The 72,089-nt window shown below is 42.1% G+C and overlaps 1 protein-coding gene across 1 annotated transcript; it reads left to right on the top strand.

Moving 5' to 3' along the window:
- Positions 1–26,291: 26,291 nt before the first annotated feature.
- Positions 26,292–54,795, top strand: LOC117508003 (endothelin-1). The gene is made up of 4 exons (XM_034167717.1): positions 26,292–26,515; positions 29,643–29,868; positions 53,830–53,982; positions 54,067–54,795. The coding sequence occupies exons 1-4, from the start codon at positions 26,446–26,448 to the stop codon at positions 54,104–54,106; spliced, it is 489 nt and encodes a 162-aa protein (XP_034023608.1). The 5' UTR covers positions 26,292–26,445; the 3' UTR covers positions 54,107–54,795.
- Positions 54,796–72,089: the final 17,294 nt, after the last annotated feature.

Below are 72,089 nucleotides of genomic sequence, written 5' to 3'. Positions count from 1 at the left end.
CTTTCCTATCTTCAATCTTGTCCAGTTCATCCGATGTTAAATCTTTATGCCGTTGCTTTTGCTGTTCTTCTTGTTTGCTCTCCTCCTTTTTCCATTCCTCAAGCATGACCATGGTATAAACATTCTTAAACAAAACAGTAATAATACCACACTCATTTTGCACTCATCATAAGGTTAGGACACTGTGCCCTCCAAAAGTATTAGAACATTTTAATTTGTTTATGCCATTTTAAATACAAAAACATAAAGAATAAAAATGTCTAAAATTATCTTCCTCAGACTCAAACTGAAAGCAAATCTCTAAAACTTGATAAAACCTGTAAATAATAATCAGTTTTATTGCCAGTTTTCTTTAGACAAGTCAGGGGATGAAACATGAACATTTCCAAGTCACTGAATATGTCTTGGACTTTATTTACATCAATTGTGAAGAAATACAAAAGCTTCTTTGACCAAAACATCAAATCTAGGCTTTCATCTCAAATGTACTTTCTGTCAAATTGTAGCTGAACTTTCAGGTCTTCTTTTTAAGAAAATCCTCCTCTACACCACTTCATCAGGAAGCTGGAGTTTATATTTTTAATTCATTTATATCAAGTTGTAGAGATTTAATTTTATAATTTTAATTTTATAATTTTAGAAAAAAAAATGTATTTGAAATGGAATAAACAAATTAAAATGTGTGAAATACCAAGTGTTCCAATACTTTTGAGGGCAATTGAGAAACACTGAGGAGCAGCATCTTACATCTCATATATAGTGCAGCAGATAAGAGAATATTTAGAGTGGAATCCTGCAAATGGTGATACAAGCATCAAATTCAGCACAAATAATCCATAGACATGAACTCTTTTGAAAAAACATTAAATTTTCAATAAGCAGCCTGTTAGGGGTCAATTGAAGAATTAGACAGGGGTCAAAATTAAAAGATGCTCCAATGCTCTGATCATAAAGATTCCAAAAAGGTATAGTTTGGACAATCTGTGACTGAATGTTATGGAGTTATGAGGTAAAAGCAGCAAGAATGGCGACAAAGATCAGTTTCAGTTTGTACAGGGGTCAAAAGTTAAAGTTGCTCCATTATTTTTGCTCCAGCTGTATTTGTGCTGAATTTGATGCTTGTATCACCATTTGAAGGATTGCTTCAGTTATCTGCTGCACTAATAAGCCAACAGAGCATGAACCAGCTGCTGTCTGTTAGGTTAAAGATGTGTATATAAGGCAACCCGAATTAAAGGAGAAATGCTGCTTTTAACAACCTGGACCTCATTTCATAAAATATGGTCGTTTACTCACCCAGTATAAGTTTGGTGTGATTAGAAGTCCATAGTTCAAATGACGTGTTCAGTTCAAATCTGAAGCAAATATTTTTCTTCTTCTACTAAGGTGGATTAGAACTTTTTGTGGTACACAGCACCAATTACTGGACAGGAGGAACCTAGCAGTCAATGTGACTCACTGATTTGAAAATGCAGCTCTTTCAACCAGACGTGTGGTGCCGTGACATGTCAATCATCTGTGTCCAATCAGATTTCAGGGGAGTCCAGTGAAATCCCGGCCTCTGCTCTAGCTCCACCCATGCCAGGAAGTGTTCAACATTTGACATTTCCTGTTTCACTGTGACTGAAAATTTGGCACTTCTTGTTTGTGAGCTTGCCACTGAGTTCCCACGAGATTCCATGGGATCTCATCTGTCAATCCAGGAAGTGTTTGACATTTGAACATTTCCTGTTTTACTGTGGATTTGAAATTTGGCACTTCCTGTTTAGGACGCCCTGTACCATGAGCGAGCTTCGCGCCACTGCGCGACGCTTTGCTCATATTATATTCGGGAATAAGCCCAGGAATTTAAGTAGAAATTTATTATTAAATGATGCTGAAATTGAAATTGTAACCAAAACCAAATTTCTTGGAGTTTTTATTTATGATAAATTAAGATGGAAAACTCTTATAAATTATGTTAAATCTAAAATCTCAAATGCCATTGCAATTCTGTATAAAGCACAAGACTTCCTCTCAGCATTCGTTAGTTATGTTATATCATTTATTGCTTGTCCCTTATATGACCTATTGTATTGAGGTTTGGGGAAACACATATAAAGTACAAATCCAATATTTGTATTACAAAAGAAAGCTATAAGAGTTATCAGTAATAAACCATATCATGAGCCAACAAACCCACTATTTGTCTGTTCACACATTTTGAAATTCTGGGACTTGGTTGATTATATCATGATACAAATCATGTATAAAGTTAAAAATAAAATTTTGCCTCAACAGGTCCAGGATCTGCTTAAAATGAGGAAGTCAAGCTATAACTTGAGAGGAACATTAGTATTTTATAAATTAAAGACTTGTACTACTGTTAAAAGTCATTGTGTTTCTGTAAAAGGTGTGGAATAGCCATTCTGCTAGCATTAAGTTATCTGGTACTTTGGTTAGCTTAAAAAGACTTTATAAGAACAGTATAATTACTTATTATGGTATGATGAATCAGGTTAACTGAGTTTGTTACTGTTTTTTTTGATTGTGCGTTGCACTGTTGTTTGTTCTGTTGTGTTGAGATATTTTAGTTCACTGATTAATCAATATTGTCTCTGCTTGTTTTTTTTCTTTTTTAGTATTTGTTGTTATGAGTGTACATATATATATGTGTGTATATAGCAAGTGCTAAAAGGGGTGGGTGTTTATAAGCTTTTGCTTCTGCCTACAACCTTTCAGCCTCACAAAACTGAGAAATTGCCTATGAGTTTTTGTTTTGTTTTATGAGATTTTTTTTGTTAAGTATGTGTGTGTGTGCCAAATAAATTCATTTATTCATATCTAACATGTCTGTGGCATGCATCCATCATGAGAAGTGGAAGTGGACACTGCGTAATCAAAATGAAAGCACCATCTGTCACTGCGAGTCCATGCATTATTGTGCACATCAGAGGCGTGGTGCCCGCAATGCAGCTGAACAGTGGAACCGTTTCTCCAGCCCATGACACCATACATATGCATGTGAACTCACCTCTGGTACAGCCTCAGGTGCGTCTCACAACGCAGGGTGGACAACGGCCAGGGAAGCCCCTCCTGTCCTGGCTGTACCATTTGCTGACAACATCAGCTCACAAATGCCCCGTCCACCACGGCATAGAAATATCCCATATCAGGTGCTGTCCTGCGGCATGCCGGCTATCCGCCAGTCAGCGTGGAGCACAGCTCTTCCGTGCAGTCCGTTTGCTGACAACAGCGGCTCACAAATGCTCCGTCCACCTTAACATAAAAATATCCCATGTCAGGTGCTATCCTGCAGTGCACTGGTGATTTGACAGGTCAGCGTGGAGCACAGCTCTTCCATGCACTCCGTGTGCTGAACTCATCACCGTTTTGTGTCCCTGAGCACAGTGCTGACAGTCTGTCATGTGTGTGTCCTGCTCAGAGGTCAGTGCATGTGAAGGAGTGAGTGGACAAGTGAATCAGTGAGTGAGTGAGTGAGTGAGTGAGTGAGTGAGTGAGTGAATGACAGTACTTGGGCACATCTGTCCAGCAGTCTGAGCGCTTTGTTTGTGATTTTGGTGCAGTCTGTCAGTAGTCTGTGTCTATTTACTGTTGTCCAACAAGCTTTGGGCTGTTTGACTCCAACACGCCTGCTGCTGCTGAGGGGGACCCACAGGCGCCCCTGTCAGGCCGGCCCCCACAGCAAACTTCTCTGAAATTTTGTCTGCTCTCAGCTGCATCAGTTGTGAGAGCTCTTTTTCTTTTCCCTCAGTTTTTCTGCACCGCCTTTCTGTTTTTTTCTCCATATTGTGACTGTATTGTTTTTTGTGTTCTGCTGTGTTGTATCTCTTTCTCTATTTCATCATTAAAGGTGATTGGATGAGGGTTGGGGGGGCCAGAGGAGTCTAGAACATGTGTGAGTGGGACTCCTGGGCATCTGTAGCCTATCATAGGGCCATAGTGCTGTTTTTTTTAAATCAGGTATTCTTCATCAGGTATTTTTTTTTTTTAGAAACATATATTTATTGAGTTTAACAGCTTACAACAACTACAAAAACAGTATTTAATACACTGAACAAGGCATATACCAACCAAACTATAAAACTATAAAATATTCCACTCCCCCCACCCCAAAGGTAACTTAAAAATCAATAAATAAATAAAATGAAAGAGAAAATAAATAAATAAGTGGATAACGACATTACATCATCATGCACAGCTTAATGTCACATTTAAGGTATCAACAGTTAGGGAGGGACATGTCACCTTTAAGTTTCCAGAGTTTCTTCAACTTCACAGTTCTCTAAAAATGCAAGAAAGGGATTCCAGATCTCTTTAAATTTGGCTGATTTCTTTTTTAGTGTATATGTTAACTTTTCGAGGACAAGGCATGACAATAGTTCTTTCAGCCAACGACCAACAGGTATTTTTTTTTGACAGAAAAGGTACTGGGCTTATGCTGTTTCTGTAGGCTGCAGCTGAGCTCTGTGGGCTGGTGCATGTCTCACGCTCCCTGGGCTGGGAGAGTTACCATGGCAAGGCCTAGCAAAAGAAAAAAAAAAAAAAAAATAGGGCAGCCATCAGCCCAATGGGAAAAAAATCCCAGTACTCCCAATGGCCAGTCCACCCTTGGGTGCAGAGCAAAAGATGAAGCAATGGCTCACCTTTTGTCACAGCATGAAGCTTTGGCTTGACCATGTTGGCTGGAGGCTGCTACAGGATCTGTGTCTTCTTCAGGTTGATGTGAAGACCAAACTTAATGTAGGCTTCATTGAAGGTTTCAAGAATTTTATGAAGACCTTCTTCCATAAAGGATGACACACTGCTGTCACTGGCATACTGTAAGTCCAGGAGCAAACTGATTAACATCACTTTGAGCAGATGGGATAAGTTCATTAGTGAAATTACCTGGTGGAGTCAGTGGCTGCAAAGAAAACCTGCAACCCTCTTGGCCCTTTCTGGAATACTTTGGACAGCACTAGGATCTTGATGAGTTTCTGCAGACAGCCTGTTTTGCTCAGGATGTGCCACAGAAGCGGCCGTGACACACTGTCAAATGCCTTTGTCAAGTCAATGAATGCAAGGTACAATGGTTGGTGTCCTCAAAAATTTTATTGCAATTGGAGGACAGTGAAGATAATGTCTGTTGTCCCTCTTGTTGGCTGGAAGCCATTCTGGGTTTCAGGAAGGATGTTTTCTGCTAGTAGTCTCAGACAGTTGTTGGCAATCCGTGCAAGAAGCATACCTGCAGCAAGAAGATTCCACAATGGCTTCCACATTCAGACTTGTCTCCTATCCACTTACAGATGATGACATCATTGAGTCTTTCAGGTCTGCAAGTATTTCTTCTTGAGTCCAGATTTTGTTGATGAGTTGGTGCTGTTGGCATTGAAAAAGGGACCTCCTTCTTTAAAGACCTTAAAGGAAATGTTGGCTTCCGTGCATGGTTTCCATGCAGTTGTGTTGTGAAAGTGTAGGAACACGGACCCACAACAGGGAGCGCAAATGAACGGACAATGGAGAAGATAAATAACAAGTTTTACTATTGTGAAACGAGCACAACCAATACAACAATCAACAATTTGGGGATAGCCGAATTCTGCTGGTGTCGTGTGGGCAGGCTCGAAGGTAGGAGACGTCCGTCCAGGTCGAACCGGAACCATCCAGATTTCCTCTGCCACCGAACCCTGGAAGTACTGGAACCGCCAAGTCCCGAATTCCCAGGTGGCCACTGCCTCCGCTCGTCGGATCCGGTACTGCTGGCAAGAGAGAGCAACAACACACAGGTGTGGATGCGGCTGCACCCAGTAACACGGAGAGGGGAGAAGCTGCCTCCACCTCTCGTCCCAAAAAAGCAGGAAGGTGAGTACTTATCTAGTCACTCGGCCTGCGGTAGTCCGCTGTCCTGAAAGGTTTAACAAGTTTATCGATTAACACAGAATATGCTGCAGAGAATGTTACCTCTATCTCAAGGCGATATCTCGGCATCGAGGTGGAGACGCCGTCCTGATGATATACCTCCGTGCTGAGTGGAGTCAGCTGTGTCCGGTAATGGGTGACAGCTGTCACCCTGGCTGCTCTCATCAGGCGGCAGCGCCCTCTGGTGCCTGGAGCCCGCACTCCAGGCAGGGCGCCCTCTGGTGGTGGTGGGCCAGCAGTACCTCCTCTTCAGCGGCCCACACAACAAGTTGGTTTCCATGTCTTTAATGGCGATGAGAATTTCTTTGAAAATTGGGGTTCAGCCAAGTTCTTCATCAATCAATCAATGTTTTGTCTTGGTAAATGGCTGAGCAGTTCTTCCTCCTTAACGACTGGGTTGGTATTCAGGAGGTTTGTGGGGGGTTAATGATTTTTTTTTTTCAGAATCCAGTAAATAAGATTAAGGGTCCAAAATGGCAGGGGTGGTTCCCAAACAGTTAAGTGCACTAATTTCCAGTGCAGAAGGTTCAAACTCCACCCCTGTACATTCTGGAGTTGTGTCAGGAAGGGCATCCAGTATAAAGCTTGTGCCAAAACCAACATTCAGATCCACCTTGGAGCTGCTGTTGCGATGCAGAGTGAAACAATCAATAAACCAAAAGGATTTACTTTAAGAGTTCAAAATGAAAAGATGGAAAGGGCTCTTGTCAAAGCTCCAAGTTAATATTTGCGAAACTGGGGAATGCTGCCAATAAGTGTTTTTGATTGTTTGCAGTACTGGACAATGCAGCCAAAATGTTGTTTCTGTAACACTAGGGACTCCAGAGCAGAGAACCACACTGATGTAAAATGAAAACTGTGCATATTCACAGCCAAAGAGTTTGCAGAGCTCAACACACACAAGGAGAATAGTCCATTCAATCAAAGAGTACATTGCATAGCCCAAAGCCAGGTCTATGAGGTTCCTAAACACACACACACAAAAAATCTAATCTATAGTCTTTCATGATATAATTTACATTATAGACATGTTGAATCAAAAATCAAGGTTGAAGCTGTAAGTCAGTGAACCCACAGGGATATCAGTCCCATCACATCCCATCTAAGGTGATGGGCACTGTCAGCATAGAGCATAGTCAGGTTTCTAGAAAATGACAGTATGACAAATTAACACGCGCATGCACACACACACACACACACACACACACACACACACACACACACACACACACACACACACACACACACACACACACACACACACACACACACACACACACACACACAAGTAGGAGACAAAGATGGCTGATTGGAGTTAAGAATTACTGAGCATGCAAAGATGAAGTGTGGATGACCAGTAAAGCTGCGGAACATGGAAGACAGAGGAGATATCAGAAGCTGAGCATGATTATGAGCTGGGGAATGACCAGGACCATAGAGGAGATGGAAGGCGGTGAGCAGACAGCCTAGCAAAGAGACAAATGGAGAAGGAAGCAGAAGTGATAAACAGAGCTGCAGGGAACAGAGCCAAACATACTGGTGGGTAACATCCAATGAGTTGATGAATAAATGAGTGACAGGTGTGAAGGATAAATCAGTGACTGCAGGGATAGTCAACAGATGAATGACAAGTGTGTAGGTCAGGAAGCCAACACAGAGGGAAACAGATAGGGTAGAACAAGAGTTGCGAAAACATCCAAAAACACCCAGATGGCACAGCTGGAAACAGAATGTGGCATGTTGGTGTGCGGTCTACCTTTAAGGTATATGGTGGGTGACACCAATATGGCCTTGAAAGCCGGAATGCGCACACTGCGCGTTCATACACACACCACCTGGAGTGGGTTTCAGGTGGTGGCGAGCTGTGCGCTCGTGTGGGACTCTGTTTGGTCAAGTTTTATGCCAAATGCTGCGCGTTCCGGGGCAGTGGTCTGGTCTGTGTGGGGGATTTCTTCCTGGTTGTTGAGAGTGTGTGCTGCCAGACACACACTGTGGGTTCGGGGCTCTCTACTGTGGTAAGTTTGTTCATTGTCTCGCTGGCTTGGTGGGCTATGTTATGGCTGATGTTAAATTCTGCTTTAGAACCTGGGTTTTTGCGGAACTTCATCATGAATTCCTTTGCGGCTCTCTCCCTCTTGCTGTCTGTGGGTACGTGCAGGTAAGACGTCAACCACACAGGCAGGGTTAATGTAGTAATTGGTTGTTTATTTATACTTACAGTAGGGAAAATAAGTATTTGACCCCCTGTCGGTTTTGCAGGTTTTCCCACCTACAAAGAACGTAGAGGTCTGTAATTTTTATCGTAGGTACACTTCAACTGTGAGAGACAGAATCTAAAAAAAATCCAGAAAATCACATTGTATGAATTTTAAATAATTAATTTGCATTTTATTGCATAAGTATTTGACCCCTTACCAACCAGCAAGAATTCTGGCTCTCACAGACCTGTTAATTTTTCTTTAAGAAGCCCTCTTATTCTGCACTCTTTACCTGTATTAATTGCACCTGTTTGAACTTGTTACCTGTATAAAAGACACCTGTTCACAAACTCAGTCAGTCACACTCCAACCTGTTCACCATGGCCAAGACCAAAGAGCTGTCTAAGGACACCAGGGACAAAACTGGAGACCTGCACAACGCTGGGATGGATGACAGGACAACAGGCAAGCAGCTTGGTTGAAGACAACAACTGTTATGATTATTTATTAGAAAGTGGAAGAAACACAAGATGACTGTCAATCTCCCTCGGTCTGGGATTCCATGCAAGAGCTCACTTTGTGGGGTAAGAATGATTCTGAGAAAGCTCAGAACTACACAGGAGGACCTGGTCAATGACCTGAAGAGAGCTGGGACCACAGTTACAAAGATTACATTAGTAACACATGATGCTGTCATGGTTTAAAATCCTGCAGGGCAGCAAGGTCCCCCTGCTTAAGCCAGCACATGTCCAGGCCCGTTTGAAGTTCACCAGTGACCATCTGGATGATCCAGAGGAGGCATGGGAGAAGGTCATTGGGTCAGATGAGACCAAAATAGAGTTTTTTGGAATCATCTCCACTTACCATGTTTAGAGGATGAGAACAACCCCAAGAAAACCATCCCAACCGTGAAGCATGGGGGTGGAAACATCATACTCTGGGGGTGCTCTTCTGCAAAGGGGACAGGACAACTGCACCGTATTGAAGAGAGGATGGATGGGGTCATGTATTGCGAGATTTTGGCAAACAACCTCCTTCCCTCAGTAAGAGCATTGAAGTTGGGTCATGGCTGGGTCTTCCAGCATGACAATGACCCCAAACACACAGCCAGGGCAACTAAGGAGGGGCTCCGTAAGAAGCATTTCAAGGTCCTGGAGTGGTCTAGCCAGTCTCCAGACCTGAACTCAATAGAAAATCTTTGGAGGGAGCTGAAACTCCAAACCTGAAAGATTTGGAGAAGATCTGTATGGAGGAGTGGACCAAAATCCCTGTTGCAGTGTGTGAAAACTTGGTCAAGAACTACAGGAAACATCTGACCTCTGTAATGGCAGACAAATGCTTCTGTACCAATTGTTAAACTCTGTTTATCTAGGGGGTCAAATACTTATTTTATGCAATAAAATGCAAATGAATTATTTAAAAATCATATAATGTGATTTACTGGATTTTTTTTTTAGATTCTGTCTCTCACAGTTGAAGTGTACCTACAATAAAAATTACAGACCTCTCCATTCTTTGTAGGTGGGAAAACCTGCAAAACAGACAGGATATGAAATACTTATTTTCCCCACTGTATGTTTCCCATTTAGGCACGAAGAACCATGGCTGAGCCGTCACTTCCTATTAAAGGGGCCGTTGTTTTGTTTATATTGGTTTGACTGGTTTTCAGCAGCTGTGTGCGTATTGCTGCTCAGAGGTGCTGCACCCTCTTCTGGTGCGGACGTTGCACACACCTCGGAGCGGATTCGCATCACCTGACTGATATGTCTGCGTTTCCTTTGTCTTAATTTTGTGTATGTTTGCTTTGTTATTTTGTTGGTTTATGTTTTTTGCAGCATTTGTAGTTTTCTTTAGTTCTGTTCTTTGCCTTAAGTTTTGCTCAGTCCATGGTAATCAGGGATAAAGGTGAATGACTTAACCTGCTTGGAAAGTGCAATATAGGAACTTTGGGAAAGTGCAATATAAGGAAACAACAATGGAATGGGATGCAAATTTTTGGTTAAGTTAACAGGGTTTTAAAAATAAGTATTTTGCACCGTGTGTCATGCTTAGTTATCACGTTACAGGGTGACATATGTCACATGTCATAGAATCCAATGGACATCAACATTGTTTAACCAGGACATGTCGCACCGAAAGCATAACAACTTAGATTTGGTAATGACCATCTAATGATTCACTAGGATTACTTTGTGCACTTACGTGACTGGTGTCAAAGTATACGGCACTCACAACAAACAGCTACAGAGACTGCCTAAAAGAAATTACTCATTTTTCCGACTGTTTCCAACAGTGTTTATGTAGCTTTGAGGAAAATTTCCCTGAGCGCACTTAAATGTTATGTACTTGTAGCTGCTAATGTTAAGAATGGCGCCGTAGATTAATTACAATGTTTATATAAGTGTGATGCCATGTTAGGATGACTCATTTTTAATTGATAACTGTTAATTTTGATGCAGTCACTGTAAAAACAGCAGCCGCACTCCACTGTTACCTATGCCATATAGGTACAGGCACAGATTATCTTACCTATGCCATATAGGTAACATAATTATTATGCAATTCAAACAATATACTTTATGTATTTTAAATAAATACTGTCATTATTATTGATTTAAAGTAATTATATTTTATTAATACTAAATACATAAAGCTGAGGATTATGCATTTTAAATGAATAGGAGTTATTACAGTAATGAATATGCATCATGTAAGGTTTATTTGGTAGGTTTGTATTAAAATTATCTAAAAAAGTAAATGGGAATTTGTAATGTAATAAAATTACATAAATCTTAAAAGTTAGGGTTAAATATTTCTGTGAGTGTTCAAATGACAGCTCAGAACCTTTGTTATCAGACGAAGCAGCACTCATTTCATTCTGTCTGTCAGCCATTGGGATGCTTCTGGTTTTCCTAAAATGTTCATCACATGCCAAGAAATGCTGAGTATGATGTTTTCTAGAAATGCACCTGCTAACTCGCCAAGAGAGAGGAATAATTAGCAATTAAATACTTTAGCAACCACTAATTATTACCGCATGTGCATGGATAGACTTAAAATCATGAATACTTTGTGAATACTTCTGTGTTACTAACCAGGATGTTGTGTGGGCCGCCAGAAGAGGAGGTACTGCTGGCCCACCACCAGAGGGCGCCCTGCCTGAAGTGCGGGCTTCAGGCACGAGAGGGCGCTGCCGCCACGGACACAACCGGGAGTGACAGCTGTCACACATCAACTCATGACAGCTGTCACCCATCTTCATTTCATCACTCCATAAAAGCCGGATGTCATCTCCACCTCGCTGCCGAGATATCATCTACCTGTGAAGGTAATTCTCTGCTAAACTGAAAACACTGACTAATAGTCTGAACTTCTTTGCAGCCGTTTTCCTGTAAGTGTTTCCTTATCTGTGGGATTGGCGTTTGGTGTGATCAGCGACGGCTTCGCTTCACACCCCAACCAGATAAGTGGTTAGACAGGAGCTGCACATGTGTGTGATTAGAGGTGGAGGTGACTTTCCACCTTCTGACTGTTTTTGTTACTGGGTGTGCACACACCCACATCTCACTGTTTGTGCTCCTCGCCAGCAGTACCAGATCCGACAGTCGGGGACGGTGATCACCTGGGAATTCGGGACTTGGCGGCTCCAGTATTCTCCGGGTTCTGTGGCGGTGGAAATCGTGTGGTTCCGGCTCTTCTCAGGACAGACGTCTTCTATCCTCGAGCCTCCCCACACGTCACCTTGGTGTATTGACTGCTGTCAGATTCTGTGATTGTCTGTATCATCGTTGTCCACATTCACAACATTAAATTGTTACCTTTTGGCTCATCGATTGACCTTTCATTTGCGCCCCCTGTTGTGGGTCCGTGTCACTACACTTTCCTCAACAGGATGTTAAATAACATGCAACATGTCATTTTCCTTTGCAGACCAAGCATTCAACACAGTCAAAACTATTCCATTTATAAATCCTACTTTTTACCACATTTGGACCAACTTTAACTTTTGACCCCTGCACAAACTAAAATAGATCTTTGTCACCATTTTTGCTGGTTTTACCCCATAACTCCATAACATTCAGTCATACAGTTGTATGTAAACGTTTGGGCATCTCGGATAATTTTCATGATTTTCCTTTATAAATCATTGGTTGTCTGGATCAGAAATTTCAGTTTAATATATCATATAGCAGATGAACACACAGATATTTGAGAAGTGAAATGAAGTTTCTAGTATTTACAGAAAGTGTGCAATAATTCTTTAAACAAATTAGGCAGGTGAATAAATTTGGGCACCCTTTTCATTTTATTGATTTGAATACATTTAGCACTTATTATTGAAACAAAATTGGTTTGGTAAGCTCATTGACCCTTGACCTCCTTACACAGGTGAATCCAGTCATGAGGAAGGGTATTTAAGGTGGCCATTTGCAAATATTTCTCCTCTTTGCATCTCTTCTAATGAGTGGCAAAATGGGAGCCTCTAAAAAACTCTCAAATTACCTGAAAACAAAGATTGTTCAACATCATGGTTTAGGGGAAGGATACAAAAAGCTATCTCAGAGATTTCAGTTGTCAGTTTCCACTGTGAGGAACATAGTGAGGGAATGGAAGACCACAGGCACAGTACTAGTTAAGGTCCGAAATGGCAGGCCAAGAAAAATCTCAGATAAGCTGAAGTGAAGGATGGTGAGAACAGTCATAGTCAACCCACAGACCTGCCTCAAAGACCTACAGCATGATCTTGCTGCAGATAGTGTCTCTGTGCATCATTCAACTATACAGCGCACTTTGCACAAGGAAATGCTGTATGGGAGAGTAATGCATAGTAATGCAACTAAAATTGACTCATTTAGACATAACAAGGGGCGGTATGCATGGCTGAAAAAGAACACAGCATTCCAAGAAAAACACTTGCTACCTACAGAAAAATTTAGAGGTGGTCCCATCATGCTGTGGGACTGTGTGGACAGTGCAGGTACTGGGAATCTTGTTAAAGTTGAGGGTCACATGGATTCCAGTCAATATCAGCAGATTCTTGAGAACAATATGCATGAATCAGTGACAAAGTTGAAGTTGCTCCGGGGCTGGATCTTTCAACAAAACAACAACCCTAAACACTGCTCAAAATCTACTAAGGCATTCATGCAGAGTAACAAGTACAGTGTTCTGTAATGGCCATCTCAGTCCCCAGACCTGAATATTATTGAAAATCTGTGGTGTGATTTTAAGTGGGCTGTCCATGCTCGGAAACCAACAAACCTGACTGAACTGGAGAAGTTTTGTAAAGAGGAATGGTCCAAAATACCTTCAACCAGAATCCAGCCTCATTTAGAGGCTATTATTTCTGCAAAAGGAGGAGCTACTAAATATTGATGTATTTTTTTTTTTTCTGTTAGGGTGCCCAAATTTATGCACCTGCCTAATTTTGTTTAAAGAATTATTACATACTTTCTGTAAATCCTATAAATTTCATTTCACTTCTCAAATATCACTGTGTTCGTCTGCTATATGATCTATTTAACTGAAATTGCTGATCCAAACAACCAATGATTTATAAAGGAAAATCATGGAAATCATCCGGGGTGTGCAAACTTTTACATACAACTGCAGATAGTACAAAATATACCTTTTTGGAATATATGGGATCAGACAAAAATTGTGGTATCATTTTGAATATGATTGGAACATCTTTAATTTTTGACCCCTGTTTAATTCTTCAATTGACCCCTTACCTGAAAACCTATTGAAAATTTGATTGGCCGGTTGGTTTTTTCAAAAGAGTAATGTCTTTTAAGGAATATGTGTGCTGATTTTGGTGCTTCTGTCACCATTTGCAAGATTGCTTCAGTTATCTGCTGCACTAATAAACTATACTGGGGAATGCATGTAAAAAAAAAAAAAAAAGCTTTGCAATAAAATTTCTGCAGAACACATTCTGGTCTTAAGATTTATGGCTATGATGCTGACAGGAATTCACTTGATAAAGTCTGCATCAACCTTAATGTGCTGTAACAGGCTCTGTGTCTATATCAGAGGTGTAAAACTCCAGCTTCAGAAAGTAAAAACCCTCCCATGTGTTGTTTCTACCTGTGTACCTAAAACAGGTGATCTCAATAATTAGTCATCCACCTGCCTGAAGAGCTGAACTAATTACAATCAGCTGGTTTATTAGGACGATGGAACAAATATGTGGCTGGACTTTTACTTTCTGAAGCCGGAGTTTTACACCTGGGGCCTGTACTACGAAGCGGGGTTACTGACTTATCAGGGTAACTTCGGGAGTAAGATGATGATGTGTGGAGTAACTTCCCGGTTAACCCGTACTACGAAAGGTGGATAGGTTTTGATCGAGGTATGCTGCCATGGGAATTTACGCTGTGTGCCAAACCTGCTCAGAGCAGGTTATGTTCTAGGTTAGCTTGAGGTTTTCGCTTAACCACTCCCTTTATAAGTACCCCCCATCCACCTTCAATCACTCCGAAGACAATGCCATCTTTTAAGACATAAATTAATGCAAAAGTATTGGTGTGGCTGCTTTGAGTGTTGCTCGTGTGTTGTGCTCTTCAGTCACTCAGAAGCAGACAGGCCCTGTAGCCGTGGCTGCCAGCTGTTTGGAGGAACATGTTGGTCTTTTTTGAGCATTTCATTTCAAATAAGTGTAATAATATATGGAGTCCATGACTCAACTGAACTAGACACCAATCCGATGCAGGTTACTTATACAAGTGAGTTTTTTCCTAGTTTTCCTAGGTTTTTTCCTAGCAAAAAATCCTCAAGAGAGTGCCCACAAATGTTTCCCAGTGGTTCCAGTGTTTTCAGTGAGGGGAAACAAGCCTGCACATGGGATTTGTTTCAGTGACAATAATAAACACCTAACAACTACCTTATGTAAAGTAATAAAACAAGCAAGAACCAACCAACTGTCCAATCTGCTGTCACAGATGAGTTTTTGTCTATTCTGATAGATTTTGAGTAACAATACAGCAATAATAAACTTCTCCTCCTAGTTGTCTGAAAAGGTGCTACAGTGACGTGACAGCGTCTTTCTGAAAAGTGGTTGTACAAAAAGTAGACGACTCTGAAAACAAATGCTGGGTACTGCATTTTTTTCTGGCAGTGGCTGCAGATGGACGCATACGCTCCATTGTCATTTATACCAAATTTTTTTTTTGGGGGGGGGTGGGGGGGGGGGGAGTGCTGGCAACAAGACCAAATAAAAATTATAAGGGGCTATTGAGGAGTTTTGAGCTTGACCCAGAAAAAGTTCATCTTTTGCATTCTGAGAAACCAACATTTCCCGAGAACATTTGAAGTTTTGACAGAGTGCAATGTTGAGAAATGTTGGTTTCTCAGAATGCAAAACCGACAGGCGTGAAAAAACTCACGCATGCGCACGAAGGTTCAAGCTTGGCTGATGCAATCACATGTGATTCAAATCCATATAGTTTTTGAAAAAAATAAAAAGGTCCGTTACTTTTCGGACAGACCTCGTATATGAACACGGGGCCTTTGACAGTTATGCTGTTGTTTATTTTTGCAGCAAGCTTTTGTGACGCCACAGCTTTTGTTTGTCAGCATCAAACAGGTCATAAAGCATATCACGTTGAGCTTGTTAATTGAGGACAGATTTCTGCCTTTCACATCAACAGTGTTTAGGACTAAAGAATGCTTGGAGGATTGTTTTCATGTTTGTGATGAGCATTAAAGAACGACAGCTCTGCCTCTCTCTCCTAGCCTGTGATTGGTTGGCGGCTGAGACGCTGATGTCAGCCCATGCATCAGCCTCATGTTGATGTGGTGCGAGCGCTGCTCTCCTATTGGTCATTTAGGAGTGGGAAATCTCACATCAAAATGGAGGCCAGTATCCAGCCCAATTCATAGCCAGGCCGGTTGTCAGGTTAGGGGAGTGGAGAACTTCTGACCATGCCTCACAATGATGTCTGTAACCATGGACAGATCCAGCTCCCCCACATTCATGGACCTAAAATAAATATAAATCCCTGCTAGATGTTGTTTCTGAACATAAATGGAATGTAAAAATTCAAAGATTTCTGGGGAAGCATCCCCCCTTATACCCTCTTCACACATAACATGACTGTAGCCGACTGGCGCATGAAGGAAGAATTGCATGCCAGTTGTGAAAAATCGGAGCCACCTCAAATGCCTCGTACAGCTGTTGCCACAACCATTCGCGTACACCAACGGCCGAAAGACAGTGAGTGTCCTGCGAGTGCCCATTCGACCCCCCTGCTTGGCAAGTGTTGGCCAAATTCCAGGTGCCACATACGAACATTCAACATCTCTTGCTGGGCAAGAGGTTTTAGAATATATTTTAAGAATTTATTGTTTGTTTTTAAGTCACTAAATGGCCTGGCACCTCAGTATATTGCTGATCTTATATATGTCTACGCATAGGTGTAAGAGGTGGGGAGGCAGGGGTGGTAAGACTCTGAATACAGAATAGAATGACCTAAAATGTTGTCAGACTTATTTTCACAATTAATGTAAACAATCAAACCACTATTTGGTCACCAATATAAATATAAATATGGGTATATAAATATATGGTAATTTAAAAAGTCATGGGGGGTTCTGAAATTCCGTCTAATTTGGTGTCGCACCCCCAAATAGACCCCACCTCCTACGCCTATGTGTCTACGCCCCCACAAGAGCATTGAGAGCCGTTGATCAGCTCTGTCTTGTGGTGCCAAAAAGCAGACAAAAGACCAGGGGGGACCGTACTTTTTCAGTGGTGGCTCCCAAGTTATGGAATGAGCTGCCCACTCATATTAAAATTGCCCCCACACAGGATACTTTTAAGTCTCGTTTAAAAACTTATTTTTATTCCATGGCTTTTAATACTGCATGAGAGTTGTGTGGTCTTCTGTCTGTTTTTATTGTGTTTTTATCTTTTTAGTGTTTTATCTGATATCTTCATTTTGTTTTTATATGTTTCTAATGTACTGTATTTTAACTTTATTTTTTTTATATTTTATCTGTTGTCCAGCACTTTGGTAAGTGTAATACGAGTGTGGTGTAACCTAGCAACACATGGGTGTGACTGAGCCCGCCCTACACACAACACAAAATTGGTTTGTGGAGTGTGTCATCCCCACCCCCCCCCACACACACACCATGAATCCAACACTGTCAGCTGTGGGCTGAGGGTCCAGGAGGCCCATCGCTGTCCAGTGCAATGCACTGCTGAAACAGCTGACCGCTAGGTACTGCAACTCAGCTGGTGAACATGCAATGCACATTTGTGGGCAGACGCTCATGCCCTCATGACATGCTGATAATTATGTACAGACGCGATCACATCAGGACCACCCAGCATCTAAGGGCGTGACACGGACTGCAGCCAGCCAGACAGGCTGATGTCACTTCCACCACGTAAATTGTAGTTTACATGACAGACAGAAAGAGTGGAAATTAAATAAAACAAATAAGGGGAATGTTGTGAACTCATTCATGTGTGATCACTTTGCTCAGACACTTTGCTCTGGACACACGGCGCCTGTCAGCTGACCGCCGACTGGCAGCTGGACCTAACCGTGCAAGGTGTTAAAATAAAAATGGAAACACCAGACAGATGCAGGACAAAAAATTATAATGTATACATAAAATAAAAATCACAGAATAAAGGAACAGAGAGTGAGCCTTTTTCTGTGAGCTGACGTCTGTAGACAAGGGTGGGCGTGTCCCTGTGACCTGCAGCTATTCCAATATCTGTGCTCGCAAGTCACAGCTGGAGAACACCTATAGTGGCTTGTAGGATACGACCTCACATAACTTTACCATGAGGTGTGGACGTCAGCTTGCTGTCCTAATGTGGAAATTAAACATGTTCAGCGCACCACAGCACCAGACACCAGTGCTGGATGCCACCGCAGGGGGGCGTGTAACTGCGGGATTTCCACACATTGTAATAACTAAAACAGATATCACATTTGCAACGTGGCCACCAGTGGATCACTGCATGTTAACAGGGTCCTGTGTCATGAACGCATCAGCCAACATGGCTGATGCGTTCATGACACAGGACCTGGATCTTCATGACACGAGAGCCCAGCTGAAGTCTTCATGACACCGGAGCTGGCCGGTTCCAGTGGGGGCCACCCCTTTCCATTCTCCATGTAATGTGAAGTCGTGTGGGGAAGGGCAGTCGGTGTAAAACTTGTGCCAAATCAATATGCAGATCCAAGGTGGATCTGCTGTGGTGACTCTGAGTGAAACAGGGGAGAAGCTAAAGGGACTTACTTACAAAGAGAGAGCAGTTTTTCTTGTCATCGTGAGTCCTCTGTTTGCCCAACAAAAATGTCCAACACTAACAAAAAGGCTGGAGGTGACAGAAACAGAAATGATGCTATTTTCTTTGGGAGTGATGAGGATGGACAGGATTAGGAATCATATCAGAGGGACAGCACAAGGTGGATAGTTTGGAGACAAAGTCAAAGAGGCGAGATTGAGATGGTTTGTGCAGATGCAGAGAAGGGATCCAGGGTATATCAAGAGAAGGACCTCAAATGCCACGGACCCAGAGAAGTAAAAGTCTCTGAAAGCCTGGATCTTAGTCTTGAGCCATTACAATCACAAACCCAGACACTCAGATTCTCAGGTGCTGCAATCAGACATTTCTACCTATTGACACTTAAATATAAAAAAGTGATTCCATTGTTTTAAGACCTTCCCTTTAGCTCCTTTAAGTTTTCAGAAAGCTTGAAAGGAAAAATGTGTTCACTCTTTGCGTACCATATTATCAATTAATGTTTGCTTTTATTATTTATGTTATTATTATTGTTGTTATTATTATTGTTATTGTTACTATTATTTATTTTATTTATGTATTATTTAGTTATTTATGCAGGTAAACTTTCATTCTGTTTGTTGTGGGAAAGGACTTGACAAGACGAAATTAATAACCAAACAATGATCAGCAGTGATCACTTCCAAAAAATAATACCTTTATCAACCCAGTTTAACTTTATGATGGTGTGGCACCCTGCAGCATTAACAGGCAAAAATTATTTGCTGAATCTATGTTGTATTAGCACAGCCACAGTGCTTTTCAATTATTGTCTGTTAACCCCCAGAAGAAGAAAACATTTTGCAACATTGCACCCCCCCCCCCCCTTCAGTGACTATAAATAGTATCATTTGTCCATAAAATTGTTATAAGTACACCTCTGCATAATATTGTATCCTTATTAACATTAAATAAAACAAAAAAAGAAAGAACTTCAGATCAACCTACAGCAAAGAATAACTTTATTAACATTATTTTTCAGTCTTAACAGAAAAAAAAAATTTTCATCACTTTGCTTGAAATAAAAAAAATAATAATCCTGAAGCTATAAACATTTTTTGACCGACTGCCATTTGATACTGAAAAACAAAATTAAATAAAATCAATAAATAATAATAAATTCAAACTGATCAGAACACTTATTCAGAGCACAATACAGTACTATTCAGAATAATAGTAGTGCTATGTGCCTAAAAAGATTAATCCAGGTTTTGAGTATATTTCTTATTGTTACATGGGAAACAAGGTACCAGTAGATTCAGTAGATTCTCACAAATCCAACAAGACCAAGCATTCATGATATGCACACTCTTAAGGTTATGAAATTTGGCTATTAGTAAAAAAAAAAAAGTAGAAAAGGGGGTGTTCACAATAATAGTAGTGTGGCATTCAGTCAGTGAGTTTGTCAATTTTGTGGAACAAACAGGTGTGAATCAGGTGTCCCCTATGTAAGGATGAAGCCAGCACCTGTTGAACATGCTTTTCTCTTTGAAAGCCTGAGGAAAATGGGACGTTCAAGACATTGTTCAGAAGAACAGCGTAGTTTGATTAAAAAGTTGATTGGAGAGGGGAAAACTTATACGCAGGTGCAAAAAATTACAGGCTGTTCATCTACAATGATCTCCAATGCTTTTAAAATGGACAAAAAAACCAGACGCGTGGAAGAAAACGGAAAACAACCATCAAAGTGGATAGAAGAATAACCAGAATGGCAAAGGCTCACCCATTGATCAGCTCCAGGATGATCAAAGACAGTCTGGAGTTACCTGTAAGTGCTGTGACAGTTAGAAGACGCCTGTGTGAAGCTAATTTATTTGCAAGAATCCCCCGCAAAGTCCCTCTGTTAAATAAAAGACATGTGCAGAAGAGGTTACAATTTGCCAAAGAACACATCAACTGGCCTAAAGAGAAATGGAGTAATATTTTGTGGACTGATGTGAGTAAAATTGCTCTTTTTGGGTCCAAGGGCCGCAGACAATTTGTGAGATGACCCCCAAACTCTGAATTCAAGCCACAGCTCACAGTGAAGACAGTGAAGCATGGTGGTGCAAGCATCATGATATGGGCATGTTTCTCCTACTATGCTGTTGGGCCTATATATCGCATACCAGGTATCATAGATCAGTTTGGATATGTCAAAATACTTGAAGAGGTCATGTTGCCTCATGCTGAAGAGGACATGCCCTTGAAATGGGTGTTTCAACAAGACAATGACCCCAAGCACACTAGTAAATGAGCAAAATCTTGGTTCCAAACCAACAAAATTAATGCCTCGCAGATGTGAAGAAATCATGAAAAACTGTGGTTATACAACTAAATACTAGTTTAGTGATTCACAGGATTGCTAAAAAAGCAGTTTGAACATAATAGTTTTGAGTTTGTAGCGTCAACAGCAGATGCTACTATTATTAACACCCCCTTTTTCTACTTTTTTTACTAATAGCCCAATTTCATAGCCTTAAGAGTGTGCATATCATGAATGCTTGGTCTTGTTGGATTTGTGACAATCTACTGAATCTACTGGTGCCTTGTTTCCCATGTAACAATAAGAAATATACTCTAAACCTGGATTAATCTTTTTAGTCACATAGCACTACTATTATTCTGAACACTACTGTATATAAAACACTTCAATAGACAAAACAAAAATGAATAAAACAATTTGTGCTGATTTTTTTATTATTATTTTTTGTGATTTTTATTTATTTTTTATTTTTTTTTGCAGCACTTGCATCATCCAGCATGACAGAGACCATGTGTACTGCTACTCAGCTCATCAGCTAAGGTGCTCACTGGTTTACTGAAGCAGTATTCACAAAGCGGGATGATTGCTGGCAATTTTCGGCACGTTTTCGCTGAAAAAAACTCAAGCGGCTTATCTGCGTGATTAGAGTGTAATGTCTTGGGCTTCATGCTGTCCGCTGCCAACATTTTAAGACACAGTGATCTTTCCTCATCTCCCACCGTAGTGTGAAAAAAAATCCTACATAGAGCTGCGTTCCATTATGCTAACCAATGAGGAAGAAGGAGTCATTTTCTTACCACCGCTGTCGCTGCTGCAGTAGAGAAGGAAATGATCCTTTTGGCTGCGTGTGTGTACATAAAACGCACAGCAAAAAATGACAATAATATTCATGAAAACACATGGCGTAAAAAATACTTATAAGTCAAGTTATACTAGGCCTATTAACAAAATTTAAAAAGTGCTATAAAGGTTGAAGTCTCCACGTTCAAGGCACATTTAAAGGGAGTCTCAGAGTGCCGCAGATTGAGTGTTACGTCCGCTTAATTAGGTCATGCGACTTTTTACGTGAGGGCACGTCATTCGACTCCAGAGGGTTAAAAACTGAGTGACTGTACAATAAGACCAGTGAGGGAAGCCACCAAGATACCCATGACACCTCTTAGGGCCCCTTCACACATAGTACAAATAAGTACAAATCAGGGCGAATCATGGTATAACAGCTCGTATGAGCGAACCACGAAAACATTGAGCTGACGTCAGGAGGGACACGTGGTCGGGAAAGTGTGCACGAAACCCTCGCAGTAGGAACACAGTGCAAGCAGCTGGAGCATGTGTAACCACATTGTGCAGCTGCTGTGAAAAAAAATACATGCCACCCATGGGATTTGAACCTGCAATTTACAAAAGCTCTGATTGCCAGCCAGAAACTTTACCACTGCGCTAACATCACTGTCATATAAAAGGTGCAGAAAAATGCCTGAAATCAACAAGGAGATAGAAGTATTTAAAAAAAAAAAAAATCCACACGCCATAAAACAACACCGCATTTGATTAAATCCCTCTTATTGAGCGAACAATACAAGTATGAACCATCTGTTCCTCTGTAAATGACCCATGGTCACAGACATACAGTCATGTAATGTCATGAATGATGTAGGGCGCTCTTATCATGTCCACATCTGCTGGTCCAGTGTGTCCATCCGGCCCTGAGTGCATGTCGGCCCGAAATACGGTTGGGAAAATAAGTATTTGGTCCACTGTTGATTTTGCAAGTTTTCCCACCTACAAAGAATGGAGAGGTCTGTAATTTTTATCGTCGGTACACTTAAAATGTGAGAGACAGAATCTAAAAAGAAAATCCAGAAAATCACATTGTATGATTTTTAAATAATTAATTTGCATTTTATTACATGAAATAAGTATCTGATCACCTACCAATCAGCAAGAATTCTGGCTCTCACAGACCTGTTAATTTTTCTTTAAGAAGCCCTCTTATTCTGCACTCTTTACCTGTATTAATTGCACCTGTTTGAACTCGTTACCTGTATAAAAGACACCTGTTCAAACCCTCAATCAATCACACTTCAACCTATCCACCATGGCCAAGACCAAAGAGCTGTCTAAGGACACCAGGCACAAAATTTTAGACCTGCACAAGGCTGGGATGGACTGCAGGACAATAGGCAACCAAGCAGCTTGGTGAGAAGACAACAACTGTTGGTGTAATTATTAGAAAATGGAAGAAACACAAGATGACTGTCAACCTTCGTCAGTCTGGGGCTCCATGAAAGATCTCGCCTCGTGGGGTAAGGATGATTCTCAGAAAGCCCACAACTACACGGGAGGACCTGGTGAATGACCTGAAGAGAGCTGGGACCACAGTCACAGAGATTACATTAGTAACACATGATGCTGTCATGGTTTAAAATCCTGCAGGGCAGCAAGGTCCCCCTGCTCAAGCCAGCACATGTCCAGGACTGTTTGAAGTTCACTAGTGACCATCTGGATGATCCAGAGGAGGCATGGGAGAAGGTCATGTGGTCAAATGAGACCAAAATAGAGCTTTTTGGCATCAACTCCACTCACCGTGTTTGGAGGATGAGAACAACCCCAAGAACACCGTCCCAACCGTGAAGCATGGGGGTGGAAACATCATACTTTGGTGGTGTTTTTCTGCAAAGGGGACAGGACGACTGCACTGTATTGAAGGGAGGATGGATGGGGTCATGTATCATGAGATTTTGGCAAATAACCTCCTTCCCTCAGTAAGAGCATTGAAGATGGGTCATGGCTAGATCTTCCAGCATGACAATGACCCCAAACACACAGCCAGCGCAACTAAGGAGGGGCTCCGTAAGAAGCATTTCATGGTCCTGGAGTGGCCTGGCCAGTCTCCAGACCTGAACTCAATAGAAAATCTTTGGCGGGAGCTGATTTGCAGCTAAATGCAACACAACACAAATGGGATGAATAATCCATGTCACTTGACATACAAAGCACAAATGACACGGATCTACTCACCCTTAGCAAAAAGAAGTTTATTCAAGTGTACTATGAGTATACTTATTTATTTATTTATTTATTTTACTAAAACTGAGGAAGTATACTTGAAGGTGACTTTTTATAAACTATATTTTATATACTTAAGAATAATATAGTGAAGTATACTTGGCTTATACTGAAAAGTATAAACGAAAGTCTAAGTCTAAGTACATTAATACTAAGACTTACACTTATACTTAAAACTTATACTTCAGTATACTTTTTACATCTTTCTGCCACAAAGTACTAACACTTATTATTAGATATACTAAGTCAAGCCATTGACTCAAGTAACTGAAAAGAAGTCACAAAAATACAGATGTTTTTTTCTATGTAGTTATTTATTTTTGGTTCCAAAGGCTCGCACTTTTCTTTGACCTTTTTTGACAAGGAAGGACGTGAGTTCTCAGTTGAAGATGCTATGTTTACATTTTTATAAATAAGGACTTGATCTTGGAGAGACCATTATGTTTACATTCTACATGCACTTTTTCCTTTAATTTTCTCCACAAAGGAAGGACTTGATTTCATAGGTCTTTGTTTTTGAAATGTTTGAAAATAGATCAAACTTGTTTTCAACATTCTGTCTTGTGATTTTTTGTTTTTTAAATGCATCACACTCTTGTGTACATACAGTATGAGTAAACTTTAAGAATACTTTAAGGAGCATATTTTCGGTATATAAATAGTAAGCTACAAGGAATATGTCAAGCAAAATTAAAATATAAAAAGTAAAATAGTGAAATAACCAATGTGTATAACAGTATAAGTATACGATAATAAACTAAAAATAGGGACTCAAAGTATACAACTAGTACAATGCAGTATATCGATAAGTGCACTTGTGGTAAACTTTAAGCATAGGAGAGGGATATATCAAGTACATTGATAAGTATACCTGTGGTATACTTTAAGCATACAAGAAGGATATACTGTCATGGTCTGGCCCTCTTGGGGCCAGCTGTTATGATTTTGGACCTTTTTTTTTTTTTCCATGTTCTGAGCCTCTATGCCATGTCTTATTATCATTTTGTTTGTTTGTTGTTTGTTTCATTTATTCTCTGTGTATCTTTTCTTTGCCACATATTTTGTTTTGCTTTATTATTTATTATTTGCTTTCACTCTTGGTCCCTTAGTTACTTTAGTCATAGTTTCATTGTTTATCACATTTATTATATTATGCTTTAGTCACAGGATTTTGTTATTATTTATCGTCAGTGTTTTTTATCTGATTATGTTCCATTTGTTATGTATTGCAATTTCTGTTTATCAGTAATGATTTTCATCATGAGTTATTCTGTTACGTTTTTCCTATCACTTTGTTAGTTTCCATACTTTAGCCATTGTCAAGTTCTGTTCTAGTTTTGTTCAGCCAGTTTGTGTTTTCATTGTTTTTCATTTAGCTTTCATCTGTATATGTTTTCTGTTATACTTTTATATCGGGTTTTGATTTCTGTTGATTAGTCTGTTCCTGTTTGGTTCTGCTTTTGTATTGATTTTCTGATCAGTTCTAGTTGCTCTTGTATTTATGCTCATGTTTGATTTTGGTTCCTGTTGTTGTATTTCATTCTGACCCTGATTTCCATTTTACTCTGTTCTGCTTTTGCTGTTTGTTTCCACTCCCTCCCGCCCTGACATATACCAAGTACATTGATAGTATATAGATAAGTGTACTTGTTGTATACTTTAAAGTGTACTTTTGCAAACTTAAAACGAACTTTAAAATATACTTTTATAAACTTGAAATGTTCCAATTTAGTCCGAAAAAGTATCAAATTTGTGTACTTTCTAGTATACTAACAGTACACGGTCTGTAGTATACTTGCTATACTTACACTTATACTGAAGCATAATAAAATGAACTTTAACCCCTTAATGCCCATCGTCGCATATATGCTACAATCTCTGACTCAAATATGCAACTTACTAAATTGACCTGTATGCCTGTTGTGGCAAATTTGCAACATACCATCATTATTATTATAACATAACATAAAGTCATTACCAGAATACCCAATATTACTATCTAGCTTTTGTGCAAAAGTGAAATTAATAATCTCAACATTATTTACCATCTACTTAAAGGCAAAAACACACACAAAACATTTTTTATATACAGCTATATAAATTCCGGCGTTAAGGGGTTAAGTACACTACTTTTTACTAAGGGCAGCCGTTATATAGTAACCTATGTGGAATTAGTTTTGTATCAAAAGCTTGAAATAAAGTTTCTTTGATGTTAAAAAAGGGAAACAAAATCATCTGAAACTAAAATTCACACAACTTATTTTTGTTTGTCTTCAACAAAAATTAAAAGTGTGAAAGTAAAATGAATGCCAGAGAAACACAAAAACAATGAAGAACATTGCAATGATGACTTAAATGTCACTGAGGCTGGTCTTCCATTTCTCCTATATGTATTTATTTAAACGATTGGCATTAATCGAGCCTACTTTGGGCACCTTTGTTGTAACCGCAACCTTTATTTTGGAAAGACACGATCAGGAAGTGCGTGCGGAGTTGCAGTTATCTTGACACTGACAGCTCGTCATAAAGCAGCTGTCAGCCTGAGTGGAAGCAGTTCAGCAGCAAACCGTCCGCCGCGCTTTGGAAAATAAGACTCACCATGTTTGAGCTGAACGCCGTATCTCTCATAAACGACTTATCAGACTCTTTGGACTTTTGGAAGCTCTAAACATCATTTTGGCTCAGAACTTTCGGCCTAGTTTTGATTTAATCCTTCATGTGTGATGGCTCAGGTCGCGTCATTTGATGTTGGAGTTTTATTTGTCATTGTGGTGACAGCGTCTCTGACAAACGGTGAGCAAAAAGCCTGATTAAATTATCTCACAGTTTACTTTATGCACTGTCAGTTTACCTTTTGGGGTTTTTATTTTTATTTTTATTTTTTATTAATCATTTATTCTGTAAAATGGTAAACAATGTTGAAAAGTATTTATTAGAATTTGGGAGATGTTGAGACTTTTTCAAATGTTTGTCACTGACAGTGTGATAATCACATTCATCAATGTGTTAAATTTTAAGTAATGTTTAAAAAATACAGGGGAAAATAGCAAATTCTGAAACCAGAGAATGTTTGCATATTTTTACTTGTTAAACAACTTAATTTATGACTTGATAAAATACTGAATAATGACAGAGAGAGGAGGCGGTGATGAGATCTTCAATTTGACACAACAAAAGGCCCAAATACATTTATTATATTTATTATATACATTATATTCACACTGAACAAATTGCTCACAAGAAAACGTTTTCCATTCCACTTAATTAAACATTCTCAAAGCTGTTACTGATCAATTTATCAATAATCCACTGAGTTCATTACATCTGATGAACTTGTCAATTTTTTAATGACTGTTAACGGAAAATGAAATGCTGCTTTACACTTGCTTATGATAACTGAAAATAAAACATTTCATATATATATATACATAGATAGATGTTTTTTGTCATTGCATTTCTGTAATGAAATTCTGGTGGCACTTTCCAAACAGCAAGACAAAAAAAAAACAAAAAAAAAAACACAACAGCATCTTTAAAAAAAACAACAAAAACTTCACGGGATGGCAAGACCTTCTTTAAAAAAGGTGCTTAATAAATTATTAAGGTGCTTAATGCTTACATATAAAATTTTAGACATTCCAGAGGTCCAATAAAAGTAGCATTTGATGCCTCCCCCACTCCCTATTTAATTGGCATGTCAACCCAAAATCAGTTCCAACAAAAGTAAATATGTGAGGTATATGTATATTTTTATTCCATAATAATAATAATCATCATCATCACCATTTCCTTGTACTGGCCAGTAGAACACCACTCAAACACAGTGGCAAATGAATGGAATTGGATTAGAATGGGAATAACCCCCTTGTTGTGTCTGATGATTTGCAGACTTTAATGCTGAATTATGGTCGCAAATAGCCAGTGAAATTCCTTTTGAGGTTTACCGGCGACACATCGCCGGTGTGTCGCCGGTAAACCTCAATTTGCGACTGTAAAATCCGGCATTAACGTCCACAAATCATTAGACACAACAAGGGGGTTATTCCCTAATTACATGTGCAATAACTCTGACCACCATGTGTAATAACTGAAGTCCTATTCTGCCTGATCCAGAATATATATTTATTTGTTTTAAATAGCTTGTATAAATCTTCACTTATTTATAACTCACATTTTTCACTTAGTCTGCTAAGTTAGTTATTTGCAAGTCACACGCAGTAGCTTCTTTTTTATCTTTTCTTATTCTCAAACTCAGTTGCAGAGTTGCACCCCTAATCTCGGTGTATGCTTATAATTCTGTTCTATTCTATTCTATTCTATTCCATTCTATTCTATTAAAATGACTGTAAAACAGAATTACTCATACTCATGTTATTCTAAAAATAGTTTTTGAGGTACTGCGATTTATACTCTGGGGAAAATTATATACCAGCAAAAAAAAAAAATGTATATAGAACCTAATTTTCATGTAGATTATCAGTAAAGTTGAAATTTATCACATATTTCATTTATTTATGAATATTTATCAGGTTTTCATAATTTTTAATGCTTTGATGATGCATTAAATGTGCCTAAAACAGTTGCGCAGTACTGTGTGTGTGTGTGTATACACGTATATATACACACACGCCTTACATTTACATAACTATTTTTGTTTTATACTATGCCAGACTTAACAATACTGTTATTGTTTGTGTTGCTCTAGTATTTATTTTTTTTTTTTAAATATGCTTTTGTAATTTTTCCTCCCATGTTATCAAAAATGGTACTGAGTATCGGGTATTTTCCGACGTATTTGTATAAAGTTTGAAACTCTAGTAAAGTGACAGCCCTAAAGTATACACTGACCACTTATTTAGGTACATAGTTCTCGTACTGGGTTAGACTTTTGTTTGCTTTTAGAACTTTCTCAGTTAATCTTACCATACATGGCACAGATTGGATAAATTTCCTCAGTGATCCATACTTTGGTCCATACTGACCTGATAGCATCGCACAGTTGCCGTCCCACAACACCAACACCAGCCTAAAGTGTTGATGCAGCCCAGAACGGGTTTATGCTTGATTTCACCAAATTTTGACCACCTGCATGTCCAAGCAGAAATAGAAACTCATCACAACACAATGCTTTTTCGAGTCATTCATTGTCTAATTTTGGTGAACCTGTGCCGACTGCAGCCTCTGGTTTCTGTCTCAGGTAACACAACATGGCACCACGTGTGATCTGCTGCAGTCTGTTGTGCATTACCCCTCGCTCACACTGCCTCCGGTGTTACCGTTGCAGGGTACGGATGCGGGCCCCGCAGAGAATCCAAGTCATTAAAAAGATACAAACCTCTCTCAGTGGCCACGGAGCTCTGCGGCTGCAGTTACTGAGACCCTGCGGTGCTGAAAATTTTTCCGCAAGAAGTCTATCCTTGCAGACCGCCAGAGCGCTCCACATCAAAACAGCGAGTGTAGTCTATGGAGTTGTTGTCAGAGTTGGCCACAGGTCTGCACACCAGACAGGGGGCAGTGCAAGTGCATTTACCGAGCCCACAGACTTGGTAAGCCCATCGGAGGCAGTGAGAACGAAGCCTAACGCCTCGTTCTCACTGCCTCTGATGGGCTTACCAGCCAACTCCGGCCACAAGTCCAGAGACTCCGCTTGCTGTTTTGATGCGGAGCACTCCGGCAACCGGGGGGTGGGGTGGGGGAACCACGCAAACACGGGTAGAACATGTAAACTCCACATAGTTCGCTTCCCACCTGGGACCCAAACCAGTCAGTGTGGTTACAACAACCATGCAACTTAAATCATCTTCCTTCTCCATTCTGATGTTGGAACTTCAGCAGATCCTCTGGACCATGTCCAAATGTATTGACTGCTGTTTCATTCCAAAGTCATGACAGGAAGTTCTTACATTGCTGTTGTGCTCAGGTTCTTCATCCAGCAGACATGTGGTCCACAGGAGGGAGGTGGAGGCAGCGGGGCTAAATGCACTCCAGCCTGCCGCTGCTGGTTCTAACCTTGAGGTGACGTCCTGTCCCACCTGTGACCAGCTCAGGCCCAAGAGGCGTGCTAAGAGGTGCACATGTTACACTTACAAAGACAAGGAATGTGTGTATTACTGCCACCTGGACATCATCTGGATCAACACACCAGAGTAAGTCCCAGCAGGCAGCAGATAGCAAACTGCCTCAAGTCCTGAGTCTGTCATGTTGGCTGGAACTGTCATGTTCCTGTGTGTGTTTGTTTATGGTGACATTATCCTGCATTGTCATATTCTGTTTCCATCCAAAATTTCTGTGAAAATTCCATTGTTGTCCTTGTTTTGATTGTAATTTAAGGTGCGTTCAGGAATATTCCAGAATTTTCTGCCTCCTTATGGAACTCTGCATTCACTGTTCTAAAATATTTAGATTCCAACCAGTAGCGTTTGCTTTGTCCACACGTTTGTGCGCAGCTACATGCAAACTGTTTTTAGGTCAATGAAAACTGAACTTTTGCAGAACTCTTTCCAGGGTAAAGATTCTCAGGAACTCCACTGAACTCATGAGATGTAGATGAGGAAAATGAAAACAAGTGTGTGTCTTTATTTCCTTTGCTTAATGTCAAACTGTTGCTTTTGATGTTGCTATCTGGACTGTTTACACACTTTCACATACACACAGATACTGGACCTTGATGCACCGTTGTGGTGCCCGACAACCGGCCCTGAATTGGTTCAGATACTAGCCTCTCTCTCCTAGCCTGTGATTTGTTGGCGGCCAAGACGCTGACGCCAGCCCATGCATCAGCCTCACGTTGATGCAGCGCGAGCGCTGCTCTCCTATTGGTCATTTAGGAGAGGGAATTCTAGCGCTGCTCTCTTATCTCTTAGTGTGAAATCTCACTCCAAAATGGAGGCCAGTATCCGACCCAGTTCATAGCCGAGATGGTTTTCAGCAGTGGTGGGTAATCCGCTAACCGCTAATTATCAAAGATAATGTTTTCATTATTGGATTATCTTTTTAGATAACTTTGAAAAACATTATCGGACTAATTATCTTGCGATAAATTTTTGTCAGATAATTTTTAGACCGATAACTTGGTAAATAAAGCTGAACAGGTACAAACATTTATGAAATTTAAAATTAGTTGAGCACCTACTTGTTAAATGTTTCATAGCTGATGTGTAGTTCTACCCTCTGCAAACAGAGGAGAGCTACTTCAAGAAGAAACCGCTCTATCCTCTGCAAGCAAAGGAGAACTGGTCCCCCCCAAAACAACTCATTTCTTTTAACCCCATACTAATACAAGGGCAATACCTTCCAAGTCATCCAGAGGCATACATTTTTAACTTATGGTTCAACTTTTAACCAAACTAATTTCGGACAAGTTATTTAAATTAATGTCATGTCTGAAGTTTTATAAAGTGAAAATATCAGATATATGTTTTAGTTTTAAAGTAATGCGCTAATTTTTAAGGTTTTAGTGTGGATATATGCTGTGCCCAGCAGTGCATTCAGTAATCATTCAGGTAATCTCAGTACGTTCACGACATGAGAAATGCATTTGAAACACTCTGATCAGGCTCTACGGACAACAGCATTAAACTCTAGTGCCTAAAACTCTCGTAAATATATTTTCTGGGTTTATAGACATTGTTATTGTGTCTGCGTTTATTAAATTCCACGCATCTTAAATGTAGCAGACACGGATTATCTGGAAATTTGTTTTGGCAAGTTTTCAAGGTCTCTACTGCCATCTACTGGCCAGTAGTGTTCATGGCAGTATTGGCCCTGAAACTGGGCTGATATATTTTCAATCACTGTACTCGGCTACAGCTCAAAATGTACCACAGAACCACACAGTGTAAAAGTTCAGAGCGCACAATTTATGTTCTCACACACATTGTACATTCAAAAACCACACGTTGGACTCATGTTTCCAAAAGCAAAATGTAAACAGAAGCTTTTTTTTTCAAACTTAATTTACAAAACCCTTGATGAGAGTATGGAACCCGGGAGAGGTCTCCTGGTTTGTTGGCTAATAGCCAACATTTATGTGTCAAGACAATATTGAGTGCACGTTTTACAAATTGTGGCCATGTTCAAGTAGATTGTGCCCTTGTTTTACTCAAACGATGCTTAAAACATGTGCACAATATCATAAAACGTGCACACAATATAATAAAATGTGCGCACATTCTGTCCACATGCAAAAAAATTTGCGATGACACTTCCAGGGCTCCGTAAAAATGCCTGTTTTTACAAATAAAAAAACTGAATATTTTATAAAAGCACATTTATCTGTAAACACCAACACACGACACGTGTCACATTAACGTGTTGGTTTCCATAATGAATGACTCAACCAGTCAGTGTTTAGCGGAGGCACATTTTACCCAGAATCCTTTGCAATCTGTTTGTGTTTGTTACAAAATTTCAGAATTAGTGCATTATTCAACATTAAAAGATATATGTTATATTTTAACTTTGTACAAATGACAGAATTGACATTAATGGAGTTATTTTATCAGTATTAATTTTATTTATACACCAAACCATAACTCAGCATTGCTTTATTTTCCAAGACCTCCGCCTGATGGGAGCATTGTGATTGGGTAGAGAGCTTAGCTTTGTGGCTGCTCTCAGCTTGCTTCTGTGCTGGAAGCCATGTAGTAAACAAGAGCTTCCAGCAAGGGGCAAGATGTTCAAAGACAGAAGTACTGGCTCATTGTTTGGGTCTGTTGTCACTTTTGATGCTACCAGAAGTGATCGTGGTGTTAAAACTCAAATTCAGCTTGGTAGTAGTTGCAAATGTACCAGAGACTATACTGGAATTTATCAGTTATCTGTAAATTCTGATACATTTTTGGGTGGTTTATTGATTTATCTTTATCAATGAGAACTTTTCAGTTATCTGATTATCTGGTATTGAAGTTAATTTTTTGGTTATGTGTGCCCACCACTGGTTTTCAGGCTATGGTTAGCCTACTGGAACCAGTGGTGACTTTTTTCAGGTTTCTGATTGGCCAACATGGTGATACATTTAAGGTTATATCACCACCTAGTTCTTTGGCATGCTCTTGACAGCACTTGGCAACATGCTAGCATTTTTATGTGGAAGATATTTTTTTAAAACAGCGCTTGGGTTGATGATATTTTTTATTTTACTTTTTAAATACAAATGCGGAAAATTCACGTTTTTAAAGATGGTGTTCATGTGGCCTTGGTGAGCATTTATTGTCATTTAAAATGAAGATCTATTGTTCTCCATTGCAGAGACATAGATGTTTAAATTAATTACTATTAAATAAAATGTTTCTACAAAGATGTAAATGAAAAAAAAAGTGATAGAAAATAGCTGAAAAACTGGAAAGATCAGTGATGAAAGCTCTTTCTGAGGCAGAAATATGCTTATTATGGAAAATGCGGTATGTGGTCATCTGGGAACTGGAAGCTTCTGCAACATATAAGAACTGTATATATTTCTTTTTGTGATAAATCAATCAATTATTCTGGAGAACAGATCACATGTGGCAGACAGAAAATACAGAATCACTTGTGCTACACCAGAGGTCTCTTTCAGTTTGTAACCCCTTGTTCACAAAAGCTACACAAGAAACTGAGACAAAACAACCAGCTGTCATTCATTTTTCAATCAGAGTGGGTGTTTTAGTTACAAGAGACAAGTGGTTGCTGTCAAACAACCTCTCCCCTCCATGAATCTGTGTGGATCCAAAGAGAACAAATTATTTCATGAATACGATTCAGTGTTCCATTCCTCACTAACTTCTGTAACACTTTACACACTTGTGGTGTCAAACTAACTTTTCTATAATTCTATAATTCCTGGTGTTGTTTTAACTTCCTTTCTTAAATAGTGGCATCACATTAGCCCTTTTTAAATCATCAGACAACTCTCCTTCATCCACAGATCTGCTAAACAAAATATGCAAACGGATATTTGAGACTGACGGAGTCTGGATTAAATGTCTTATCCAACTTTGATTGCAACATTTTAGTAACGCCCTCAGTGAGGAACATATCAGACACCTCTTCATTTTCATTAATGCCTGCTCTTAATTCAGACATATCAATATGACCCCATTTACAGCCGGCATTAAAATGTATTTTTTGTAATCTGATACAGGGACAGATCGTGGACCAAAAACCCGCTGAATGCTGTTTTTGAATGCTCTATTCAGCAACAAGTGACTAGCTACATAAATCTGTACCAGACCATGATTAAAGGCCCCTTCACACATAGTACAAATAAGTACAGTACAAATCAGGGCGAATCACAACAGAACAGCTTGTATGAGCGAACCACGAACACATCGAGCCGACGGGCAGGCTTGAGCGATACCGCTGTGATGGTTTTGTGCACGTGGAAACACAGTGCGAGCAGCTGTGCGATGTGTAACAAATAGTTGTAGCAACAGGTGTACAAGGCGTTGGAGGCAGCTAAGATTTTACACGTATTGCATACGATTCCTGCTTCATGCGCAATTCGACCCCGTTCGTACTATGTGTGAAGGGGCCCAGAGCAAGGTATAGCAAGATTGTTTGGGCGGTTCCGCCCAGCGGCCCATTTGGCCATGGTCTTTAGTTCTTTGCGTGTTTTTGGATTTTTCTGTTCATTTGTCTGTGATATCTTATACGTTATGTTCTGTTTGATCTCGTGTCTCCTGTGTGTGTGTGTGTGTGTGTGTGTGTGTGTGTGTGTGTGTGTGTGTGTGTGTGTGTGTGTGTGTGTGTGTGTGTGTGTGTGTGTGTGTGTGTGTGTCTTGTGTGTTTCCTACCCCTGGTGTTTGTTGATCATTGGTTTTGCTTCATGTGTCTGTTGTGTGGCTTTGTGTGTGTGTATGGTTTATTTTTGTGTTTTACATCTTTGTTCCGGGTGGACGCAGGTATTTGGTATTGATGATAGTTTTGGTTTGAATTGTCATTTACGTTTAATAACCTTGATGATTTATTTCTTTGGTTTTCGGCTGTGGTTTGTCACCTCCATGGCGGTCATTTATTTCCATTTCTGTTTGTATGTTTCTTCTTCTATCTGTTTTGTTGGTTATTGTTATTTATTTACCACTCACCCTTGTGGTCCGTGTTATTATTTGATCACCGGTTAGTGTCTGTTCAGTTATTTATCTCCTTGCATATGGTTCTTTCATGTGCATCCTTTAGTTTGTGACACACTTGTTGTCTAGTGATTTTCAACGTTTTTTGAGCCGCAGCACCCTTTTTATATTTACACACAAACCAAAATAACATTATAATTCTATTACCCCTGGTTTTGTTGTGAAAGTGTAGGAACACGGACCCACAACAGGGGGCGTAAAAGAACAGGCAATGGATAAGCCAAACAGTAACAATTTAATGTTGTAAATTGTGCACAACGGAATACAGACAACAATCAGTTTGGGACTATAGTCAATTACACGTTGGGTGACGTGTGGGCAGGCTTGAGGATAGGAGACGCCCGTCCAGAACCGAGCCGGATCCCACACGGCCCTCACCGCCAATGGATCTGAAGAACACCGGAGCCGCCAAGTCCTGGGTCCCCAGGTGGTCACCGTCTCCAGCTGTCAGACCTGGTACTGCTGGCAGAGAACAGAAACAGCACAGGTGAGTGTGAGTACGCACACTCGGTAATCCCACAGTCTGTGTTCTGTAAGGAGGGAGCACCTCCACCTCCAGTCACACACTCGTGCAGCTCCTGTCTAACCACTTATCTGGTTGGGGTGTGAAGCGAAGCCGTCGCTGATCACACCAAACACCAATCCCACAGATAAGGCAACACCCACAGGAAAACGGCTGCAAAGACGTTCAGACTATTAGTCAATTTAAATTCAGCAGAGAAATTACCTCCAAGGTTGCTGATTTCTCGGCGGGGAGGTGGAGTTGCAGTCCAGCCTTTATGGTGGTGGTGATGTGGATGAGTGACAGCTGGTGCTGATGACGACTAACAGCTGTCACTCCCGGTTGCTATGACGCCCTCTCGTGCTTGAAGCCCGCACTTCAAGCAGGGCGCCATCTGGTGGTGGTGGGCCAGCAGTACCTCCTCTTCAGCGGCCCACAGAACAGGAGCCCCCCCTCAACGGGCACCTCCTGGCGCCCGACCAGGCTTGTCCGGGTGCCGCCGGTAGAAGTCGGCCAGGAGGGCCGGGTCCAGGATGAAGCTCCTCTTCACCCAGGAGCGTTCTTCGGGTCCATACCCCTCCCAGTCCACCAATACTGGAACCCCCGGCCCTTCCGACGGACGTCCAGGAGCCGGCGCACGGTCCAAGCCGGCTCCCCGTCGATGATCCGGGCAGGAGGCGGCGCCGGTCCGGGGGTACAGAGGGGTGAAACGTGGTGAGGCTTGATACATGACACATGGAAAACCGGATGTATCCGCAGTGAAGCTGGCAGCTTCAGCTTCACTGCGGCTGGACTGAGGATTTTTGAGTATGGTGAAAGGTCCAATGTATCTGTCCTTTAACTTCGGGGATTCCACTTGCAGGGGAATGTCTTTCGTGGAAAGCCAAACCTCCTGCCCAGGCTGATACGTAGGGGCCGGGGCACGCCGGCGGTCTGCATGGTTCTTGGCCCTCGTCCGGGCTTTGAGCAGGGCAGAGCGGGTGGTACGCCACACCCGACGGCACCTCCTCAGATGGGCCTGGACCGAGGGCACCCCGACCTCTCCCTCCACTAGCGGGAACAATGGGGGCTGGTACCCCAAACACACCTCAAATGGGGAGAGGCCGGTAGCAGACGATACTTGGCTATTATGAGCGTACTCGAGCCAGGCCAGATGGTCACTCCAGGCCGCAGGGTGCACGGAGGTCACACAGCGGAGGGCCTGCTCCAGTTCCTGATTCGTCCGCTCTGCCTGCCCGTTCGTCTGGGGATGGTACCCGGACGAGAGACTTACGGTGGCACCCAGTTCCCTGCAGAAGCTCCTCCAGACCTGGGAGGAGAACTGAGGACCACGATCCGAGACAATGTCCGATGGAATCCCATGCAGACGCACGACATGGTGGACCAGGAGGTCTGCAGTCTCCTGGGCCGTCTGGAGCTTCGGGAGGGCCACAAAGTGGGCCGCCTTGGAGAACCGGTCCACTATCGTGAGGATGGTAGTCATGCCCTGGGACGGCGGGAGGCCCGTGACAAAGTCCAGGCCGATGTGAGACCAGGGGCGAGGAGGCACGGGCAGAGGCTGGAGGAGGCCTTGGGCCTTGTGGTGGTCGGCTTTGCCCCTGGCACAGGTGGTGCAGGCCTGGACATACTCCCGGATGTCGGCTTCCATAGACGCCCACCAGAAGCGCCGCCGGACCACTGCCACGGTCCTTCGCACTCCTGGATGACAGGAGAGCTTGGAACCGTGACAGAAGTCTAGGACCGCAGCCCTGGCATCTGGTGGGACGTACAGTTTGTCCTTCGGACCTGTCCCCGGGTCCGGGATCCGTGTCAGGGCCTCCCAGACGGTCTTCTCCACGTCCCAGGTGAGGGTGGCCACGACAGTGGACTCGGGGATGATGGTTTCCGTCGGGTCTGACAGCTCGGTCTTGACCTCCTCTTCATGCACCCGGGACAGGGCATCAGATCGTTGGTTTTTCGTCCCGGGGCGGTAGGTGATCCGAAAGTCAAAACGCCCGAAGAACAGTGACCAGCGGGCTTGCCTGGGGTTCAGACGCTTGGCGGTCCGAATGTACTCCAGGTTCCGATGGTCCGTGAAAACCGTAAATGGTACCGATGCTCCCTCCAACAGGTGTCTCCACTCCTCAAGAGCCTCCTTCACCGCAAGAAGTTCCCTGTTGCCGATGTCATAGTTCCTTTCGGCCAGGGTCAACCTGCGGGAAAAGTAGGCACATGGATGGAGAACCTTGTCGGACTCCCCGCTCTGGGATAGCACGGCTCCTATCCCTGAGTCAGAGGCGTCCACTTCAACTACAAACTGGCGATTGAGATCGGGCTGCACCAGAACTGGTGCAGTCGAGAACCGGCGTTTCAACTCCCTAAACGCGGCTTTGCACCGATCCGACCAGGTGAAGGGGACTTTTGTGGAGGTCAGGGCTGTCAGGGGGCTAACTACCTGACTGTAGCCCTTGATGAACCTCCAATAGAAATTTGCAAAACCGAGGAACTGTTGCAGTTTCCTACGGTTTGTTGGTTGGGGCCAATCTCTCACCGCCGCAACCTTGGCCGGATCAGGGGCGACGGAGTTGGAGGAGATTATGAACCCCAGGAAGGACAAAGAAGTGCGGTGGAACTCGCACTTCTCGCCCTTCACAAACAGCCGGTTCTCCAACAACCGCTGTAGGACCTGACGTACATGCTTGACATGGGTCTCAGGATCCGGAGAAAAGATGAGTATATCGTCTAGATATATGAAGACAAACCGATGCAGGAAGTCCCGCAAGACGTCATTAACCAACGCTTGGAACGTCGCGGGCGCATTGGTGAGGCCGAACGGCATGACCAGGTACTCAAAGTGACCTAACGGGGTGTTAAATGCCGTCTTCCACTCGTCTCCCTCCCGGATCCGAACCAGGTGATAAGCATTCCTAAGATCCAATTTTGTGAAAATTTGGGCTCCATGCAAGGGCATAAACACTGAATCCAACAGAGGTAACGGGTATCGGTTGCGAACCGTGATCTCGTTCAGCCCTCTGTAATCAATGCATGGACGGAGTCCGCCGTCCTTCTTGCCCACAAAAAAGAAACCAGCACCCATCGGGGAGGTGGAGTTCCGGATCAACCCGGCAGCTAACGAGTCCCGGATGTAGGTCTCCATTGATTCGCGTTCCGGATGTGAGAGGTTGTACAGCCTGCTGGACGGGTACTCAGCGCACGGTATCAAATCAATGGCACAATCGTACGGACGGTGTGGGGGCAGCGTGAGTGCCAGATCCTTGCTGAAGACGTCAGCAAGGTCATGGTACTCGGCTGGCATCGCCGCCAGATTGGGGGGGGACTAAAACCTCCTCCTTAGCTGTCACACCGGGTGGAACCGAGGATCCTAAACACTCCCGGTGGCAGGTTTCGCTCCACTGAACCACAACCCCAGACGGCCAATCAATCCGGGGATTGTGTTTTAACACCCATGGAAAACCCAAAATCACTCGGGAGGTAGAAGGTGTTACATAAAATACAATCTCCTCCCTGTGATTCCCAGATACAACCAAAGTCACGGGCTGTGTCTGGTGTGTGATTAGTGGAAGAAGGGTGCTATCTAGGGCCCGTACCGACAATGATGACGGTAAGGCCACTAGAGGGAGCCCAACCTCCTTTGCCCATCTGCTATCCAGCAGATTCCCCTCTGACCCCGTGTCCACCAGTGCTGGGGCGTGAAGGGTTAGATCCCCACTCAGGATCGTGACTGGGATACGTGCAGATTTTCGGGGTTTCCCCGCGTGGGTATTGTGACCCACCCTTAGCCCAGTCTTTAAGGACGAGTGCTGCTGTTTTGACCGTTTGGGGCATTCTCTCTGTGTGTGCTCGGTTGAGCTGCAGAGAAAACACTCTCCACGGATCAGCCTCCTTTGTCTCTGATCTGATCTCTTTTTGGCCCTGCTCATTTCCATAGCAACGTCAGCAGGGGGAGCTGTCGTCACGTGGAGAGCCCTGGCTGTGGAGCGTGGGGAAGTCGGCTCCCTTTCGGACCCGGGAGGAAGAGGGACGGCTTGTGCCTGACCACGCCCTTCATCTTGCTCCCGTCGGTGTTCTGTTAATCGGTTGTCTAACCGTATAACCAGGTCGATAAGCCCGTCTAAATCCTGCGGCTCGTCCTTCGCCACCAGGTGCTCCTTAAGGACCAGAGACAGTCCGTTTACAAAGGTGGCACGGAGCGCAACAGCATTCCAGCGGGCTCGCGCTGCCGCGATGCGGAAGTCGACTGCATACTTCGCTGCGCTGCGACACCCCTGTCTTATCGACAGCAGCACGCTTGAAGCGGTCTCGCCTCTATGAGAGTGGTCAAACACCTGTCGGAACTCCCTCACAAACTCAGTGTAAATCGTTAGGAGCCATGAATTCTGCTCCCAGAGCGCCGTAGCCCAGGCGCGTGCCTCTCCTCGAAGCAAATTTATAACGTAAGCCACCCGGCTAGCGTCTGACGCGTACATGACGGGATGCTGTGAAAAGACGAGCGAGCACTGCATCAAGAAGTCCGCGCACGTCTCCACACAGCCTCCGTACGGCTCCGGAGGGATATGCATGCTTCAGGGGAAGGTGGGGGGGTTCGTTGAACGACCAGTGGAATGTCTGTCTCTGGCATTCGGTCAGCAGGAGGAGGTGCTGCAGCAGTGCCCTGAGCATGCGCTTCCACCTGGGTGGTGAGAGCTTCCATCCTTCGATTGAGAACAATGCTCTGCTCGGTAACTAAGTCCAACCAAGCAGTAAAAGCAGTTAAGATGTGCTGTAGCTCACCTAACAAGCCTCCTACTGGCACCTGTGTACCTCGCTCTTCCTTTGGCTGTTCAAGCGATGGTTGACGCCCCTCGGGATCCATGACGCTGGCCGAGAAATCCTGTTGTGAAAGTGTAGGAACACGGACCCACAACAGGGGGCGTAAAAGAACGGGCAATGGATAAGCCAAACAGTAACAATTTAATGTTGTAAATTGTGCACAACGGAATACAGACAACAATCAGTTTTGGACTATAGTCAATTACACGTTGGGTGACGTGTGGGCAGGCTTGAGGATAGGAGACGCCCGTCCAGAACCGAGCCGGATCCCACACGGCCCTCACCGCCAACGGATCTGAAGAACACCGGAGCCACCAAGTCCTGGGTCCCCAGGTGGTCACCGTCTCCAGCTGTCAGACCTGGTACTGCTGGCAGAGAACAGAAACAGCACAGGTGAGTGTGAGTATGCACACTCGGTAATCCCACAGTCTGTGTTCTGTAAGGAGGGAGCACCTCCACCTCCAGTCACACACTCGTGCAGCTCCTGTCTAACCACTTATCTGGTTGGGGTGTGAAGCGAAGCTGTCGCTGATCACACCAAACACCAATCCTACAGATAAGGCAACACCCGCAGGAAAACGGCTGCAAAGAAGTTCAGACTATTAGTCAGTTTAAATTCAGCAGAGAAATTACCTCCAAGGTTGCTGATTTCTCAGCGGGGAGGTGGAGTTGCAGTCCAGCCTTTATGGTGGTGGTGATGTGGATGAGTGACAGCTGGTGCTGATGACGAGTAACAGCTGTCACTCCCGGTTGCTATGACGTCCTCTCGTGCTTGAAGCCCGCACCTCAAGCAGGGCGCCATCTGGTGGTGGTGGGCCAGCAGTACCTCCTCTTCAGCGGCCCACACAACAGGTTTTGCGCAAAACCCAATTATTGCAATAGAAAATCGATACAGAAAACACCGCATTTCGAAAATCCTCAAGCATTTTGCGCTCCACGGCACCCCTGACGATCGATCACGGCACCCCGGTTGAGAATTCCACCTTTGTTATTTAAGCACTTCCTTGTTTAGTTGCTGGAGCATCAGTAGCGATTCACTGATTATTGCCTTGTTTCTGCTTAAAACTGATTTTACAATGATTTAAGAGGTTTTACTTTGTCATCTGATGGTTAATAATCACATTATTCCCGTTCGGTCTGCGACATCAAACCCTCTGAAAAGTGGGCAGACCCTGGGTAGTTTCTGTTGTCATTATGATTTAAAAAGAGTAAACACAGTTGTTTGACAATAAATGGCTTCACCCAACCACTAAAGATGAGTGAAAAAGTTTTGTGTTATCATTCATATTCTCTGAAAAATGTTCAAAAAACAAAAATTCTGCCAGGGTATGTAAACTTTTGAGCACAGCTGTAGTTACACCAAGTACAGTACTTCTGTCCATCCATCCATCTCTCTTTAAGTGTGCCAAAGTCATTTATTTCTGTGTGATATCATAAAAACTATGAAAGGATTTTTTTTCATATTTGATTTATAAGTCACTGTTTTTCCAACAAATATCCATAATATATTGCGCTGACCTTTCATGAAGACATGCAAAATGAGGAGATGACAAAAAGGCTTTTAATGAGTCTACTGGGTCCAAGAATATTTCTCCAGAAAAGACATCTTGCCAGGTCAATGTTTCAGTTTTGGAAGACAATCTTTTTTGTACACTGTAACTTTTCATTGGATCGATAGCTATGGACTGCACCCACTTTCTTCATACCTTCTGACCGACTGTGTAACAGCATTTTCATTGGTCTTGGATATGATTTCTGCTTGGTTTTTATTTGATGTATGTTGTAGAAGCATTCTGCCAAAAAGGAACAGATCAAATAATTGAGTTCAAAGTTGATGTCCATCATGAGTGCATTGTATGTAAATTTCTGACCACAGCTTTACCGACTCATCGTCTCTTTTTCCATTTCACTGTTTTAATGACAAAGGTTTGAGGGTAAACGAGTTAATGTTTTCAGCCTGCAGGAGAGCAGTGCAGTGACTGCCTGTTTCCTGGCAGTTTGACAAATGGGACCCTGTCAGCCATCTAATACTCTTCATGGTTCAGGAAGCATGTCTTCATTCTGACCGACTACAACCTCCTCCATTCTTCTGGATTTATTTTGTTACGGCTGGCAGGGGTCACGCCACAGATGTATGCTGTTTTCTCCACCCTCACATGGTGCACAAACATGTTAGTGCTTTTATTCTGAATGCTTCGATAGGCTGACAATAAAGTTAGGATTTCAAGTTTTACCATCTATGACTTACAAATATTCACAAGAAATAGGATAGTGAGTCAATGAACACACAAGAGCAAGTGTGGGTAACATCATTTAAATTTTGTTGCTTCTTGAGGCACAGCTTTTAAATGGCGTATAGTTCTACTAGAAGTCAACTTTTTACTTCTGCCCCATTACACATACAAGTGGGGAAATCTGAAGAGTAAACGTCATGCCATGGCATAGGATATGAAATGCATGAGATGACTAAATGGTACAGTTCTGCACACTAATTCCCAAAGCGGCAACCTTTGGAACCAAAGGTGAAGCCACCCGCGCATGTTTTTCCCTCAATCCGTATGCAAGACAGAGCGTTGATGCCTCTGTGTGCCTCTCGACATGGCTTATGTGTCCCACTATTTATTTCTTTTATATTTCTTTACAGTGCAACCAGAAATTATTCACAGTGCTTACAGCCTTATTCTAAAATGGATGAAATTATTTTTCCCTCAAAATTCAACACACAATACCCCATAATGACAATGTGAAAATGTTGTGTTTTTTTTTTTTTTAGATTTTTGCAAATTTAAAAATAAACACAGCCATTGCATCCTGTTTCCACTGATCACCCTTGAGATGTGTCTACAGCTTAATTGGAGTCCACCTGTGGTAAAGTCAATTGATTGGACATGATTTGGAAAGGCACACACACCTGTCTACATATCAGGTCCCACAGTTGGCAGTGCATGGCAGGACACAAACCAAGCATGAAGTCAAAGGAATTGTCTTTAGACCTCTAAGACAGGATTGTCTCAAGGCACAAATCTGGGGAAGGGTACAGAAACATTTCTGCTGCTTTGAAGGTCCCAATGAGCACTGTGGCCTCCATCATCCCTAAATGTATGAAAAAGAAGAACTTTATGATTCCCAAAGGAAATTGTTCTGCCAGAGTGCCTAAACAGTAAACATTGCTTTTTTTTTATTTATTTATTTTTTTTACAGTGAGAACAGTGAGTACAACATCTTTATGCAAAATGACTGAAGACACTTGCACAAGATGTTGACAGTGTTGCACATAGCTCTGCATAACTGAAAAAATCTGATTGTTATGTATTCATTCTGCAGAAGGGGGAGGAAGTAAATAGTCTGAGTGCCACAGGTTGGAAGGACCTCCTGTGGCATTCCGTGGAGCACCTCGGTGGCTTAAATCTTTTGCTGAATGTGCTGTGACAAGACATCAGTGTGGTATGCGGGGGGTGGGACGTGTCATCCTGGATAGTGAGCAGTTTTATCAATATCCTCCTCTCCGACACCTCCATTACAGACTCCAGCTCTATCCCCAGGACAGAGCCAGCTCTCTTGATGAACTTGTTGAGTTTGTTCATGTCAGTTGCTTTCAGCCTGCTGCCCCAGCACACTACAGCTTAGAAGATGATGCTGGAGACAACTGAGTGATTAGGGGCTGTCCCAAACGATTATTTTTTAAACGATTAATCTAGCGATTATTTTATTGATGCATCGATTAATCTAACAATTAATTTTTCGATTCGATTTGATTAATGATTATTTCACCATTACTTCACTAATATAACCATATATACATGTTGATTTAAATGTCTGAATGAAAAAACACAAATTCCTTAATATTGCAAAACCCAAAATTACCCCCCAACACCACCTGCATGACAATGTTTGAATTCTAGAAGCTCTGAAATGCAATCTGGGACTATTCCAGACGATAAACTGGAGTGAGTGCTGAATCCATTTAGGTGAGGAAAAAAAAAACAACTTTCCTTATTCAAATTCATTCCCGTAGTATTCTGCTCTTATTAGAATGCAGCAGTTTTCTAGCTTGGCAGATAGTTCTGGAGGAAATCACTGAAGAAATGTACACATTAAAATATGGTTTTACTTAAACAAACTGTCATTAAACGTAAATAAGACAGGGATGAAATGGAGGTGTAAGAGTCACTAGGTGTTCACAGGAAATACTTATTTCTTATTACTTATTTCTGTATGTATTTATTTATTTATGTTCATTGTTAGTTGGTTTTATGTTTTCTGTTGTGTTTCTATTCAGGTTCTTTTTGTCTCTTTCTCTAAAATTGTATATAATAAGTATATATTGTATATAATAATCATTAGATTATTAATATATAAACAAAAATAAATTTAAAAAATATTACAATTTGAAAACAAATGCACCCGAACGTGATTACAGCTGCAACTGCTCAAAGCTAACTTTTAACATTGAAAATACCATAGACATGCTAACCCATTAGCATCGCTCCCGTTTTTAAGTTATAAAATACATCTGTCAACTGTTTCAGAAGACCATAACAGGTCGGTTTAACATAAAAAGGTAAATAATATTCAGATGTATGCTCTTTAAGGTTTTAGCGGGGTAAAAATTAAGCGAAGGAAAGAAAGAATAAACGAAGCAATAGGTCGAAGCACTGTTTCAATCTGCGAACCACTGCTTCTATTGGTTCAAGGTTCAAAGCAAAGCCGCGCTGCAGAAAAGTTGATTACGGACCTGCTGCAGAGTCTGTAATCAATGTAGAGAAATTATCATTTTCCTGACAAACACCCCCCAAAATAACGGCCACTCTGAAAGACCGATAACAGAATCATTAAGCAAAAAGCTTATTGATGTCGGTGGATCAAATCACTTCTTAACGATACCCGAAGGAACTGGTTCTCGATACCCATACCTAAGCGTAACGTTATCTTTCAGACATTCAGTAAACGACTACATAATTACCAGTGTTGCCACAGTTACTTTGAAAAAGTAACTTAGTTACTTTACTGATTACTCAATTGTAAAAGTAACTTAGTTACTTTACTGATTACTCAATTGTAAAAGTAACTAAGTTAGATTACTAGTTCCTTTTTTAGTTACTTTTCCCAGCTGCCGACAACAACCCTCTGCCACCTCAACATGACAATGATACCTGTTTTGCCAAAACTCACTTTATAGTCACCCTTTCTTGACTTCAATGAAAATAAATACTTGTTTTATAAAAAGTAAAATAAAGACGTCTTTCTTGACCTCATATTTAACTGTTGACAGCACTGTAACAGTAAAACTTGCAATTTCGAGCCTACATTGTTTATAAAGGTAACTATTAAATTCTAACATTTTTCTAACATTTAAATTCTCTCTAAACATTTTACTTGTCGAAATTATTATTATTTTAAGCAATATTAGTTGTAGTAAAAAACGGCTTCAAAATTGCACCTTTAATCTAGGGGTGTTGTGGGGGGGGCACATCCCTCCCCCACGCCCCCATTCCATCTGGATTCGCCCCTGCTTTGGCGTTTGAGCACAAAGAATGGATAACATTTATTTATGGAGAAAACATGACCAGATTTACAGGTAAGAAAGTTTTATTGCGTTTTCACATCATGTGGTCCTCAGAAAGAGAGTTTAGGTGCATTTGAGTGGAAAATAGTGTTAGTTGTTGACGCGTCGCGGAGGATCAGCTGTTTTTAATGAGACGATACAGAGCGGCTCCGGCATCACTGATAATTACACAGAAATTCAACAGTAGCCTAAAACACTAGGTGTAGACAACGTATTGTAGGGTACGTGCTTTGCTTTTTAGAAACTCAGAAGAGCCACTCGCTGCACTGCTACCACGACTCTCCGGGGCCGCCATCTTTGTTGTTGATCCGCCGACGTGTCGGCATGCAAATTTTGCGTCGACGTCTTGCCCCACCTCTGAGTGATAAAACAACTGTTTGAAGTTCCAATCCATCAGGACTCTTCCTAGTACTGGCAGCCTGTCTAAACTGAGCGATTGCGGGAGAAGGAACTTTGTTAGCGAGGTGACCAAGCACCCGATGGTCACTCTGAAAAAGCTCCAGCATTCGTCTGTGGAGAGAGGAGAATCTTCCCTGCAGCAATCCGCCAATCAGGCTTATATGGTAGAGTGGCCATACGGAAGCCACTCCTTAGTAAAAGACACATGGCAGCCCACCTGGAGTTTTCCATAACACACCCGAAGGACTCTCAGACCATGAAAAACAAAATTCTGTGGTTTGATGAGACAAAGACTGAACTCTTTGGTGTGAATGCCAGGTGTCATGTTTGGAGGAAACCAGACACCATCCCTACAGTGAAGCATGGTGGTAGCAGCATCATGTTGTGGGGATGTTTTTCAGCGGCAGGAACTGGGAGACTAGTCAGGAGGGAGGGAAAGATGAATGCAGCAGTGTACAGAGACATCCTGGATGAAAACCTGCTCCAGAGCTCTCTTGACCTCAGACTGGGGTGATGGTTCATCTTTTAGGAGGACAATGACCCTAAGTACACAGCCAAGATATCAAAGGAGTGGCTTCAGGACAACTGAATGTCCTTGAGTGACCCAGCCAGAGCCCAGACCTGAATCCAATTGAACATCTCTGGAGAGATCTGAAAATGGCTGTGCAACGACGCTCCCCATCCAACCTGATGGAGCTTCAGAGGTGCTGCAAAGAGGAATGGGCAAAACTGCCCAAAGATAGGTGTGCAAAGCTTGTGGCATCATATTCAAGAAGACTTGAGTCTGAAATTGCTGCCAAAGGTGCATCAACAAAGTATTGCGCAAAGGCTGTGAATACTTATATACGTGTGATTTCTTAGTAAAATTACTATTTTGGCTTGTTGTAGGCTCTCCCCATCTAACATCAAATCACTCTAGTGATAGCAAATAAAGTTATACTGAATAAAAAAACAAAACAAATGAGTAACCTAATAATCAAAACAAGTAAGTTAGGTACAATATAAGAATAAATAATTATTAAGCAGCCGGTCTGCTCTGTGTAAGCCTGATCCCGTCAGATCTCAGAAGCTAAGCAGAGCAGGATCTGGTTAGTACTTGGATGGGAGACCTCTTTGGAACACCAGCGGCTGTGTGTTACTCAGGGTAAAACTGGAGTTGCGTCAGGGAGGGCATCCAGCATGAAACTTGTGCCAATTTACCGATGCGGATCTGGCTGCATCCGCTGTGGCAACCCCGAACAAAACTGGGAGCAGCCGAATGACCAACAACAATAAGAATAAATGATTATTGTGGAAAAAAATGAATAAGGAGCTGATAGTGTAGCCACGAGATTTAATTTATTTTGGATAGATTAAAAGTTACTGTTTAGCATGGAAAGTGATTTATTTTTAAGGACACTTTAAAACCAAGTTGAGAAGTGGCACTTCTAATGGAAGTAGCAAGAGTGTTCCAGACTTTGACAAATTTGTGTTGTACACTGGATTGATCTGAAGATGTTCTGAAAAGGGGAATCTGAAGTTGACTCTTTTTTTGACAACTTTTTTCTAGTTCCTGATTGGCCAATTTTATTAATACATCAAAGTCCTTGTGAGAGCATGATATTATTATTGGCAAATAGAATGAAAAAGAGGGTTGTGGAGGCTACAGCAAGATCATCATATCAATCAAGAACAACAGAGAATTTAGGACTGAACTTTGTGGTACTCAACATTGAACTGTGCTATAGGCAGATCTAGTTTTGCTCAATGACATAGTTTTCTGTTAAGGTGCGTTTACACATAAGCAAGACGTGTTACGAATGTCATTTTTCTGTCATTCGTGACACATTCCTGACATTCTTAATGTGACTTAACACATCTGAATATTTTTCTTAATAGTGCGTGTTGGTGCGTGATATTCTTCATATTCGTGGAGCATGTTTTTGCCTGTCAAAAAATCTTCCACGAATGTCACACACCACCCTCATTTCGCCTCACGCCGTGGAGGTCGCAACTGAGCGTATTGATCCGTCTTGATGAGTAGTGATCCTTAATAGAACGTGACAACGTTCGTAGTGGTTCCTGTGATGGTTCTTGGAGCCCAAACTCTCACGCGTTATTACGAAGTGACACGGAAACTGTCAAGTTTCGACACGACTTGCAACGCGGCGTCACATTTCACTGCGCGCCATGACAAATCAGTTTTCTGTCATGTGCGCACAATTAAACTCGGCTCCAAGTGTCGTTCCACAGTTCCTGCTGAAGCTCCTCAGGACGCTCCTGCAGGTGTTCCACCTGCTGTTGTAACCGATGAGCAGAAGAACGAGTCTGAGCAACCAGAGGAGCGAGAGAAGACTCAGGTGCTGCCAGACATTTCTGCTGCACCTCCTCCAGTCCGGCGGAGGAAGAAGCGTGCGCACAATTAAACCCTGCTGCACCGCAATCAGTTTGATTGCTGACACCAAGTCGGCTAAAAGTCAAATTTCAGTGCTCTTCAGCGTGCTCCTGCAGGTGTTCCACCTGCTGCATGTGCCTGATGTTTGGGAAAATGCGTGAGACGAGAGCCGCATGAAGCCACACATCTGGCTCTGTCTGTCTCCTCCTCCTCCTCTCTGTGCCACTCCATGGCACAGAGCCTAACTATGCATGCAGTCACAAAGTTCTTCTGAAAATCTGGAGCGATCTGAATTTGGTTGGATGAATATGGGTGTGTGTGTGTGTGGAGACAATTCACCTCGTTCACAACATGACAGAACTTAACGATGCGCTGTTACGCGCAATAGCGCACAAAAATGCGGAACACTATTCTTGACCGTACGTAATGGTTCCTGATAATTCTCCAGCAACACGTGCCATTAATTGTAACGTGTGGTAACAGGTTGCAACACTTCCTGAGGACACCTGACGCCTCTGCCCCGAATCATCACATTCGTGATCAGCGGCCAAGAATGTGTACTTCGTGGCTTTCATGACTTGTCGTATGTGTAGACGCAGCATTACTTAAATACCTCTGAAGCCATTTTATTGCATTGTCATGTGTGCTGGACATTGTTAGTTTCCAAAGAGAACAGAGTGGTTGATCATTATAAATATCAATGAAAGATCTAAAAATGTCCCTACAGTGAATTCTTTGTGTATAGCTGTAGAAAGTTTGTTGATTAATTGGATAAGGATCATAGAAGTAGAATGCTTCTTATGAAAACCATAGTAATGTTGTTAAACAATATCATTAAGGTTTAGGTATTTCAAAAGGTGGATGTATATGAGTTCTTCAAGAACATTAGATATGGTAGGTAAAACTGAAATCAGATTTAATAAATTAAATCTTGTGGCTACCTTATCAGCTCCTTATGGAAATTTTTGCTCCATAATACCCCCGTCAGACTAGAGGCCGAATGAGCACAAATGCCGTCCGAATGTAAATTTGACCTCCATTCAGGCAAACTCGGGGTGCAAGTGAAACACTCCAAACAGTCCAAAAATTTCTATGAATGTTTAACACATGTTCAAAACATTCGAGGTGGAGTCAAGGTGGAAAAAGCTCGAACCATGGTCGAAGTGCAGTCTAACCACAGTCTAACCACAGTCTTGATTGTGTTCTAAATATTCTCACACCATCCAAACAGCATTCAAAACAGTCTGATCATGCTCAAGACACATTTGCCATGGTCAGGCACATCAAATCCTGCCGGCATGTCCTGATTGTGTCACGGATGAGTCATACGTGCACCTCCACTGGATCCCATTCGGGGTGTGCAAAGGAAATATTATGTGCAATATCTGTGGCGTGGATTCATCTTGTGAACCAGACATGAACATTGCACAGTCAAACTGAAAGCACTGTGTGTCACTGCAAGTCAATGCATCTCAGAGCTGTGGAGCAGCGCGCACATCTGAATGGGGTGTCATATCCACAACAAGCCTTATATTAGAGATACATTGTCATTCCCTCCCATGGCTTAGATAATGTATGTGAAATATTATGATCATCATAGCAAACAGGCTGGACTGTGCCGGTGTCAAAATGAAGACGAGCATTTACACAGAACGCAAGCGCGCAAAAGAGTGATTTTGCAGACAATAACGGACGAACACAAAGTTAAAAGTTGGATCGCGGTGTCAAAATGACTGTAAAGCTGTGGAAGAAATAAAGCCAGGAAGAAGAAGCGCATTTAATGACTCTGGAACACAGGTGGACAGCAGCCTGGCACACAGATGCGCACAAAGGGTGGACTGTGCAGGACTGTCTTTTTTGGACTGCGTTTACAAACTGTGACATCATCTTGAATGGATGCTGTGCATTGAAAACTCACACTTTAAAGGGACCAAGGGTGGAGGTTTGGACCAAACCCGTGCCTAAAGGTGCACCAACGTCATGTTACATGGTGCTACATGGATCATATGTGGCTTGACGTGGATCATATGCAGCAACACTAGTCATTCAAGGCTGGACAGGGTTCAAATGACAGGTCAGTCGTGGCTGATACCTGGCACATGTGAGGTACTTAGAGGCACATAGATGCTTCTTCGTTGCAGATATGTGATAGATTTATACGTGGATGATAATTCAAATAATCACTGACAAATCCATATGTGGCTCATTATTCATGGCTATATTATTTGTGGGACCAAGACTTAAGGGTTGTATCTCACTGGACTGCAACAATCTGGATGCATGCGCTACATGATCTGGATTCATTTTTTTATTGATTGATTGATTGATTTTTCTGAAAAAAGAACAAGAAATTAAGTTTAATACTCCTGGTCGGCAAGCACCTGACGTGCACACGTGCAAGCCGGCTGGACGCATAAGCTGCACAGACCGGTGTCACAGACCGAACAGTCCCCCCTAAAAATTGGTCCGCCATGCCTTCACTGCACTTGTGTCATTTCAGACCACAGCAGCGTCATTTCTGAGCGTCAGCAGCAATTCAATGATTATCACCTCGTTTCTGCTTCAAACTGCACTCCAGTCATCATCTATCTCAGCAACAGATATCTGAAGCGTTTGTACAATAATCATTTCCACATAAATTCAACATTATTTCATCATAAAAGACGGGGATCAAAGCGCCACAGCAGCACGAGACGTGCTTTCGCTGCAAAAATTCGCCCCAATGCGTCATCAAATAGGAGGAGCTTCCATTCCGCTTGCTGGCTCCAGTTGTCAGTCAAGTCAACATGGCGGACCTTGATCACACGGAGCGAGTTGCTGTGCTCTATTTGTTGTGGAAAACTGACAAACGTCGCCAGCGGCGCCGTCCCTGGGTTCACAACATTCTCATGAGACGTTCCCAATTTGGGGAGTTTCATTATTTGCTGCAGGAGCTGCGCCTGGATGACAGCCGCTTTCAGCGGTACTTCTGCCTCTCCAGGACCCTCTTGAGGACCTCCTGTCCCGTTCACGCGTGCACATGTGAACAATTTAAAAAAAAAAAACTGGCTGCCACTGCAGTTCCTCACACTCCTCTCCAACTCTGTCATAATTGTGTTATAAACCAGTCACCATTTGTTCTATTATACATCTGTATAGTTAATAAATAAAATTATCTTCACGGAGGATTCATTCACGTGAAAAAAAATTGTAATTGTAAAGCGCTTTGAGCGTCTGATGCAGATGGAAAAGCGCTATATAAAATAAATGCAGTCCATTTACGTTCTAGCTTACACCAAATTAAATATTTGTTCCATTGAAAGAATGGAAAAACATTCATTATTTGTTTTATATAACGGCGAAAATAGATCCTTGTCTTTTGATATTTTATTAATTTATAAAAAACAGAAAAAGGACTTACATTTTGGTGTTCATTACTGGTGCTTAACAGTCCAACACAAACTTTAAATTGGAGTGCAAAATTGTTCTCAGTAGTCCATAATATCATTCACTGACTTGGTGTACAGACTGCTGTCTGCTTTCCTCAGTTCGTCCTAACACAACCGGAATTGCACAAAAGTGCAACCGGAGTTGCACAAAAACAATAAAGTTTATCAGTTTGAACATTAAATATCTTGTCTTTGTGGTGTATTCAATTGAATATAGGTTGAAGAGGATTTGCAAATCATTGTATTCTGTTTTTATTTACATTTTACACAGCGTCCCAACTCCACTGGAATTGGGGTTGTTAAAAAAAAAGAAGAGAAAAACATACCACCCACTACTGGATGTGAACTTGCGCCTTTCAAAAGCTCTGATTACCAGTTAGAGACTTTACCACTGAGCTACAGAGCTGTTCTTTGAAAGCTGCAGGACAGTATGTGGTGTCCAGCTGGACTGTCCAGATCCACAGATTTCCACAGCCGCTTCAGTGGGAGGACACACCTCCTGTCAGTTCTCAGCGCACACACTAAAGCCACACTTGGGTGGGACTTAAACAAATTCTCTGCAAGTACGACAGTAATTGTCATGCCAAGAGTGCAACTGGCCACACATTTTCTAAGTGCCATGCGAGAGGTGTTAGATGTTTGTACATGCCACCTGGAATTTGGCCGGCACCTGCTGCGAGAGGGTGTGATGGGTTCACACAGTGCACACTTTGTCAGTTTCCGACTGAGTCCCATGTCCCCAAATAGGGGATACTCATCTTAACCACTTCTCATTTAACTGAAATCCTTACAGTGTTATTTCATTTTACTATGACCCATTTATTTGTCCAGTTTGTAGCACGTTAATGCTTTTTATTTTATTGACATATGTTGTACACAAAGGATGCGTGTAGTTATTGTCTTGAGAGAACAGTGTTTGTTTGCTTGTGTTTTTTATTCCCTCAGGTGGACAATGATTTCAAATTTTTCTTGAAGCTTCAAGACTTGAACAATCATTGAAAATGAAATTAATTCCTGATTGCTGATATTCTGCAAAAATTAATACCTTTAAATTCCGTGAAGACAGAGCTCTGAGTTCCCAAGGTCCTGAAGAGCTTGATGGCAGGTGTTGGAGGTTTACTGAATTCTTACACCTTTGTGTTGTGTTCATCCCAGGTGGTCTTCTTCTGTATTAGGTGGCCATACTCATATTCCTGTTAAACCCAGTTGATAATATTATTCCAGTTATATTCAGAATGTTAATAAACGAGTCGGCTGAAATGGTGTGAGTACAGCAAATAGCATGAACCAGTGAAGCATTATGTTCTCTTTGACAGAAAATGCAAATATACAGAGGCTCAGAGGTAAACAGTGTTTCTCGCGGTGTTCAGGAAATCTGGGATCACAGGATTACGGATTTGAAAGAAAAGAGAGGTCACCACCCAGACAAGCCTGTTCGTCACGGTGGGGGTGTTCAGGGTCAGGCCACAGAACATCAACTCGTGTGTGTGTGTGTGTGTGTGTGTGTGTGTGTGTGTGTGTGTGTGTGTGTGTGTGTGTGTGTGTGTGTGTGTGTGTGTCTAAAAGTATAAATTCCAGAGACTATTACTTTCAGTTTTAATAATATACACGCATCATTTCTTTCCGTGATATAAAATATGGTGGGATACTTAGTGAATCCCCCTCTTATAATGAACAAAAATATTTTCCAAAGATGGCACAAATTTCTTATGTGTTGTATTGAACTTTTTTGTCTATTAACTGTTAAAGTATGTTTATGTTCAACCCCTTGAATTAAAGTTGAAAGTGTACATTTAATTCACATTTCAGTTCTGTTGTGGTGTCCAGAGGCAAAACTCCAAATATATATATAAAAAAAAACCTCTCACTGTCCAGATACTTGTGGAACTGATGTCTTATTCTGTCTGTGTGTATGTCTTAGGCACACTGTGCCTTATGGTATCTCCAGTTCCTGGGAGTCCTTACGTATGCCGCGTTCTGTGGCAACTCAACAAGGAATGACACGAGCAGAAGCCCAGCGCTGCACGTGCACACTGAAGACCGACTCAGAGTGCAGCCACTTCTGTATGGACAGGTAACTGTACGAATATACACGTGATATGTTGTTTGAATGAGATGCTGTTGTGTGTCTGAAAGAGTCTGTTTTTTTGTGCTACAGACAGAAGCGAGCACCAGCAGCAGGACCTCAAACAGACTAAAACGCTGCCTGATGGACCTGCAGTGAAATCGACTTTATGTCCAATAAGTGAGAAAGTCTGGACAGAAGGTTCATCAGATGGAGCACTTCAGTCATGTATCCAACAATTTGGAAAAGCAGCATGTAGCTAAATTTGTGGAGATGGACACGTCTGCTGTGAGCGGTCATCAGACTGATCCACTCTGCATCACTGATGCTGCACAGAACCAAACATGCTTGTACGTGTTCGTCAGGTGTGGACTTTATTTGTGGATCCTGCTGTCACTGGGGCTGGTTTACGCCTTATGCCTTTAACCCCAAACACAAGAACAGATGTCCTGTGGCATGATAATGCACCGTGATGGAGCCCACGCTGCAGTCTGCCGTCTGCTGTCATCCAACTCCAGTATTTATCCACATCTTTAAAATGTCGTCGTGGCAACTGTAACCTTTGACTGCACACATGGACACCATTAGCCTGTCTGTCAGCATCAACACATCCATGCAAACATTAAGTCATTTAAAGGACTCAGTCCAGATAGAATGAGGACGATGTGGGTGTTTCCTTACCACTGGAGAAGTTTAATCTTATGTCAGTATGTCTGAGACATTGTTTTTCTTCAGGGTGAAACAAATTAACAGCAGATCTATGGTTTTTCTGACATTTGAGTTCTTCTGTTAAGATGAATTAATGACAAAGTCTTATTTGTACAGAATCTTTATTATTATTATTATTATTATTATATTTTTGTATCACGCATATATGGAAAATAATTTTTTTTATGTATATAAAAGCTATCACACTTGTCTAGTCTGTAATCATAAAATAACCTAAGTAAAAATATGTTACGCCATACTTTGTAACCCCGTTGTGTAATTTTATCGACCCTCTGTTTTGTTGCCCGTGACTACAGTATTTATACTGCATAATCAGTAAACCATCTGTACAAGCTGAAATTATTGGTTTGTTGTTGCTTGAGAGGTTTTATATTAATGATTTTGTTTTTAACTAAATATAAAATTTTAGTCTTGGACAAAAAAGGGATTGTTGACTTCTTGTATTATACTTAAAATCTAAAAAGGTTTCATTATCCAAAATAATTTTCTCGATCAAAACAAGTGCTCACAGTCATTCTGTAAATATGGCTGCTGGGGTCCTGTCTTTCTTTTAGCTTGTGGTTAAAGGTGTACCACCTCTGAGGGTTTTTCTTTTTTAAGGATTTTGTTAAAGGCAGCTCTTATTATATTTTTACCACAGTTTTAATATTCTTTAAAGATATCCTGCTGCAGTAGATGAGCAGCCTATCCAGGGTGTATCCTGCCGCCCCCATGAGCCTTAACTGGAATACGTGGAAAATGAATGGATATATTGCCACGGTGCATATGGAAAGCATTCACAGTGCTTCACTGTTTTCACATTTTGTTATGTTACAGCTTTATTCCAAAATGGATGAAATTAATTTTTTTCCTCAAAATTCTGCACACAATACCCCATAATGACAATGTGAAAAAGTTTTTTTTTTATTTTTGCAAATTAATTAACAATAAAAAAAAAAGAAATAAGTTTCATGTGCATAAGTATTCACAACCTTTGCCATGACACTCAAAATTGAGCTCAGGTGCATCCTGTTTTCACAGATCATCCTTGAGATGTTTCTCCAGCGTAATTGGTGTCCACCTGAATTAAATTCAGTTGATTGGACATGATTTGGAAAGACACACACCTGTCTACATATAAGGTTCCACAGTTGAACGTGCATGTCAGAGCAAAAACCAAGCATGAAGTCAGCAGAACTGTCTTTAGATCTCTGAGACAGGAGGTCTTAAGGCACAAATCTATGGGGGGGTACAGAAACATTTCTGCTGTTTTGAAGGTCTCAATGAGCACAGTGACCTAAGACATTTGGATCCACCAGAATTTTTCCTAGAGTTGGCCACCCATCTAAACTGAGCGCAGGCGGTGACCAAGAACCCGATGGTCACGCTGTGAAAGCTCCAACATTCCTCTATGGAGATAGGAGAACCTTCCAGAAGGACAACCATCTCTGCAGCATTCCATGAATCAGGCCTGTATGGTCGAGTGGCCAGACGGAAGCCGCTCCTTAGTAAAAGGCACATGGGAGCCCACCTGGAGTTTGCCAAAAGGCACCTGAAGGACTCTCAGACCATGAGAAACAAATTCTCTTGTCTGATGAGACAAAGATTGAACTCTTTGGCATGAATACCAGGTGTCATGTTTGAAGGAAAGCAGTGAAGGATGGTGGTGGCAGCATCATGCTGTGGGGATGTTTTTCAGCGACAGGAACTGGGAGACTAGTAAGGATTGAGGGAAAGGTGAATGCAGCAATGTACAGAGACATCTTGGATGAAAACCTGCTCCAGAGCACTCTTGAAATCAGACTGGGGTGACGGTTCATCTTTCAGCAGGACAATGACCATAAGCACACACCCAAGATATCAAAGGAGTGGCTTCAGGACAACTTTGTGAATATCCTTGAGTGGTCCAGCCAGAGCCCAGACCTGAATCCAAGTGAACATCTCTGGAGAGATCTGAAAATGTCTGTGCACCAACGCTCCCCATCCAACCTGATGGAGCTTGAGAGATGCTGCAAAGAGGAATGGGGCGAAACTGCCCAAAGACAGGTGCACCAAGCTTGTGGCATCATATTTAAGAAGACTTGAGGCTGTAATTGCTGCCAAAGGTGCATCAACACAGTATTGAGCAACGGGTGTGAATACTTATCTACACGTGATTTTTTTAATTTTATATTTTTTATAAATTTGCAAGAATTAAAAAGTTTTCATGTCAGTGTGTAGAATTTGCTCTATTTTGTAATAAGACTGCAACATAACAAAATGTGAAAAAAGAGAACCGCTGTGAATACTTTCTGGATGCACCGTGTATCACTGGGTTGTACACCAAGAAATGCCCACATAGACATAAGCGAATCAGTATCCACACTTTGCAGAAGCATGGTATTGTGGTAATACCATTAACAGCGGTGGCCATGCAGAGCTAACTCTGGACTTAGCTTTAGCTTGCTGATTAGCTTTGCTTGGCAGAGAAAAAATAACTTGGCACTTCAGGGAAAGCAAAATGTGTCATAGTGTCAATTTCTCATCGAATGTAAAGACTTTTACCTGCATTCCATAGAAAATCCCATAGAAATCATCACAGCACAAATGTAAGTCTGACATTCATTATTTTGTTATGGCACTAACTGATGAGCAGAAACATGGGCATTAATCCAGGATTTATACAACCCCAATTCCAATTAAATAAAAACAGAATACGATTTGCAAATCCTCTTCAACCTATATTCAATTGAATACACCACAAAGACAAGATATTTAATGTTCAAACTGATAAACATTATTGTTTTTGTGCAAATATTTGCTCATTATGAAATGGATACCTGCAACACGTTTCAAAAAAGCTGGGACAGTGGTATGTTTACCACTGTGTTACATCACCTTTCCTTCTAACAACACTCAATAAGAATTTGAAAACTGAGGACAGTAATTGTTGAAGTTTTGTAGGTGAAATTCTTTCCCATTCTTGCTTGATGTACAACTTCAGTTGTTCAATAGTCTGGGGTCTCCTTTGTTGTATTTTGCACTTCATAATACACCACACATTTTCAATGGGCGACAGGTCTGGACTGCAGGCAGGCCATTCTAGTACCCGCACTCTTTTACTACAAAGCCACGCTGTTGTAACACATACAGAATGTGGCTTGGCATTGCCATCCAGATTGTGGTGTATTCAATTGAATATAGGTTGAAAAGGATTTGCAAATCAATGTATTCTGTTTTTATTTACATTTTACACAACGTCCCAACTTCGTTGGAATTGGGGTTGTATTTCAATAAAATTATTGAAATATAAATACTGAATGTATGTTTTTATTCATTCTACTTAAAATTTTATTTACAACATTTATATGCAGTAAAGTCCAAGGTTTTGAAAGAATAATTTTAAAGCACTTCAAAAAGTATTTTTTTATTGGCCACCTATAGAGTATGATTCTCCTGAAATAAAACTCAGAAAAATGTGTTGTACATTGTTTTTGTAATTATGACTTATTACATATAGCCCCAAGAAGTGTATTATTTAGCTTTTTCCAACGGTCTAGTGTTGGATAAAGCACATAAAAATCTTAAATCATAATATGGAAATGCAATATTTTTAATCTTTTTTGTTTTGTTTCCCATGTCATCCAAAATTTTTCTGATTTGGGGTTGTACTTCTATGTTTTTTTTAAAACACAAATTCTATCACTTCTGGCTTCACCAATAAAAAACATCTTGTGCTGCCACTGATTCTTACTTTGTCTTCAAGCAACTGTACTGTCAATCCACAAATGCTGCAGATGAAATGTAAATAAACAAAAATAATGATTGAAAAAGGACTCATCTTTGTGTTTGCTTCTGATATGCACTGAGAGTCTGAACCCTAATAACATTTAAACTACCTGGGAAAATACCAGTCAGGACTGGATTAAGTTTAATCACGCTGAGCATTTCATTTCATCTTCATTGCCCTGTGAGACACGCATGAACTTTGCTTTAGAAATCATAATGAAAGTGGGATTATATTTCTGTGGAGAATGTGCCTGGGAAAGAAAACAACCCTGTTCAGTAGAAACACTGGAACTCTGCTGGACACACAGTACCAGGGCCTGGTTTCATAAAGCAGTATAATCTTTCAGTCTACAAAACTAACTTAAGGTGCACTGACACAGATTCACGCACTGTGTCGTGCAGGAGAGTAAACTCGTCTTTAACGGGTGCAGACTGAACAACTGCAAAAAGAGAATTTTGAAATGTTCAAAAAAATCCTACACGCATAAATGTCGTTACTACGTGGTATGATCTGCTCGCTAGCACAACGTGTAGCTCGTCAAGTGGAGTAAAGAAGTGAACAAAGCGAATGGTTGCATCAGCGGATTGTATCAGAGTGCAGCTCATCTGAATGATTATAAGGAGATGTTAAATCTATCATAAACATGCTTTAACAGCTGCCGAAAAGAAGGAAAGAACATGCAACTGTTTTACCAAGCCATTACAATGTAAACATGACAAATAATTATCTTTTTAGACAGCTCCAAATGCTTTCTCCAGCTCATTCAGTGCACGCGCATGCGGCAGCACTGCTGGAGTGTTCCTCTGTGATTCAGGAAGCGATGAGAGCCGTTTTCAACAGACAACTTGCATAGAAAATGATTAATCCGGTACGAAATAATTATTTTATATATGCAGTGTCCAGCACAGAGCACGTGGCAGCCAGTGGAACAAAGCACGGCATCCAGCTGGGATCACAGCGGGTGGGATCATCACGATGCCGTGCGTGCAGCTAGTGTCAGTGCACCTTTAGTGGACTACATTTAGTCGCCCAACAGTACTTGTAGATTGGCCGTATTACCTTAGTCGACGGTTTTCACGGGCATAATGGCCTTGCACGTGCCATTGCCAAGAGTCGGCTCCATTGCGGGGGAGGTGATGGTCTAGTGGTTAAGGTGTTGGGCTTGAGACCAGAAGATCATAGGTTCAAATCCCCACCTGACTGGAAAATCACTAAGGGCCCTTGGGCAAAGCCTTTAATCCCCTATTGCTCCCGGTGTGTAGTGAGCGTCTTGTATGGCAGCGCCCTGACATCGGGGTGAATGTGAGGCATAATTGTAAAGCGCTTTGAGCGTCTGATGCAGATGGAAAAGCGCTATATAAATGCAGTCCATTGCGTGACAGTTTTGTTTACTTCCGAGTTGGTCATTGTCATGAACTATCCAGCCTTTGTTTCATTAACTGGCTTTATTAACATTTACAGACACATACGAACTGCAGAATGACATGCTTAGCTCTTAAGGCCCCCCGACACTTGCACAACTTGGATGCATGCACTTACATGCACATCGTCATGACGATCCCACCCACTATGTTCCCAGCTGGATGCTGTGCTTTGTTCCACTGGCTGCCATGTGTTGTGCGCTGGACGCTGCGTATATAAGATAATTATTTTGTAGCAGATTAATAATTTTCTCTTCAAGTTAGCTGTTGAAAATGCTTCTAATCATTTCCTGAATCACAGAGGACCGCTCCAGCTGTAGCCGTTCTCATGCAGGCACGAGCTGAACGATGTGGAGAAAGCATTTGGAGCCGTCTAAAAAGATAATTATTTGTCATGTTTACATTGTCATGGCTTTGTAAAATAGTTGCATGTTCTTTCCTTCTTGTGTGCAGCTGTAAAACTATGTTTGTGATAGATTTAACATCTTGTTATAATCATTCAGACGAGCTGCGCTCTGATGCGGTGCACTGACGCAACACTCGCACTGTTCACTTCTTCTTTACTCAACTTGAGTAAAGAAGCGATCGACATGTTAGCAAGCGATCTACATAGATCTACTTGCCAGTGCAATCTACTTGCCAACGTAGTGTTGCACGACATTTATGCGTGAAAGATTTTTTAAACATTTCAAAATTCTCTTTGTGCAATTCCACATGCCAGTGACCCTCTCACATTCAGTCTGCACATGTTAAAGATGAGTTTCCTCTCCTGCACAACACAGGGTGTGCAAGTGTATCAAAGTTGTGCAAGTGTCAGGGGGCCTTTAGCCTAGCAGATTCTCTCTTCAGTTTCTTCTTCTACACTGCCATCAAGCCTTTTTGTGTACACAACATTGCTCTACGTAACAGTGACACCTGGTGGCTCATGTGAGAACTGTCACTAACAGATCATGACAGTCGTCTGCTGCAACCACGGCCAAAAGTGAAGGAAGACCTCCTTCTGGAGGAATATGCGGTACGTAGGGGTGCTCTTGAGCTTCCATCAAGTGTTGGTACATGATAGCCGCCATTTTTTGAGGTAAGACACTGAAGTTTTGTCAACTAAAATAAGATTAGCCTCCTCTGTACAGGCTAAAAACTTTAGTCGGGTAATGCGAAACTTTAGCTGACTAAGCGCTTTATGCAACGACTAACGTCAAAAAATTAGCCAACTAAGTGACTTTGACTAAATAAGATTAGATTGATGAGCAGAAAACTGATTAGACTGATTCACAAGATTAGACTGCTTTATGAAACCGGACACTGCTCTGATTCTGCTCAACTCACTGTCCTCCCTGTCAGTTACTTAATGGCACCAATAAGTCAGGTACCTAAAACTGTTTCTGCTTCTTATAAAAAAGAAAAAAAAAACACTACATGGAGCAGTATGGTAGCATAGTGATGTCCACAAAAACTAATCTGGGGCCTGTTTCAGAAAGGAGGCTCAACCAACTCTGAATGCAGGCCTGTTTCCAGTTCATGTATGTGTGTATGTTTATTTACATTTATTTAGTATTTAATCAAGGTGGCACAGTGGATTAGTGGTTAGCACTGTTGCCTCACAAACAGAAGGTTTTGGGATTGCTTCCCACCTGGTCCTCTGTATGGAGTTTGCCTCCAGGTGCTCTGGATTCCTCCCACATCAAACAACATGCGCGTTAAAGTGAAATGGACACTTTAAATTGAAATTTGTCTGTCTACATGCGGCCCTGTGATAGACTGGTGTCCTGTCCAGGGTGTACCCCACCTCATGCCCTGTGACTGCTGGGATAGACCCTTAATCTGAGTAAACGGGTATAGAACATGAATGAATATTTAATCACAAGTGTTACAGGTGAAAACTGGCAGAATGAATTTCAAATTAATTTAATTTAGGTGCAATGCTGGAGCCAACAAAAAAGGACACGGAGGGTGCTGAAAATGAAATAGAAGAATGAAGTTCACACTGATTATATCTGACATGTAACAGTAAATATGAAGGGTGCAGGACTACTTTGTGTCCCTAGAGTGAATAAAAAGTCTGTGGGTCACAGAGCATTCTCTTATCGTGCCCCTGTTCTGTGGAATGATCTCCCTGCATCAAGAAAACAGTCAGATTCTGTAGAGACTTTCAAGTCCAGATTTAAGACACACTTATTTTCCCTTTCATATGGCTAGCAAACTGGCATAGTGTGTTACGATGCTTTTGACTCTTTAAAATTAATTTTATTAGTAAAGAGAGCGGGCCACAACCTCAATTTTATCTAAAGTCTGGGTGTGTTAATGAAGCTTAGGGCTAGTGGCCGGTGATCACTGTAGTATTTCTTCTGCTTTCCTGTTGCTTCATGCCAACAAATTATACCTTAAGTGTAGTTTTTCTGGCTGAGTGATTCTGTTTTCTTTTCTCTCTGTCTGAGATGTGGCTGGATCCATGTGCTGGATTGGATGATTTCTGTGGACACGGGACAGACTCTGCTGTCGGAACAGATCCAAGGAGTGGCTCGATGACCCCCCTCTTGATGGTGGACTGGACACCTGCATGGGCTCTCATCAATTGTTGTTGTGTTGTGTTCTGTATTGTAAACCCCTTTGAGTCTGGTCTGCTTGAGATTTCTTCCTCAAATCATTAGAGGGAGTTTTTCTTTATCACTGTCACCTGTGTGCTTGCTCTGGGGGTTGGTAAGGTTAGACCTTACTTGTGTGAAGCACCTTGAGGCAACTTTGTTGTGATTTGGTGCTATATAAACAAAATAAATTAAATATAAATCAGTATAATCCAATATAACACTGTTTTCACACATACGAGGTCTATGAGAAAAGTATCCGACCTTTTTATTTTATGCAAAAAATATATGGATTTGATTCATATGTTTTTATGTCAGCCAAGCTTGAACCTTCGTGCGCATACGTGAGTTTTTTCACGCCTGTCGGTTGCGTCATTCGCCTGTGGGCAGGCTTTGAGTGAGCACTGATCCACCCCTCTAGTCGTTTTTTTCATTGCGAGGAAATGGCGGAATGATTTAGGCTTTGTTCCATCAGAATTTTTTCAGAAACTGTTAGAGACAGGCAGCTGGAAACCATTCGGAAAATTCAGATGGCTTTCGGTGAAAATTTTATGGGCTTCACAGAGATTAAGGAGTGTTACTACCGCTTTAAGGACGGCCCACAATGGCGCACGGCGCGCCACGCTCCGAGCCGCAATCGACAGGCAGAAACCACCAGATCATTTCTAAACGGATGGCTGTATGGATCCGGGACCATCGTGTACAATTTCTCTGGTTATCACAAGAGCTGGACATCAGCCATTTTCCGTCAGATTTCACTTTTAACAAGAGATTTTGTCATGGAAAGCCGCACGGAGGCTTCGTGCTTCACGACGGATTCGCTGATGGAGCGAGACAAAGGAACACCTCTGTTTTGGAGTGTCAGAGGACAAGTTGGGACATGCCCAGCTCTCCACAATTTCTCTTATACTCACTCGACTGGTAAGCCACTGAAAGCCGAGATAAGCATGTCCCAACTTGTCCTCTGACACTCCAAAACGGAGGTGTTCTTTGTCTCGCTCCATCAGCGAATCAGTCGTGACGCGCAAAGCCTCCACACGGCTTTCCATGACAAAATCTCTTGTTACCACAATGATTTGTCATAAATAACAAGAAGTGCAAAAGAAGTAAGAGGAAAACAGTCTATATAGAGAGTGATGCAAAAAATATTCTGCACTCAGATAAGCATTTAGCCCCCTGAGACAGAACCAGATTCAGTCTGTGTGCATAGCAATGCACAAACATTGCACTGGGGGCTATTGCTTTAACTTTGGCCTGCAAACCATTGAGAGCTGAAGCCATGACAGCAGCCATGGCTTCATCGTAAGGAAGACTATCAAATGGCTTTGCCAAAATTCGGACCACAACATTCAAATTGTCTGCCATTATGTGCAGCTTGTTACCTGGCTAACTCGCTAGCTGGGACTGGCGCGAGGCTAGTGTGAAGTGTGTCCGCCTTTGAGTGCTTTGTGACGGTGGAGGAGCTCAGCAGCACCCGCTGCTCGGTAGGGACAGAAACTGTGATAGAAGTCAGAAAGAGTGATAGAAGTCAGTCTCCAAACACAAGCAGCTACAAAAAAAACACACCAGAAATAGAAGCTCGATTTGTTGCTAGTCGTTTTTAACAAAGAAAATGCCGCTAAGAGGATTAGGAAAGTCTCCGGTTCAACTCAGAACAGAATGAAAATTAAAAAATGCTCCCACGGATGTTTACACCAAAAGATCGCTGATTCGCTCATTTCGCTGTCAATCAAAAAGGGATTCAGCCTCAGACAGATCATCCAATCATCATGCAGAAGCTGAGCGTCCGGGCCGGCCGAGGCCAGCCCACTGCCCCATAGACCCCCAGAGATGCTGAGCGTCCAATGGGCGGGAGAAAGCCCAGTATTTATCCAATGACTCGTCTCGTTTCGCTGCATGCTTTGCTTCGTTATTAAACTCTGTGGACGCTGTTTAAAGCACTGCGAAGCTGCGGGAATACGTAAATCAATACATACCTTTTTCCTTTGCTCGTTTCTCCTTTTCTTCTTTCTTTTTCTTTCAAAATTGGGCACCTGATGGCTTTGATCGTTTCCTATCCATGATTATGTCTTACTCTGTTTCGACCACCTCCTCGTCCAAACATTGAATGATTCCCCCCTCCCCCTGCACAAACTCTGCACTGTGCAGCGTTGCTCACCTAACGCGAGAAGTGAGATGGGGGGGCGGGCACTCTGCCGTAACGAAACCACGGGGGGGGGGGGGAACAGTTTTTTGTTTTTTTTTTTGACCGTTATTTTTTTGCGCATGCTCGTGTTGCCCCCCCACCCGCGATGCCGCCCCGGGCGGCTGCTGGTCGGCCTGCCTACAGGACCGCCCCTGTCTGTATGGAGGAGTGGACCAAAATCCCTGCTGCAGTGTGTGCAAACCTGGTGAAAAACTACAGCCTCTGTAATTGCAAACAAAGGCTACTGTACCAAATATTAACATTGATTTTCACAGGTGTTGAAATACTTATTTGCAGCAGTAGCATACAAATAAATTATTAAAAAATCATACATTGTGATTTCTGGATTTTTTTTTTTTTTTTTAGATTATGTCTCTCACAGTGGACATGCACCTAAGATGGAAATTTCAGACCCCTCCATGATTTCTAAGTGGGAGAACTTGCAAAATTGCAGGGTGTTCAAATACTTATTTTCCTCACTGTGTATATATATATATATATATATATATATATATATATATATATATATATATATATATATATATATATATATATATATATATATATATATATATATATACTCGTATATATAATACATATAGTGGATGGTAAGGAGTCCAACATAGAGAAATATTGGATGAAGAAAAGTTATACATCCAATATTTCTCTATGTTGGACGACTTGCCATCCATCAATTGTTATGTTCTCCATCCCCCTCCCAAATTAAGCAAACAACAAAGAGTCAAGTAAATTAGATCAATTTATTTTGTTGTGAACAGCATATGATTGATTCTGATGCGATGAATGCTTCTAAAACGTCAGTAGCATGCTTGTCTACCTTCTTATTGTTTTTGGCATCCTTGGAGTTCAATGTTTCCACCAGTTCCTCCTCTGTGAACTCAGCAAATCTCGCTGGCAGACGATTTTCTGCTGTTGTTGACATGTTTGTTGCCATGTTTTCAACCAGCGTCTGTCAGCTAGTTCCTGACCTTCATATGCTACGCTCTGATTGGCTAGCTGTTGGCAGTAAGCTCTAATGCTATCGGTCAGTGGGAACCGATCCAATATAACTTTTGGTCCTAGCCTTTTTGGATCCTTTTGGATCCAACATAACTTTCTGTTGCCAAGCATGCCAAAATACAGGTAAATGATGGACAGAAAGGCTAATCTGTGATTGGCTGTTGCAATCTGAGTGGAGAACATATATATATATATATATATATATATATATATATATATATATATATATATATATATATATATATATATATATATATACATACAGTGCATCCGGAAAGTATTCACAGCACTTCACTTTTTCCACATTTTGCTATGTTATAGCCTTATTCCAAAAGAGAGTAAAGTATTTTTTTCCCCCTCAAAATTCTACTGACAACACCCCATAATGACAACATGAAATTTTCTTTTTTTAATTTTTGGAAATTTATTAAAAATAAAAAACTAAGAAATCACATGTACCTATGTGAACCTCAAAATGTGATTCAGCTGCAAATCATGAATTATCCCCAAACCGTTAATTCCAAAATGTGAATACTGAAAAAATATCTCCCAAAATGTGAACGCAGGTCTCACATAACGTGAATATTATAGTCAGTTTAAGTATTTTACTGATCACAGTTTACGGATCAATTACTGCAGAAAATCTTGATCGCAAACAAAAATGTGGGGGTTTTTTTGGGGGGGGGGGTCACTACAGGCGGGGAGATGAGCCCCGAGCTGGCTCTCGCTTCTGGTGTGAAGTGCCCGGCCCCGCAGAGCATGACCGGCTCCAGGGACAGTGACAGGTGTGTAGCTTGACTGGGATGGTCCACCTGTCAAATGGTAACGTTGGTGTCAAACTCAGGGAGGACAGAAACCTCCCCTGGAGACTCCGGTGAAGCTAGAAAGATATTCACAGATTCAAAGTTCACAGCTCAGTAAATCTTAAGAGAAATATTGTAGAAAAAACAAACAAACACTAGTTTCTAAACTAAGGCAGGTACAACCCCAATTCCAATGAAGTTGGGACATTGTGTAAAATGTAAATAAAAACAGAATACAATGGTTTGCAAATCCTCTTCCACCTATATCCAATTGAATACACCAGAAAGACAAGATATTTAATGTTCAAACTGATAAACTTTATTGTTTTTGTGCAAATATTTGCTAATTTTGAAATGGATGCCTGCAATACATTTCAAAAAAGCTGGGACAGAGGCAACAATGCTCAAAGAACACCTGTTTGGAACATTGCACAGGTGAACAGGTTAATTGGAAACAGGTGAGTGTCATGATTGGGTATAAAAGGAGCATCCCCAAAAGGCTCAGCTACTCACAAGCAAAGATGGGGCGAGGATCACCACTTTGTGAACAACTGTGTGAAAAAATAGTCCAGCAGTTTAAGAACAATGTTTCTCAATGTCCAATTGCAAGGAATTTAGGGATTCCATCATCTACAGTCCATAACATAATCAGAAGATTCAGAGAATCTGGAGAACTTTCTACACGTAAGCGGCAAGGCTGAAAACCAACATTGAATGCCTGTGACCTTTGATCCCTCAGGCAGCACTGCATTAAAAACTGACATCATTGTGTAAAGGATCTAACCGCGTGGGCTCAGGAACACTTCAGAAAACCACTGTCAGTAAACACAGTTCGTCGCTACATCTACAAGTGCAAGTTAAAACTCTACCATGCAAAGCCAAAGCCATACATCAACAACATCCTATCAGGCTTGATCGGCAGGACAGGTTGGATGCAAAAGCAAAACACAGGAACACAGCTCAGTGGAGAGGAAACATTTACTGTGTAAACAGGCTAGGGTTGGTACACAGAAAAGCAGTCCAAACAGAGCAACAGGATCAAAAACATCAGGCAAAAAGGCGTGGTCGTAGTACATAGGCAGGTAATCAAAAAAACGATGAAGCAAACAAAGCAAGGCAAGAGTACAAGAACTGAGCTGAAAGGAAGGCACAAGGCACATCGATCTGGCGAAGGACAGAGACAAACTGTGAGGCTTATAAAGCACCCAGGTGATTAACTGCAAACTCAGAACAGGTGTGTGGAGAAACTCCCAGAACCAGGGTGTGGCCAGACAGAGGGAGATGCCCACCAAAGAACCAGGAGAGAAAGGCAAGAAACAACAGAACAGAGAAAACCCAAGCAGAAAGATAGAACAGAGACAGAGCAAGAGACAGACAAAACACAAAAACAACCCATAAAACCAGGAACCTGATAGTACCCCCCCCCCCCCCCCCCAAGGCCAACCCCCAACAGCCCAGGAGCAGAGGGGTGAGAAGCATGGAAGTCACACACAAGACCGGGGTCCAAAATAAACCAGGAGGGAACCCAAGACCGCTCCTCGGGGCCATAACCCTCCCAGTCCACTAAATACTGGAGGCCGCTGACCCACCACCGAGAACCCAGGAGACACCGCACAGTGAAGACGGGCCCCCCACCCACAAACCGGGCAGAGGGCGGTGGAACAGCTGGTGGACACAAAGGGCTGGAACAGAACGGCTTAAGATGGCTAATGTGAAAAGTTGGGTGGACTTTCAAAGACCTAGGAAGACAGAGACAGACAGAGTCTGGATTAATGATCTTAGTTATTGGGAATGGACCAAGGAACCTGGGAGTCATCTTCCGAGGAACACCACAAAGCGGCAGGTGCCGTGTGGACAGCCAGACCCGTTGTCCCGGAACATAAGAGGGTGCTGCGGAACGTCTGTGATCTGCCTCTGCCTTGTAACTTTTGGAAGACCGCAATAAGGCTCTCCAGGCGCGCTCCCAGGTCCATTGGTGCCGCAAGACAAGACCCAGAGCAGAAGGTCCTGGTAAGCGCAAATCTGTGGAGGTGAACAGAGAAGGTTGATGACTAAAAATGACATGGAATGGTGAAAAACCAGAGGCAGCAGTAGGCAAGCAACTATGAGCTAATTCAATCCAGGGTAACTGAGTGGATCAGGAGGCAGGAAACTGGGAGGACAAAATACGCAGGCCTTTCTCCAATTCTTGATTAAGGCATTCAGTTTGACCTTTAGCTTGAGGGTTGTACCCTGAGGTAAGACTAAATGTGACCCCGAGAAACCAGCAGAACTCTGGCAATCTGGGGGGATGCAAGTATTCCCCAATACAGACCTAATCTTAGATTCGATATCCCAGGTTAAAGCAGACACAAAACACTTGTCGGGTAGAATCAGTTCAGGAGTGGGAGTGGAATTGGCAGAGTCATTTAAACAAGAGAGCACATCAGGCTTGCCATTCTTGGGCCAGGACGATATGACAAAACAAAATTAAAACAGCTGAAAAAGATGGCCCACTGAGCCTGACGCGCGTTAAGCTGCTTGGCAGTGCGAAGATATGCCAGATTCTTATGGTCTGTCCAGACCAAAAAGGGCAACTGTGCTCTCTCCAACCAGTGACGCCACATCTCCAAGGCCACTTTGACTGCAAGCAGTTTGTGATCACCGATGCCATAGTTGCATTTTGCGGCAGTGAGTTTCTTAGATAAAAAAGCACAGGGGTGCTTTTTTATCACTGGACCCCGTTTGGGAAAGCACTGACCCAATACCAATGTCAGAGGCATTAACTTCAACCATGAACTGCCGGGCGGGGTCAAGAAGGAGCAGCACGGGGGCCGTTGTGAAATGTTTCTTTAGGTTCTGGAATGCTTCATCGCATTCAGGGGTCCACGCAAACGAGCGGAGTGAGGATGTGACATTATGTAGCAGAGCTGCAACTATAGTGAAGTTGCGGATGAATTTGCGATAAAAGTTGGCAAAACCTAAGAACTGTTGAACATCCTTGCAGCATTTAGGAACCGCCCATTCGTGGACCGCGACCACCTTAGCCGGATCCATCTGAATTTGTCCCTCAGAAATTACAAAACCTAAGAAAGATATGGTGGAGCTGTGGAATTCACATTTCTCTGTTTTGACATAGAGATTATTGTGTAACAGAGATTGGAGAATGGAATGAACCTGTTGAATGTGAGTCTTTAGATCAGGGGAGTAAATCATTATGTCAAGGTAAACAAAAATGCACTTAAGGAATTCGTGCAGCACGTCATTTACTAGATTCTGAAAAACAGCTGGAGCATTAGTGAGACCAAATGGCATTACCAGATATTCATAATGGCCAGTGGGAGTATTAAAAGCGGTTTTCCATTCATCACCAGCGTGAATGCGAACCAGATGATAAGCGTTCCGTAAATCCAATTTGGTAAAAACCTTTGCTCCCTCCAACAGTTTGAAAGTGGATGAAATGAGCGGCAAAGGGTACCGGTTTTTTATAGTGACATCGTTGAGGCCTTGGTAATCTATACAGGGGCGGAGTGACTTGTCTTTCTTCTATACGAAGAAGAACCCCGCCCGGCGGGCGAGGCTGAGGGATGGATTAAACCAGCCGCGAGCAATTCTTAAATATATGTGTTCATGGCCTCGCGTTCAGGTGCTGAAAGAGAAAATAACTTTCCTCGGGGGGGAGCAGCCCCTGGGAGAAGCTCTATGGCACAATCGTACTCACGATGAGGAGGAAGCGACTTGGCTTGCACCTTACTAAATACGTCAGCCAGGTCATGGTAACAAGCTGGAAGCCCCTCTAGATCTCACTTATGTATATCAGAGGAGCTGATAGGCCTAGTTAGACAGACATCTTTACAAGCTGGTCCCCAGGACTCAATCCTCCCCATAGACCAGTCCATTTGGGGTTTGTGGCGTTGCAACCAGGGGTGCCCCAGGACAACTGGGCGAGTCATTTGTCAAAAATATGGAAACTGATGTTTTCACAATGATTATCAGGTAAGGTCATACAAACTGATTGTGTCCGGATTAGTTGGCCCATCCACCGCATTAAGCACCAAAGGCTGTGAGAGTCGGTACAACTTAAGATGGAGGGACCTGGCAAGAGAAGATTGCATCAAATTAGAATCGGCACCAGAATCAATAATTACAGGGCAGACCGTGGTGGATGAATCAGACTTTAGTTCAGCATTTATCTCATTCTGAGAAGATGGAATAATTGAGCTTTGACTCACCCACACTACCACTCTTGACCGCACCAGGGCACCCCTGACCGGACAATGTAAAAGCATATGACCAGGTTGTCCACAGTAGAAACAAAGTCCCTCCACATGGCAGTGCTCTCGTTCTTCATTGGTGAGGTGAGCCCACCCCACCTGCATGGGCTCCTCGGCGGAAGTGGAGGGGAGGGCGCCCGGATGACTGGAAGTAGGCGGCCAGTCAGTCGTAACGCCGAGGAGATGGTGATCATGAGGGTGGTCCGACAGGCGACGGTCGGTACGGATAGCCAGAGCTATGAGGTCATCTAGGTCTTCTGGCAGGTCTACCACAATAAACTGGCTCCAGATGCTGTCGTTCAATCCCTGGAAGAATACGTCTTAGAGTGCTGTGGGGTTCTACTTGCTCTTTGCGGCCAGAATGCGGAAGTCAATCTCGTAATCAGCCGTGCAGCGATTACCTTGCTTCAGCCTCATCAACTCGCATGCCACCTCCCGTCCCAGAGAGGACTGCTGTGTCACGGCCCTGGTGTGCATCTTTGAGTGAACTGTTTGACAAAGTGCAGCCCACTCAAGAGGCAAAAAGTTCTGCATCTGGGTATTTTCTGCAGGATGAGGTACTGGTTAGGAAATGGACTTCTCAAGGACTGGACGTCTTGGGAACTCCAGTTTTTCAAGTTTTAGTTCCTACTAAATTCAGAAATAAAGTGTTGGCTTGCTCACACGATCAGACTGGGCATTTGTGAGTTAAAAAAAACGTACAGTCATATTCTTTGTTATTTCTTTTGGCCCCGTTTGAAGCGTGATGTTACAACTTATATTAAGACTTCTCATACATGTTAAGTGACAGGTAAACCGAATCAGGTTATTAGCCTGCTCCACTTTAACCGATTCCTGTAATTGAGAATCCTTTTGAACATTTGATCAATTGTGTCGGACCTTTACCTAAATCAAAATCTGGCTCCCAGTATCTGCTAACAGTAATGTGTTTGGTTACTCGTTACCCTGCGGCCTACGCATTGCATAATATTACTGCAAAGTCTATTGTTCGGGCGCTGACTCAGTTTATAGCCATTTTTGGTATCACTAAAGTCACCCAAAGTGACCAGGGCTCAAATTTTTCTTCGCATCTCTTTGCCCAAGTTCTAAAACAGCTTAACATTAAGCACAATCAGGCTTCAGCGTATCATGCACAGAGTCAGGGAGCTTTTAAGAGATTCCATCAGACACTGAATGTTGTGAAAGTGTAGGAACACGGACCCACAACAGGGGGCGCAAATGAACGGACAATGGAGGAAGTCAAATAACAACACTTTACTGTTGTGAATGAGCACAACAAACACGGCAGGTCACAATAGTATGCAATGAAGTCAATTTACAGAATGTGTCATGTGGGCAGGCTCGAAGATAAGAGACGTCTGTCCAAAGCAGAACC

The sequence above is a fragment of the Thalassophryne amazonica genome, chromosome 3, assembly GCF_902500255.1.
Source record: "Thalassophryne amazonica chromosome 3, fThaAma1.1, whole genome shotgun sequence".
Lineage (NCBI taxonomy): Eukaryota > Metazoa > Chordata > Actinopteri > Batrachoidiformes > Batrachoididae > Thalassophryne > Thalassophryne amazonica.
The sequence above is the reverse complement of the archived record's forward strand: the minus strand, read 5'-3'. Positions and strand labels throughout refer to the sequence as shown.

Excerpts from the sequence above, each read along its gene's own strand:
- LOC117508003 (XM_034167717.1), top strand. The coding sequence starts at position 26,446 with ATGGCTCAGGTCGCGTCATTTGATGTTGGAGTTTTATTTGTCATTGTG. Across the intron at positions 26,516-29,642 it reads GACAGCGTCTCTGACAAACG|GTTCTTCATCCAGCAGACAT; the intron begins GTGAGCAAAAAG and ends TGTTGTGCTCAG. Across the intron at positions 53,983-54,066 it reads AGCCACTTCTGTATGGACAG|ACAGAAGCGAGCACCAGCAG; the intron begins GTAACTGTACGA and ends TTTGTGCTACAG.